The sequence below is a fragment of the Struthio camelus genome, chromosome 13 (genome assembly GCF_040807025.1).
Source record: "Struthio camelus isolate bStrCam1 chromosome 13, bStrCam1.hap1, whole genome shotgun sequence".
In the NCBI taxonomy this organism is placed as follows: domain Eukaryota; kingdom Metazoa; phylum Chordata; class Aves; order Struthioniformes; family Struthionidae; genus Struthio; species Struthio camelus.
In genome coordinates this window covers 16,220,442-16,292,530 of record NC_090954.1, presented here as the reverse complement: position 1 = coordinate 16,292,530, position 72,089 = coordinate 16,220,442, and positions in this window count along the sequence as shown.

Here is a 72,089-nt window from a genome sequence, read left to right as displayed (position 1 = left end):
GCTTTTTACTAGCAATTTCGTGGATGCATATGATGTCTATGTATTCTGCCATAAAACTAACCCATCGTAATTCTGTTACTGGACTTTCACTGATTTTTTAACAAGGCAGGCATGAAAGCTCTGTGTGTGTGTGTGTGAGAGAGAGCACATGTCCTCTGACCTAGCCATCAAGAGATGTGGACAAAAGGCAGACTATTCAGGGACAATATGCCCTTTTGTGGATAAATTTACCAAAAAAAAAGGTACTGAAAAAAAAATACTCCAGTCCAGTGTCAAAGTTATTACAGATTGAGAGATTAATGCATATCCAGAGGTCCTGCAAGGGAGAGGCAGATACTGCACTTAAAATTACCAAAACACCTCTAGTATTTAGAGCAGCATCTCACTAAACAGTGAATGCAGCAGTAAGCTCTCTTTAATTCTTGACAAAGAAAGTAAATTGTCCTATAAAATCTCTATTATGAAGCATCCAGCACATGCATTGGCACTCCAGAGAGCTACTCCATTCTAATCCATGTGCTTCCTTTTGAAAACTGTCTTTTCAAGCAGCACATGTTTTGGCCCATGGGAGTGCAGTATGCAGAGCACTGCTAGGAGACTGGTAGAGGGCCATCTGTGCTCTAGTTGAAAAGACTTTAGTTAATGTGGAAAAAAACATATAATTGCTCTCTTTGCAGCTTCTATTCTCATTTGGAGAATAATACGTGAAAATGCTGTAGAAATGAGAGCTGGCAATGGCCAAACAGGTAACTTGGTCCACCTCCTTATCAGTACAAGATGGCTCTAAGCCCCGTGCTTGGGGCAACAGTGATAGACAGGAGTTTGGGGGATTACACTCTCTTGCTCGGGATACCTTTCCCATCTATACAATATCCCTTTTTTCCTCCCTTCTTCCCTTCCTCCCTTCTTTCCTTTCAGAGTTGAGCTTATTTAAAGTATAAATTCTTCACGGTAGCAGCTATCTGTGACTGTCTATGCTTGTACTATGGCTAAAGGGCTGAATCCCCAGTGAGCTCTGCAGGTACTATAATGACAGTAACAAATAGAATGAAGATATTTACTAGGCTAGTTCAGACTAGTTGGTGTGGTCCCAAACGACATGGAATCCAATGTCTTTTTTGGCAGCTTACTTCCTACTGCAAAATAGTTCTGGTATTTTACCTAACAGTGCACATCATTGTTTTCTTATTTTCACTTCATTATCTCTAATTAGCACTCTTTTAACCATTTTCAGTAATCCTCTACCTTGTTTTGTTCTTCCATTTCTCTAAAGACAGTTAAATAGCCCATACACAATGCTGAAGTTAAACTGGCTTTAATTTTTAAACATCCATTTGTACAGCATCCCAAATGCAATCTTTAGCATACAGGAGAAAGAGCTTCACCACTCTGTGAATTGATGTCTCCATGTACCCAAACAAAGTTTACAGCCATTTTTTGGACACTTTGTTTTACGAAATCCTTGTCCACTGCCATCAGAAGCTTACCGCCTTATACTGATTTGGAGTTTTCCTGTTTTTTCTTCACTGCACTTCATGTTTTTCCTTCACTGATTATTATTAATTATTACTATTATTATTTCTATTCTGTGAATTCATAGCAAGGTCTTATTACTATTGCCTTATGATATATCCATACAAAATTCATGTCGTCTGTTTTTCTTATGAGCATCTTAAAATCTTTTAAGTTCTTTTAAGTTCTTTTGTAATAATTTCATTATTAATGAAGCCACTGTAAAGAAAAATGCTCAGCCATTCTAGAAAATTAGATTGCCTAGTGATAGTTATAACAGGGATTCAACATGCTAATTTTAAGCATCACTTCTGAAAATCTTGACTGAGATGCTTGGTTTATAAACACATGTGATTACAAGTATGGAAGAATATACATAGTAATGCTTGAAATTGGAAGCTTTTTTTTAATCTTTAAATAAATATTTCATGAAAAAATCGAGAGTGAAAGTGTACCTAATTAATAGGTCGGTTTGAAGGTTAAAACAGATAATTCAAACAGGATTGCAATGCACATTTCAGATAAAGATAGCCATTATGTAAAAGGCAATGAAATACTTAGGCTTTTCTTTTTGTTTTGGTTTTTTGCTCTCTGCATACTTTCAAAATACAAATACACTTAAATTTGAAAGATGAAAGAAGATGAAAAACTTGTATACAAAACCCTGAGATGAAGAGGTTGACTCCTCTCAGCTCTGTGACACATCTATTTTCTTCACAGACTTCAACAACTGAAAAATGTCAACCTTGCAGTTATATGTTAACTTGTGGCCTTGCAAAACACGGGGTACAATTCTGACTACCCTAGACTGGGATGTTGGAGGGATTTGTTCCCTTTTTTAATATTAATGAGTACCATTATAGTTGTGACCCAATAACTTAGCCCATGGGGACATTCCAAAGGCAGCCTGCGCCTTTGATGAAAGGCAACGTAAATTCAGAAGCACACTGTCCGCCATATGTACAATGGTCCTCTGCTTTTCATTCTCCCGTAACAATATGGCTCATGTGTATTCAGGAGACTTCAAAAGTGTAGCCAAAAAGACTGAGGCTCAGAGTGGTCCTTTTATGCCTTTGATGTACAAAGCAAATCAGCTTGAACTCATCAGAGACTACTGATGACAGGGGCTGTGCTAATCTTAGAATGATCAAAGCATTCAAAGTCAGTGACATTTGCAAGGAAATTAATGATTCCTCCATAAAGGTTTTAACCACCCTATAAACAGGATAAATGTACAAATCCTTAGATGGATGGTACCATTAAGTATAGCAAATGTTACCGAAAATAATCACAATGGTGGCTCATTTATTAAGAAATTGTTCCCTACATTCATTTACATTCCACTGAACAGATTGTACAACAGCATTTTTTTTGAGTCTGGTTAACATTTTCTGAAATAAGAAATTACACACCGAAAAGCAGTACTTTGTGTGTGTCATGTCATAAAATTACAAGGGATCATTATCCAATCTTTGAGACACAGAATTATTATAGATTTATCAATTGTTTCCACTGATGTAAAAGGTCTGATAACGGCACAATGTGCCTGACTAACAAGAACTGCTATAATGAAGTTAAATGCTTTAACTTGTTTAATGATTCCAGTGACAATTATTACTTATCTAGGACAAGAGAAGAAATTGTAAAGTATACTGTTATCCCTGATACAGTTGGAGGTTAAAGCATGAAACTGTAAATTCACGGTTGGCATTTGCTTTTTAGAAGAGTTGTTAACGTTGTTAGATATGCTGAAGTCATATTCATACTGGGAGAAGATAAAGCAACCAATCACGATATTTCTGTTAGGTATTTCTCATTGCCTTTGTATTGTGTTGCCTTATTTAATAACAGCTAAATGGCGTATGAATTATTAGGTTCACTAAGTAGTTTTATGAGTATTTTACCTTCTACTCTGTAGCCTCCAGTATTCCTCATACCAAAGAAAAACTGTAGGAGAACAATTGCTCTCACTCTAATTAAACATGGTTTTGACATATGGTCAAAGAAGGCAGAGAAAGAGCAATTGAAATACACTTTCCCCAGCTCTAGTAAGTATGGATTTTGTTCATATTAGCGGCTTGTCTTCCTTTTCAATTTGTATGCATGCAACTGTGAAAAGCAGATTAAAAACTGTTTGTTGCATTACAGGAGCATCAGGATTATAAATCACTGGGTGATTTTTCATACACAGACAAATAGGTAGGTATAGTGAGAACACCCCTATATATATGGGACTAGTCACCACAGACCACCTCCACCTAATTTTTTTGACTGGATATCATTTGGTTAAATTTTTAAAATACTTCTGTAACAGATAGATTGATTGAATATTTAGGCTCTGGCCTGTCAGGAAAACAACAGTTTTGTAGATAGTAAAAGTGGGACTTCTGGATATTTTCAACTGAGGTTTCTTTCTAATGTGCAGGTTAATATTCTAGAGAGCAGGTATGGTACACGCTGTAAGAGCGGTCTGCTTAGACAGCAAGCTGGCCTTCAGGCTGGCAAGCAAGCTTTATTTACCCTATCTTTCAGTGTCTATATACTTGACAAATCTGAATGGGATATAGAAGTATTCACATGGAACACGTGCATGTTTCAAAATCCCTATCCGTGCAGAATGCATTTTGAATGGGTGGACTTCTGTCTGTTCAATCAGCCCTTACTGATAATTCTGGAATTCAGCAATTGAATTGGTTTAAGACCATGTTAAACATAACAGAACATGATATTCTATCATCTAAAGTGTCCAAAATTTTTCAAAATTTCTGAACACTAAAGAATTCTGTAAGGAGATCTTGAAAAGTGGTTAGATTTTCAAACCATACTGCTGTTCTGTCAGTCTGTATCTCATCACTGGTATTAAGAAAAAGCCTTTAATAACTTTGTTTTTTTTTTTTTGGCCCCAGATGCTCACTTCCATCTCATACTTCGAATTTTTTTCTCACAGATCTGAAAAGTAGCTTGGTTTTGTCAAAATCATACGCTCACAGGATAACTCAGACTGAAAGTGACCTCGGGAAGTCCCTAGTCCAACCTCCCGCTCAAACTAGTTGAGGTCAGACATAGGTTGCTCAGGGTTTTATCCAGTCCAGTCTTGAAAACCTCCAAGGACACACAATCACTCTGCGAAACCTGCCTGACTGTCCACAGGGGGTCAAAGTCTTTCCTTATTTCCAGTCTGAACTTCTCATTTCAAGTTATACCCGCTGTCTCTCCTCCTCCCACTGCACACCACTGTGAAAATTACGTCTTCTTTATGACCTTCCTGTAAGTACCAGTAGGCTCCTATTTGGACCCCCAAAGCCATCTCTTTACCAGGCTGAACAAGCCCAGCTCCCTGAGCCTCTCCTCACAGGGCAAGTGCTCCAGGCTCTGACCATCTTAGCGGTCCTCTGGTGAACTTGCTCCAGTTTAGCACCTCTTTCCTGTACTAAAGGCATCCAAAAGTGGACACAGCGTATTAGTTTTGGTCTAACAAGTGCTTAGTAGAGGGCTCAACCTGCTCATACAGCCCCAGATGCTGCTGGCCTTCGTTGCTGTCAGGGCAGGCTGCTGGCTCCTTCCCCGCTCGCTGTCCACCAGGAGGCCCCAGGGCCTTTCCACAGGGCTGTCCCTAGCCAGTCAGCCCCCATCTGTATCACTGCAAGGGGTGCTTCCAGTTTCCTTCCCAGGTGCAGCACTTGAAATTTGTCCCTGTTGAATTTCATAAAGTTCCAGTTACCCATTTCTCCAGCTTGTCTAGGTCTGTTTAGGTCCATCAAAGGCAGCCCTACCCTCAAGCATATTGATTATGACTCATTTAGGGTCATCTGCAACCATAAGAGTGCACTTGCACATCTCCTCCAAGTGAAGGAAATAAAAATGATGGAAATCATTTTATAAACAATAGTCGGGGATTTTGTTAAAGCTAGGCATTTTTGTCAGACTCAGTTTAAGAAGTAATACACTAGTTATGCCAGCAGATCTGACAGAAGAGTAGCATTCCACGTGCGGCAGCAACAACAGGCACAGGGAGTAACCTTTTTGCTGTGTTCAACTACAGCCACAAATTTGTCTTTGCCAGCATCACTCTCCTGTTTCTTAGTACAAGGCAGTAGAAAGATGGTTGCAAGACATAACAACAACACAGTCATGATTCAGATAGTTTCCTCAAACCTACCCTCATAATGTATTCTTTTTACCACTTTAAATGCACGTGTGTAGTTGGTAGAACTTCTCCTTCAACGGACCTACGGCCCTTTTCTTTCACAGCTCTGTTTCTCTTCAAAGGCTGATTAAAGAAAAAAAGTAACTTGTATTTTCAAATGTTGCACAGACTCCAACAGTGCATACGCATATGCTTGTACGGTTCAGAACACTGAGAAATCTGACTGATATTTAACAGACCTCTCAAGACAGTCTCTCGGTTCAGAGTGCCGCCTTAGTGTAGTTCTGCTTCCTGAACTCAGCTGTTGCAGTTCCAGTGCTAGGCAAATACTGCTTCATTTACTTTTAAGGGTAGTGAAAAAGAGTTGCCCTGTTTTTCTTGCACTTAAAAAGAATCAGGAAAGGTTTTTTCCAGCCTTTCAGGGAAAAAAAAATTAACTTTGGAATACATTTTTGGCTCCAATGAGAAAAGCTTTGATAAGCAAACAAAAAGGAGCAACACAAGGGAAGTGCCTAGGCAATTTTACCCATGAAGAATACTGGAGCTCTAATTGTAGCAATCAGGATTAAGAAAAAAATAGAAATTACAAAATTGAGAAAACATGACTATTTTCACAGTTGGCACCAATTTAGCCAGGATGTCAGTGTCAAATCTGATCAGCTTTATATCCCGTAGTGTCATTTCATAATGTTTAACTCCTTAAGTTGAGGCATAACGTTTTGTGGCTACACATATTCCACCGGTCTTCTTTGGATGGCCAGAACAATACAAATAACTATACTGCCACTAGTGAAAAGGACAGAATCTTTCTGGTTTTCCGGTTTATTTGCCCTATCCTCAGCAGAAAGAGGAGCATGGACACCTGCTTCACTCCTAACATTCTGTCCCTGCTTCAGTTCTTCCCCGTTAGATTTATCTTTTTCAATGATATTGATTCTCTTCTGCTGAGTTTGATTTTTTAACTTTGCTTTTGTGCAACCATAAGACTACTTTCTGTTGTTTATGGAAATATGGGAAATGTGCCTATGATAACTCATTCTGTTCTTCAGCGTGACTGATCCATTTCAAGACTGTAACTTAACAAAGAAAATGTCAGTTTTTAATTTGCAATATAAATATGCTTGATGTTAGTTTTAGAGTGAGAATGATACACATGAAATTCATAGCACATGTGATTTATGTTACTGGATCTCACTCAGGTGATATTGCCAGAGAGAAAGCTTCATGAATTAGGGAGAAAACACTAATGTCTGCAGCCATGTACACAGTTTTTTTTCTTTTTTTGCTCTTTTGGTTTTGTTTTGCAACGGTAAAATAAAGAAAATGATGCTTCAGCTTAATTAGTTGCAGAAAAATAATTTATAAGTGTTTCTGTACTTGTTTCTACATTTATAACTGATACTATTTTGGTTACTTGTGTTATGTCTCTGAACCGGAAAAAAAGAGAAAGAATATGAAATGTAATTAACCAGACTGAATTACCAATTGCGATACTCTCAATAATCAACAAGCCAAGAAATTATTTGCTGAAGAGATCTATAAAAAATTTAAAGCAATTGTATTTGACAATTTTGCATCCATTCACAGTTGGAAGTGCAAACAGGAAACAAAGTGAGTGGAAATTAAATTTTTTGAGAAAATTATTCATTCAGCTGTCACCTCACTATTTTCTTCCCTTTAAATCTTAAATGCAGTTGATTTTATCCTAGAAATGGAATTAACATTATAGCCATTCAGAAAAAATTCTCTGTGACAACTGAAAGAAAAGCAATCACTTTTCTCTGGCTTCATAATAGAGTAAAGGTCTCTTTTGTTCTCATGTCAAGCTTTGCATCCAGACAGAAACTAATTCTGTGTGCAGTTTGGAAGCAATAATTCAGATTTATTTTACAGCACTTGCTCATCATATTGAAAGAGAAAAGAATTTTAAAACTGTCATTTCCCTTTTTAGGTTTTCTTAACAGCAATGTTTCTTCACGAAAAAAATTTGAGACCCATGACTTTCCAAGTCCATCTAACAGAGGCTTCATGTGTGACCACCAAATAAAAACTTTTCTAGCCCCTTAGGTATGCGGCTGGCAATAATTTGGCCACAGCAGCATTCAACTGAAAACTGCTGTTTTGTACTCCCTTGTCTATTACACAAAGATGACAAGCAAAAGATTGAGGCACCTGCTCTACTAACCTTACCAGGGCTCTGGCCTTGACCTGGGAAACATATAATGCACCTATTACAGTATATGTGGATATGTGATCTCCACTGATCAGTCCTCCTTTCAATAAGATTACAATTAAAGCTAGGGCAGTTTTTGGATTTTGAAGTGATTATGAAACATAAATTTGGTACATGGAAATGTACTTCTGGATGAACCAAGACTGCTTAAGAATTTTGATTTAATTTGTTAGGTTGTTTAAAATAAACATGTTCTGAAGCAATACTTGCATGTTAAAAAATACAGGTAGTACCAAATGACCCCTGATGAAACAAAAGATTGACTTTTTCCTTTTTTTTTTCAACCAGAAGTATGATTTACTTCAATACCTTTTCCTACGTTCTAGTTCAGCCTCAGAGCTCAGAACTCTATAACCATATTTAAGGTGCAAGATGTTGCTCTTTGCTCTGTATTAAATCTGATAAATTATTCTACGGCATCCTCCAATTTTTCTAATAATAAGCACCTGCCTAACCAGTAAAATCCAAACCTCCTTTCAGAAGTCAGGGGCCTCTAATAATTTAGCTAGATATCTTTCAGATGTCACTACTGCATGAAACATCCGTATTCACTGAAAAGTCATTGAGACTGTTTATCAGTTAAGGGAAACAGAGATTTTCAATCCGGCTGCTCCTTTCACATGGGAGAGTGTCATATGCCAGTGTTTTATTAAAACTTCTTTGATGTTTATGCTTGGAGGAAATACTTCTCTGAGGAGGACTTTGTTTGTTCTTGATGAAAAATCTATTACTGACTATTCAGTGTTTTTCATAGGTTAGACTTTGTTTAAACTCTCCAGAAACAAGTCCGAGATGTTACCTTTATTTGTCAGCACAGCAGAAAAATTTTATAACGTTAAAAAGGAATTGCGGCTTGTCCTGTTATCAAATACATGTATTTGCAGCTATACTTTATGGGCTATGACATAAGGTGTAGCATAATCTGTGACTTTCTATATTCTTTCAATACTTCACAAAGAGAGATCTCCTTTATTTTCTTGATAAATAGGCTCACACGTGTAACCTTGATAAGTGTCTTTATCTTAGGCAATGAGGAAGTCCATGTTGAAGATTTCAGCAGTGACTTAAAGTAAAAACCTCAGAGATATTTACATGCTTATATCTACATGCTTAAAGTATATGCCATATGGGCACTCAAGAGAGTATTCATAACTTGTGATGTTGAACATCCTATCGGTCGCTTCTCTTTGTTTTTAAAAAATCTGGCTTTTAATCACACTTTCAAGGGATTTTAGCTTGTAGGAGCCTAAACTACATGTTTACAATACTCAGTGAGGCTCCAATTTGAGGAGGCAAAATCTAGCAAAGATGTGAGCTGGTGTGTTCAGCAGAGTGAAGCATAACTTGTATAGGTCTGTACTGTGTTGATCCATGTCTTTAGTTCTGACACTATCCTGCAGAGACAGCTTAGCTGTCTGCACCAACTGATGATTCAGATTTCGCATGATATATATTTGAGTCTATATAACTCTTTTTGATAATGTCATTCTAGGTTTTCAAAGGAATTCAGAGATAGAATTCCCAAAGGCACTGAATGTATGACTCGGATTTGGATGCAAAGGCACACAGTTTTTATTTAAGCAATTACATGCCTGCAAAGATTTTCAAAAAAGCTGAGTTCTGGGCCATTTTGAAAATGTGGTCTCAACTGTAAGTGATAAGCTATACAAGGTATACAAACCTAAATATCTTTATCTATCTTGATTTTGTGGATATCTAGTAGAAGAGGAATATGATCCAACATATTCAAGGCTGAATCCAGAGAGGATAATGAACTAAACAATTACTCCATGAATTCTACAGGGAAATTTACATGGAAATTCACCTTCCCTTCCCTGATCTTTCATTCAGCCTTTACCAGCTCACAGAAGTAAACACGGAGGGTTTTGAGTTTTACGATCTTAATCTTTGAATGTCTCATTTCCCAGCTCTATCATTGACATCCACCAAGTGATTCAATCTGTTTATGTCTCAGATCCCGTTCTGTAGAATGAGCAAGTATTCTCCCTGCATCAGAAAAATATTGTGAAGGCAATTCAGTAACGACTGTGATGCTCCCAGTGTACAGGGAGACGGATAAGCACCTAATACATTACTACTCACTTTGTACTTCCCAATTTACTCCTTTATTTTAGTTTTCCTCTTGCAGTTTCCTCTGTCATCCACACTGTTCTTTCCCCCTTTTCACCCGCCTATACTTTGATTGCCGCCCATATTCTTTTTCCTCTCCACCCTTCACGTGCACATCAGAGTAAGGAAAAACTACAGGGACCAGCCAAATCTAGATACTGAATTTCTTGTTACTAACAATAAAGTCGCATCATTCCTTAAAAGAATACAACCCTTCCTATCTCATTCCTTCTTGCCTCTGTTGTGCACTTCACATATGTTTTAGTATTAACAATGAGATAGTAGATGCTGCATGGGGACTTTAATGCTTACTCTAAACTCAAGCCAGTGGTGACCTGGCCCATCAGAACAGCTGCTGGCCACTAATGACACTGCTATGCAATGCTGCTACCGGGATCTATGATTCAGGCAGCAGTGGAAGACATGAAAGATGAAGCATCCAAGGTTTTGGAACATCCACAGCTCTATGTTGCTGCCAGCCAACATTAGGTGGTTTCTGCTATCCCTGTAGCACACAGAGAGATCTACTCAGTGACTGATTCATCTGCAACAAGATTTGGGCAGTATGTTAACATCACGCAGCACACGCTTTCAAGCATGCCAGAGAGAAGCCACAGTTCTGTATTCATTCAAATAAAGAATCCTTTTTGCATCCTTTTGACGCTGTCATTAACCCCACTAATTAGGCTGTGACCCTGGTTATCAAGGCTGTTTGATAACGGGATGTTGGATATGGGCTCCTTTGCTGATTTTTGTCAATTAGCTGAAGGCCTCACCCATATCTCTCCCCTGGTCCAATATCAATCTTTCTTTTACATTTTCTTTTCAGTTTGCCACAGGACAAAATGATGCTCCCAACCCCACCTCCTAATGCCCTGTACAGTTAGATTTATCACAAACATGAAGGAAAACACGAGCACAAAAAGGAAAACACATCGTCTTGTCATCCCTGGATGACAAGAGACGCTAGTTTCAGCCCATCTATACACTAAACGATCACATGAAATGATGAACAGAGTAGAAGTTTATAAGCATGGACTCTAGCAGGTCACTAAAAGCTCGCTCCAAAAATTCAAGCTCCGTTAACGTTAGCTCTGCTGAATCATCCTAGGACAATTATAGAGATTACTACTCCCAGCTCTTGGTCCAACCCCACTGATGGAAGTCACCACATCTTAAGCAGATGCTTGGGCTCACGCATCAAGTACTGTAATTTGGAGTACAGACCTTAAGCTCCATTGAACTGTGAATTTCAACAACTGAAGGATAAATACGTGCCCCATTTCGCCCTCATGATATGCAGGCAGCAATTCTTGCAAAGGTCAAATGGATCCGCAGCGGGGAAAATATTACTACCACTGTCTCAAGAAAGATTTGGAAGACTCATTTGCTACAGTTCAAAGACTCTTTCAGAGAGAATGACACAGATTACCAGTGACAGGTAGAAAAATTCTGCAAAGAGAAGAAATTTATTTTGCTCAATATTTACAAAACTAAATTTTAGGAATTTCCTTACATTTAATGTAATATTCACTGCAACATATTCTGAATATTCTATTTTTGTCCTTTGATGGCTTTCTCTCATCTGAAATATTTTTGCAACTAAATCACCAGCTTCTACGGATTTATATGGTCTTTGCTATTTCAATGCAAACTGCACAGAAGATGAAAATAAAAGCCAAGTTTTGTGATTGATTGGCTCCGGCCTATTTAAATGGAAACATTGTTTTTTTTTATAATAATGATATATTAACAGCTTGATTTACTAATCGGATGCTGCACCTAAAGACAGGAAGGGGTGTGTGTGTATGTATGCACATGTATATTTGTTCCAAAATTTACATTTTATCTAAGTTAGCATTGATTAGTAACTGCATTTTCAACAGTACTTGTAGAGCATAACTTGGCAGAATCATTAAAAACAACATGATACCTTTGCAAGTAGAAATCTACAGTTCTTTCTAGTAAACAAAATAACACTGATACCATACATATACACCGAAATTCAACAGTACTTATGAGTTACTTATTCTCCTGAATAAATAAGTCCAATTAGAGAACAGAAATAATGAAGCTTTGTGACTCACCAATGATGCAATACAATATTGAATAATCAAAGTAATTTGCAAAGATGCAAACTGAAAATAATTTCTTTAAGAAGTTGTTTAACAGTTACTAATATCCAGTCCATCCAAACTCAGAGCCACTGCTGAAAGACTGGATCTGTAACAAATATAATATACAGCAAATGCTCAAACTGCTGCGCTTAGAAAAATAAGATATCAATAATTTCATTTCTATGCAGCAGTGTGTGACTTCAAACCTATCTTAGTAGTGAGTAGAAGTTGCCCTATTACCTGAAAAGTATGGACATGCTTGTTAGCAGGCAAATACATGTATCACTCTAGGTATCTGATCGTTTTACCTGAGAATCCAAAGACTGCAAAAGGACACTGTCAGAACTGCCCATTTATTCACACCTGAATTTGGACACCGCAGGGATGAAAAAGCTTAAAGGAGAAATTTTTGTTCTGTTTCAGTCATGTGTTGTACTTCATGAATGGATGGAGAATTTAAGCCTCCAGTGATAACAATACAGCTTTCTCTTCAAAGCCATCTTAGTGATTCTAGACAGAACTCATTAGTTTGATATGACCCAACCTCGAAGAAAAGTGCCTAGTTTCTTTGCTAGACCACTGACATACTGATTCCTTTTACTCTACTGACCTCTTCTGAAATGTGCCTGAATTTGTTTGCTGTGACATCTGCACAGTTTGTTGTACTAATTGAAAGACGAGATGTGACTTATTTCCCCAAAGACTTCCTGTTGTCAGCAAGCAGGCACAAACTTCAGTCATTTCTGATTGGCTACATTTCAAAATCACGTCCCAGATGTACTGGGTTTGTGTTTTCTATATGCCATTCGTTTCTTTCAAGCCGACATTTTAGTTCAGTTATCTCTGATAAGCTAAGACAGGCCAAGAGATCTCTTTAGTTTCAAATCAGCTGCACTTTTGCCTTTTGTGGCCCTTCCCTAGAAAGTGATTGCAGAGGTGAAGTTCCTGCTTACTCCCAGGTCAATCTATACAGTAACAAAATTATGGAGTTGATGTCAACTGTAACAAGAAAAAGGGGAAAAATGCTCCGATTAAGGACAAATGATCTAGCTTGAACTATATAATTTATATTTCTACAGACCTTAATAAAGGACCCAGACTGGCTCTTTACAGTACCTAATAAGTATCCTGAATTTTAGGCTTGTTGCTGACCAGCATTTGTTTATAGCTTATTGTTTGAAAATTTAAGCAACCAAAAAATTCTCGAAGGAAATATGATCATTAAGAGAAAACTGGGACAAAGAGAAAAGGATGGCCTTCTCCCTACATTTCACAATGGCTGGGCCAGGAATAGAACTATTTGGGGTTCTGAAATTTGCCTAGAACTGGAGGAGAGATACATAATTTGAAAATTGCCCCAGTGATCAAAGATGACGTTGTCATCAGTCGTACTAGCAGATGAGCTTTTCTTCTCAACACTGAAGGCTGACAAAGCTACTGGCAACCTTGGGCAAGATTTGCATGCCTCTGCAGTTATCTTCACGGAAATGCAATACAAAGGGGACACAGAATCTATTACGGTATTTTGGAATCCGTATTACATTCATTTTTCAGCTGAACAGAAAAATGGCTGTTTATGACAGATGGTAGGGGAAAATTGGCAGGAGCAATTAAGAGCTGAAGAAGGCATGGGAAATGTATTTTTTGTTAAAATGCTTCTGTGTAATTAAGCAATATGTGTCTCTTGACACCATTTCAGTGCACGGATGTGCTTTAAGGCCTGAGAAGGTAAGGCTGGCCAAGAAGTTCTTGGGTTTTAAGTCAGCTGCACTTGAAAAAGGCCCAGTAGACATTTGTCAGCAGAGCAGTATTTGCCTTGTGAATTCCAGGAAACTGAAAACATACATCAACGTTTTCAAATCAAGAATATAGACTTTAAATAATTTATTCCTTCTTGACCCAGCATTTTATTGCCCCAGTTCATCATAATTCCTGAAATGTTTGTGAAAGTTATAGAAATTTAGTACATGTTTTGTCAATTTAATACATTTTGAAAATCGTGGTTCTCTTCTGAAAGGATAATTCTGATAGCTTTTACAACCAGCAAAAGCAGGGCAGAAATATTTAGTGAGTTACCAAGAGATTTTCCTTAACGTTTTAAAATTACTAATTCTTGCAAGCACATTTGATGTGAAGAAGATTAGACTGCTCAATTCTGAGTGACACGGATTCACACTTCACCTCCTCTATGAAAATTACCCACTGCTGACAACGGGTGAAGCTAAACCGGCGTTGAATATGTTTCAGCTGGAGGTACAGCTACAGAAAAAACAGTCAGCCCCACTTCAGGAAGAGGTTTTACGGTGATCTTTTGAACATACTTTTCTTTGTCCTTGGTTATATGCTCAGTTAAATTTTACTCAGTAAAATGACCACTGCACTGTTGAGATACGTAATTCAAGCTTCAACTATGTCCTAATAAGGACAATCAGCAAGGATGCTAATTGGTGTCAGATGTGATTAGAATTTCTGTAGACTACTCTTCTCCAGGAAAAGTACCAACCTCTTTTCCTTTATTTCCTGAGAATAGAGCAAGCGGTGACGCATACACGCTCACCTGAAGTAAAGTTCAAAGTAATACATATTCCATAAGTTACCACCAACTCTTAAGCCTCACAGCCCTTCCACAAAGACTTTGTTTCTAAACTGAGAATAGCTATTATTTTTATCATTTAAAAGTAAAGAGAAAATGTGGACATCTTTTACTGTAATTTTACAGACAGTGGTAATCGAGATTAGCAGAAGTTCAACATAAACTGATATTGGATCATGACACGTTGTTGATGATAAAATAGCAGAACACAGACTCAGATACTTTGCTTTTTGTAAGGCCAGCGAAACAGAAATACTATGGTTTTGTAGTGCTGGCTTTTGGAGTGATTGCTCTCACATTGCTTTTCTTACCAAAATACGTATAAAAATAAGACATATTTATCCTTAAGCCCTGTATTTAAAAGCATATGCAAGAACTGTAGATTACAAAGCATTACAAAAACATTTCAACATTTAAGAAAGCCTTCTTCTCTCCTGCTCCCCCCACCTTTTCACAATTTTGTTGACATGTAGAAAGCACAAGTCACTTCCTGTAAAACTTATCCTACAAAATATTCAAAGAACAATGCCACGTAGCCCTGAGATTTGGAAACTATGAATTCAGCAAAGAATTGCTGGAAACTACTATTGACTTGATCTTACCGTTCTGAGCAAAAATATATCAAAAATCAAAATCAGATTTGATCCAAGGAAATCTAGAGCCAAGTTTTGTCCCAGAAGACAAACACAGAGCTTAAGTTGATCCCCAGTTCCCCCTAAAAAGCCTTCTGTTGAACGGGCACGAAGAAGAAACCAAGAAAAGAAGTCTAGACAACGAGATGAAAAGCAAGGAGACAGAGACAGCTAAAAATGCAAACCTGGGCGTAAAGGAATGAAACACAGAAAAAGGCTTGCGAGTAAAGGATGCTCATTTGATGAGTTCCCTTTACCCGTCAATCAAGGTAAAACAATTATTCGAGCTGACATGCCGACATACTCAGAGTTAGTGGGGGGAGGGATCTGCTTTTATCTCTGTCCATTACAGTTTGCATGCAGGACCTGACATTGTTTAAACAAAACTTTACAATACAATCCTGATTTGGAAAATGCAAATATCGTTACAGTGAAAACACATCCGCAGCTTAAAAAAATGGAGGAGGAGGTTAAATTCTAAGTCATAACTACTTCTGATTTTGAATGCGAAGAACGGCAGGACAAAGGTAGAGCGGAGTGGGAAAGCAACAGTCTCATAGTATCTCATGTACCACCGGTTATAAAACAATCACGGTATCTCCTTGTGTAGGAAAGGGATCAGTGCAAATGCGTTCAGGAAAATCTTACAATATTATGTATTTCAGTGACTTTGAATTCAAGGACGAAGCCTAAAGGCTACTGCCTGCGCTCAAAGTTATGCAACTAAAACGCCTACTGGCCCCTGGGACGTGCTCGGGTCATTGAGAAATAGCCGATACAGTAGAAGGAAATTGTGAGCCTAATTCCCAAATGGACCATAAGGTTGCCAAGCCCTCAGGCCTGTCTGAAACCTTAATGTCAACGAAGGCGCACTCACGGACCTCAGTAAATCCTGAATCAGGCAGATACATATGCACATACGGTAATTATTACAGTCAGAGAGCACTTTTCAACTAAAGCTCTCCTGCTCCATTCCTGCAACATATCATGCAGCGTTTTCTGGCAGTTCTAGACGACAACGCTTAAGGGGACTTGCAAGTTTGACAAAAAAGTTGGTGAAATTGATTGGTATTTAGAGTTTAGTGGTCTCCTATGAGTATTCTTGTGCTTCTCTGACTGATTTTGATGAAGTGCTTTTATTTGTCTTTCTACCGAGAGACTGCAGATGAATTTGCAATAGAGCAGCATGGCTCCTGTTTTGCTTTGTCAGGCACCACTTAGCCATGTCGTAATTTATTTTCCAGAAAAAAATATTTCTCATGAGAGCTTCAGGCTAACACAGTTATAAAGCACCTGGCTACTGTTCAGCTTCGTGTCTGAAAGCAGTTTCATTTCTATGCATAAACAGAAAAAGACAAAACTTGAGAGGAAGAAGAACTAGAAGTTCCTCCAGGTGCATATGCACCAGGTACACAGTTCTTCTCTACAGTGGTATTTAACTCTATCAAATGCTACCTTAGTACCAAAGCTAGCAGAGTCAAGGTTAAAACGGGTGTATGTAGAAACACAGATTCTGCTGTCAGCAGCGGTGATCCCCCAGCAGGCTCTGGGAAGGGTTATTCACTTAACAAAGCAGTTTGTCTCTGCTCTTTGCTAGGTTGGGCACTGAAATGTTCTAAATTTTTGAATGGATTTAGACCCGTATTTAACTTCGACATGCTCTATAATAGAACAATCTTTACCTTGCTTCAGCTTTATTTCGTGTGAGTCACTTTTACTCAAACCGCAATGATTGTGGTGTTCGCTGGTGTAGTTTTGTCCCCGTTTTCACCTGAATTATAGTGATTAGTGAGCAGTTTGAAAGCACCAAGCCCAAAGATCATTTCTGCTCTGATCACTATTGCTGCTATTCAACAGAAGGCTCACAGATGGTTACACGATGAATGTAAATATCAATTCAGTTTCACTGCACTTACACAGGGGCTGTCCTATTTTTTTCCTGCACTTTCTTCCTACTCTTTACCTCATCAGAATTCAGGGGAAGAAACGTAGTGATGTACCTATAATTAAGACAGAAAGTCTCTCCAGAACATGCCCACCAATTATAAAATGTGATTTCTAGCATGATTCGTAGTTAACAGAATAATTTTGTTTGTCTTGCTCATATCGTGCCTTTTAAGAAACAGAAATGAAAGAGCCTAGGAGCCCAAAGAGGAAAAGGTGTTTGTTCACAGGTAACTGCTTTTTCTTGCCAGTTTAATCAGCTGTGATGTTTCATTAGCAATGACTTAACCAAATCAGACAATGCTTAACAGAGCACCTACCCTATAATCATTACACATTACTACTGTTGTGTATATATTTTTTGAATTGTTCATTGAATCCACTGCAATATTTACAAGTGATCGATAACTGCAGGCTCAGAATTAGATCAATTAACTTACACCCTCCAAACTGCCAGCAGGACAGTACAGCAAGAAAAACACCCACAGTTTGCAAACCTTCAGTACTAAAAGGACAAAAACCAAATCTTAAATTCAAGCTCAGACAATTCGCAATTCAAAGAATTCGCCGAACGCTCCCATCCATCTATACGGAGTAATTACAGTCCTCCTTTCACTTACACCTCCCAGGGACTTTCAGTAGCAGTAATTCAGCTGAACTAAAATAGCCATTTGCACATTGATAGCACTATGCCGTATTATTGTGACAAAAATGTCGCCCTTTATTCAACATTAGCCCTGGAAAGTTACTAATAAATGCAAATCCGTGAGACAATAAGAATAAAAGTCTGACTTTCCCATGCTTTTCCACCAACGTGATAAATATGCCCAGATGCTCCAAAGATTTTTTTTTTACCGCTAAGAGAAGTGTGGATTAAAAAAAAAGTAATGTTGTAGAAATTATTGCCAACTACTGAGGAAGATAATGAGGGATTAATTTTGCTGAAAATTCATGAACTGGGAGAAGGGAGCTGGATGGGGCAAAAGTTATGCTTTCCCATAGCACACCTTGCTGCCTTCTTGTTTTGAGACAACAGCGAGGCATCCTGACACAGAGCACGCTAACACAGAATACAGGAGGGCCAGGTTTAAAATCCTAATTCTTAACAAACCTCTGGTGTCACCTAAGGCAAATCTCTTTGCCTCTGTATAACCGAGTTACTCATCTGTAAAATGATAGCAATTTCGCTTCTTTACCTCCACGAATAAACAGTAGAAAGACTTGAATGCAGACAGATACCATTGACGGGAGGACAGGGTAACACAGTGAAAGGGTAACACAAGGAAATCAGTAGCTTGGTTTACATTTTTTCAGGAAAATTTGAAACAAAAAGCATTCAGCGACTCTAGGATTAAACTGGAAATGGAAGAAGTATATTTGGACATATTTTCCCCTCAGAAAATAGTACTGATATCATTTTGCTCTGACTTTATAATTCCCGTAGCTTATTATAATGTAGCTGTCCTCTTTGATTTGTGTATTGGAACATACAGTGCAACTGCATATATTCGTAGAAATAGGCTTATTATCGTAACAACTCAAGGGAATCTTCTGAATTGAGGGAAAATATTTACATTGGAACAAATTACATTTTACTGAAAAACTAATTGTTACACTGAGAGCTGTATACTGCTGTAATTGCACCATCCTAATTACACACACTGCATTATTTAAAAAGAATGGCATTGTTTATTTGCAGTATCCTCTGCTTATTTACAGTTGCATATTTGAACAAGGAGCAAGGAGTTATTCCTACAATGCAGCAGAGAGATTGTTATCTGCACAAAAACACAAAATTAATTCAGTAGAGGAAATCTACTCTCAAACAGAGCAAGAGAGAAATTTCTCCTGAGGCAAGACATTCTACAATTGTTTCTAAATTTCTGTATAATTAACAAAGCACTTACCATCTGCAGTGATTGACCTGTCAGATCTGCTCCTCTGAGATAATTTCAGTGACATTTTAAAAAAAATTCTATGAATATCAAAAAGTCATATTCAACTTGTACGGAATGGTGTTATCCTGTAAATATAAATTACAAACACTCAAGATGGAATTAATCTACGAAGGCTGCTGATTAACACCAGTAGCCCTGATCAGATGAGCCCAGCTCAGGTATCAGTGCAATATCTTTTATCGGCTATCGTAATAGTGAGCCTGTTTTGTCTCATATTTTTTTCTGGTATAAATGCCTCTCTAATATAGGAAAAGGCATCTGAGAAGATTAAGTTACTTATTTAGACTAATACACTAAACAACACTTAGACTCCATGTTAAATGCAATAATCAGGAAGCTTAATTTTAAACAAAAGAGATGCTGATTCTTTGTTGCTTTGCACCTTTACTGAACATTTACTTTGACCCAGCTAATGAAGGTAACAGGTTGATCTAATGCCACCTATCAACAGTGACCCCATTTTCCCTCAACTGTGTGAACATCTAAGTACATTTCAAGGCCAGAAAATCCAGGCTGGTAGTGTTGTGTTTATTAAGAAAAAACAGTTAGTCTTTTGTTTATCATTTTTAAATTAAACCTATTAATCCCAAACTATAATTTGTGGATTAGCTTCATCTCCTGAACTACTCCTTTTTCTATTCCTGCATTACTAAATTACACACTTAGTAAGCTTTCCCATATTGCTAAATTAGGCATTTATAGATGCTGCAAAAATGCTTGTTCATTAACAGCCTATAGTATTTCTTTCTTCACTAACCTGAATTTCTGAAAAATGTTTTGTAGTGACATGTAAAATACAATTTTATCCAAATCAATATATACTTTTTCCATCAGGTCTTGTAAGTGATCTTTTTAAAAGCAGCACAAAAAAAGAGCTGGATGTTGTGTGGCATGAGAGATGAATGCATCTACAGTTCTAAGGAACAACTATTGAAGTTTCAGATTGGTAGCAATCACAGTTAAAATGATATTTTAATCTCAGTTCCCAGTTGGAAATAGACAGCTACTGCACAGTTCACTAGAATTTTACCCCCTTGACACATGAAAGAGCAAGTAGTCTGACTTTTCATCTTATTTCAGAAGAGATCCCCTTCTGGAGGTGGTCTAGTCAAGTCCAGCAAGAGCTCCTAATACAGAAACTTTCAGTTCTACAGGAAATGCGACTGATCTTTTACTTTTAAGTTCATTGCCACAAAATCAAGACAGATTTGTTAAAGTGTAAGGCTAAGAAACTGCATAAATGAACAGAACTCCTAGAGTAAATTCATAAATTTTTGATCAATGATTTTTTTTTTACAATATAAATTGTAAACGCGCTATCAAACTTTCCTAAGTATCTTTGACAGTAAATAGACAACTTACTCTTTTTTCTCTACTTCTGAGAGATTTCTTTTTCAGAAAGATTTTTTTCTTCAATTCACATTGCTAGATGCACCTTGCTATTTTCTCTCGATTCAGTGATAAGGAAGAGAGAGAGAAAAGGCCGTTTTTCTGCTTTTTCTATGATCCTAGTTCTTCGACAATGTGTGGTTTGGGTGAGTGAGCTGAATAGTGGTAGTTAAAGGGGATGTAGTGAGTCCAATTTCTTCTTGTTTGCTGGCAATGGAGAATGAAAAAGTGCTTGTTCAACAAACAAAAACCCTAGCACAGAGGCCTTCCTTGTCCAATAAAAAAAGACAAAAAAGGCATAGAATTAAATATTCTTTAGGTAGTTGTCCTGTGAGGCCTGTCAGTCACAGCAGCCCGTCAGGCAAAAGAGTGCTTTGGAAACTATTTCTGTATTTTGGAGAGATCCGCAGGAAAGCTTCCAAGCCCATCAAGGATTGCACTAAGCATGGCGATGTTTCCTGAGAAAAAGAAGCTAAATACAGGGTGGAATCAAGAATACAAGGTACCCCACACCCTCATAAAGAGAGGGAAAATCTGACTGTACCCTTCTGAAATCAGATGACTTGGAGTACACACACGAATGAGGAATCTGTTCATGACTGCACTACTCCTACCTAGAGAGGATACCCAGGTGCTGTGGGAAACAGTCTCTCTCCTCACATTTTTATTCTTTCATCCTTCTGGTGAATGATACCTTCTGGTAGCTGGGTAGAAGGAGGGGAATTCAGTCTCCAAAAAATCTGTGCCTCTGTGCAGTAGCAGATTAGCCTGGAGAACAAAGTGCTCCACAGCACAACAGCTCTGAGTCAGGGGAGTCGCAACACCCAGGCAGCCAGCACTCATCAGGGTTAATGATGATTACAGACACGGCAAGAGCTACGGGACATAAGTTATAAGGGAGATATGAAGGGAGGAATGAAGCACAAGTTTGCTCCTGAGTGCATTGTGGAGCAGCTGAATATCTGGGCTGCACGCCCACCCACTGCACTGAAGTCAGGAATTCCCTCGGTGGCCTGGGAACACCTTGGCCAGTCCTCTGCACAAAGGAAATAAGAGATTGGCTTGAGACGACGGGCTGACTTGAAACAAGGTAACTCACTGCCCTCTTAGCCACCTTCTTAACACAGTCTTTGACTAATCTGTGCAGGAGCCCTCCAGACAGAAATTTTGGGCTGTCCCAGGCAGCTCCTGCTGTGCTATGCCAATTTGTACACCTAAGTGTGTTGATTAACATCCAGGGTGGAGAATCTGCCCCTTTCTGAGAGAAATACTCACCTAGGTGGTTCCTAATCAAATTGTACATAAGAAAGACACTTGTAAACAGTCAACAGATGCAGATATGGTCATAAGGCAGTCTTTTGCTCATATCTGAGATACTTAGGAGATGTTCTGCATGGAGTTTAAAACAATACAAACGGATCATCTGTGCGGGAGTGGTCCTGTAGGACCGGTGGCTAGGGGGGTAATGAGAACTCAGCAGAGCACAGCAGGCTAGGGATTTTCACCCAGTCCAGCAGAAGACACTGTTGCCAGAACCCTTGCAAAAGAGACTTTGGCTGCTGTCTAAGTAGCAACCAACCATCCTGCTCAAGAGATCTGAGAGTCCCCAAGCGAGAGTTACCCTATCCAAGATCCCCATCATTTAGGTTTTTTTAACACTTTGTCCTTAAGTGGGCAACATAAACTCAAACATAAAGGCATCCACCAATCCCAGAATGGTTACTGATGCGAACATAGAATAGCCTGCCCTTTTTCAGAGTAATGTTCAACATCAAAAGCTTCCATTACCCCATTCAAATCATTTTAGCACTGGAAGTTATGACCTTGCATTGCAATGACCAGTTTGCAAGGTCTAACACACAAGAGCTCTGACATCAAGAAAGCCTGTAATCTGATGAACTGGACGTGGAAAAGTCTGACAACAAACCATTAACATATCCTTCCCCAGAGGTACACTAAGCAAGAGAGATTGTGCCATTCTGAAATTGCATCAATTCCAAAAAGTCAGTGGAACAAGAAATAGTACTTAAAACTCACACATTTCAGGACCTGGAAGCAAGGCAAGCTACTGCAGAGGATCTTTATATAACAAAATGGAAAGTGGAAGTACACTTATTGGAGGGCCTAGCATTAAATACATTAAAATGTGTCAATAACTACTGAGGGATATGTCAGAGGACACTTCCGACTCAAAACACAAAACTTGTAGTGAATGATGAAGAAAGAAGTTAAGGAACACTTGAGCTTTTTTCCCAATTTCTGGTCCTGTAATTAGGACCTCCCTTAGGTTTATTAGGACCTCCTTTTTCTTGAAGTCCCTAGTCTTCCTTACCCAGTCGCAAAAAGGGATTGCTATTTCACATGAGAAAAAATGTTTTTAAATTTCTTTTTTTTTTTTCCTTAACATTTTATCAGTTTTTCTTTGGCTTATTGGGTACTTTCAGAGCACTGCTACAGTCTGTCCTCAGTAAAGAACTTTTTAACTACTCAGAGTTCCTAAAGAAGGAAATAGTTCAAAATATTCCACAGTGGTGGAGACTTAAAAAGAAAGGGAAAAAGAGAGGAATCAGCCAAATGAACCTTTCTGACTCCCAACAGCCTCAACCAGTTGTGACTTCTAGTACTTCTGAACAAGGACAGTATTCATTAAAAGACTTACCTTGGCAAGCACTTTAGAGACATGCTATACACAGATAAATCTATTTTATATCATGCTATGAGTGTTAATCTCATTGCAGAACACAGTGATTACAGCTTACATTGAATTACTACATTTTATAATTCATTGTGGTGAGGTATTACTGCATGACATCTCCAAGCTAGTGAGCACTTCATTATTTTTAAAAAGGAAAATTGAAGAAAATCACTTACAGTGAACTGAATGTTCATCTGCTTCTTTCTCATTCTGTGTTGGAAAAGCAAAGCCATACAGTAAGCTAGGACTTCCTAGAATCCAGCTGGCTTCATAACTGGGTATGTATGTGCATATTAGCATTGATATTAAGTCCTTTAAACTACATATTCAGGACACCACAGTCTATACAGCACACAGAATAAACTACACTGATGTCCATACGCTATGCTACTTCCAGAAGGCACATTTCCCTTTTGAGATGTCTGCGCATACACACACACACACACACACACACACACACACACACACACACACACACACACACACACACAAACACACACACACACACACAAACACACACATATATATATATATGCGCGCACACGTGCACGCGCACACACACACGCACACACACACACACACACACATATATATGCACACCACTAATGCCTATCTGTATACATGCAGACAATCAATTAAATTAGCAATGATTTGCCTTTGTTTTTAAGATAACAATGCCAAAATTGATGTTTTTAGCATAGCAAGGCCAATGGTAAACTATTGCCTGAAACTGTGCATCTTATTTTAGGACATAGCCTCTGTAGGGAAATGAATTATTTTCCAAGGGATTGTACAAAGATTTTTCATTTGTGTTTGGAGAGAGAGACATCCAACATGATGATATAGTTTTAATTCTCTATTTAAAAAGCTTTTGGTGTCACTTTGGAGAGTCCCAGTGTGTACTTACTAAAGTGAGCTTAATAAGGAGGTGTGACAGCTGTGTTTTTTCACATGAAAATATCTCTCAGCAGAGCCACAATAACATTTAATTTATCCTATTTTGATGAGTATGTGGTGACATTTGAACAACCAGAGAGAAAGAAAAAAAAAACCCTACTGTATGAGATGAAAAGATAGCCTTTCTGGGTCTTGCTTGGGTTTTGCTTTTTCTTAAAGACTCTCATGCATCTTAACTGTTTTAAATGTTAACAAGCGCTCAGTTAAACTTGAGCACATTAAAAAAAAAATCACATATAATTCTCGGGTTAAAAATCTGTCAAATGAATATATACATATGACATTTTTAAGGGATGCAAATAAAGATATAAATAAATATTATTTCCAAAAAATAATCATGCTTATATAAAGAAGAGAAATGTAAACACTTGAATATTAGTACTTTATCTTGAGCTTTTCTTTCTAACTTTACTTGTGCTATGGCAACTTACAGAGGTTGTTTTATAACATGCAAATAACAATGTACTGACATTTACTGCTGGACAGCTGCTCAGTGACCTATCTGAAATGAGTTGTTTGTCTAGCTGCTAATGAATCAATATTTCATATCACAAAACACATGACCTCAATTGACAGCATGGATGGCAATATTAGTTAAAGAGATTAAGGCTTGCTTGATTATGGAAAAATCCTCCTAGTGGTCCCTCACATCAAAACTGAAATACTTTGGAAGGATATATGAAGTCTGTGCTACTAATATTAATATAAATACGCATTAGACACAGAACTTCACTCTTCAAGTATCCAGAGGAGTACTAATTTCTTAAAAGCTTTTATACATGTTCACTCTATAAGAACAAAATGAATGAGAGAATCTATGACCTCAGAAAATGACTATGACATTTTATTTTGCTTAGTTGCTAAAATGCCTACAAAACTTCTGATTACATTTGATACCAGTGTTATAGAAAGCAGTTTAGTGTGGTTTTAAGGAAGGAAAAGGAAAGATATATTTCCAGGTTGCATTTGTCTTTCTCAAGCTGTACACTAGATAGTACCAAAGAGATTTAATAAAGTAAGGGGAAATGCTGAAGTGAGAACATTTGAGTGGTTAGCATCACAGATTGTATTGTCTAAAGCTTTTTTAACTCCCAACAGTGATTAGAAAGAATGTGATACCTCACACAAAAACTTGGATTAAAAACTTCAGGTCTAAAAACATGCTTTAGTCAGCACATCTGGACATCACTAAATGTGCAACTATTTTAAGAGCTTAAAAAAAAAAGGAGAAGAAGAAGAAGAGACAGGGCTAGGATATCTAGAAATAAATAGTGAGAGAACTAACCTGTTCCCCTGAATTGTGCTGAAAATAAGAAATCCATATCCACCAAGGCAGGAACAGGGAGAGCTGAAGCCCTCCAAGCAACTGAGGATGAGAGCAGAGGTATGGAGAGCCCTTTGAAGTGCAGCAGGATGCTGGAATTGTCCTGGGGGTGAGTATGAGATCAAAGAACTCTTCCTTTGCTCCAGTGGATACTGATGCAAGCTGATACGACATCGCTAATTACATTTAATTGTATATGACACCTGTTGTCAAGATTTCCTTTGCAACCATGAGAGCTGGAAATGCATTCTTTTAAACTGCACATAAGATCCTGATAGAATCACATACTTCTAGAAACTGGAGTGTGATAACCTCAATATTGTATTCTGGCCTATATCTGGAGTACTTCAACACTCAGGTCTATTCTGCAAACTTTCGTTGGCTCAGACACTAAAAATTCAGATGCTGTCCCCATGCCAAATTTCCATGGTATGGAAATAGCTGTACTGCTCCTGTTGGATACATCCTCTAGAAGACCAAGTGACAACATCAGTAAAACAGTCAGAAGCAGATGAACCCCTACCGTCATAGTATGCTGCAAATACATTGGGAGGATCTGTGTAGCAAGCGGAAAGTACAACACAAGCTCAGCAACCTACACAAAGTCTCGGTCTCACAGAAGTAGTCTTTCTGCTTAAGTTAAAATCTATGGAACTGAAGAGAGACGTTTCATAAACAAGAAAGAAATGAAACAATAGGGCTTTTCTGAACTGTAGAACTGACATTTGAGTCTTGCACTTATTATCTGAATTGTTTCCACTTTTGAACGAAGAAAGGATATCCTCTCAAATCTGTCCCCCTTTTAGTTCAGAAAATGTATCTGTTTGGAAGAGAACTTCATTTATATAGTTGTATATTTACAACATCCTTTGTCTAATTAGACCATAAGTCTGTCATTTTCTCATGAACAAAACCTTAAGCAGAAGTGGAATTCATTATGAGAGCAGTATTCTAAACCGAATGCTAGAAAATACGCCTGAAGAAAATGTGACTCCTCTGTTATCTCTGCAGATTAAGAAGGCTGTGATAGCAATAGAGAAGGTGGGGAAATACCCTTCCTTCCCACTTTTTGTCTCGTATTCTTCCCTTCAATATGAATTCAGTAAGTAACTTACCGTGGCTTTCAGTTCAATCCTTTAATTCCCTGTTTCATTTGTCTTTGTAAATCTTCATATAGCAGTAGCTGAGAGAAACTCCCATTACGAATCTATATTGAAAGGGGAGCTTAGCATGTTTTAAAGGACAAACCTAAAAATGATTGTTCACCCTTCTCTCTGCAGAATGCTATGCCATATCCCTGTTCTGAATCCCAAGGAAAAAAGGTATTTAATGTTAAAATATCACTGTCCTGTCTCCAAAATTCTCCCAACTGATTATTTTTGCCATATCACTCTCTTTCATTTGATCTGCAACTGAGAACATACTTTTGTAGCAGAAGCCATTCCTTAGTCTTCTCTCACTCTTCTGCACACCGCAACCTTTTGATGACTACCAGAATTTGTCCAAAAAATCCCTCCCTCCATACTTCCCCTGCGTTCCCGATACATGAAGTAATTTGAAGATAATGCTTGTCTTTACCTTAGAAACCTCTGACCTTTAGTCTGCCCTTTCCCCCCTCCCATCTGTTACAAAAATATAGTTTCCTAGTCGGAGTGTTAAAATATCATCATCGTATATAACAGAACTCCTCTCTTTGAACTCGCAAATCTCTGCATTCGGGAAAAAGGAAATAATAGGTAAGGAAATTCCTAGAATGTTTGTTCAGTTTGTTTTTCCTTCTATGTATTCAAAGTTCATCAGCACTTACAAGTAAACAAAATGAGAATAGGAAAGAACACTGCAGACAGAAGGAACAATAATCATGGTAGCATACCAAATTTCTCATCCTGAGCAGCTGGGCATAACAGGTAGTGTTTAGCTACCGAACGTTTTTTAAAATCCTAATGAAGAAAGTGCAAACTGTAATAGACTTGGGAAGAACAGAGCGGCTACGCTTTTGAATGTTAATGGGTAAAGGTGCCCATGTTCCTATAGCATGACAGGTGTTAGAAAGGATTTTCATTCTCCCAAACTCCTCTAGTATGGAAGAATTTCAGTGAGTGTAAACACAACCCAAGAGATTAATATCATGGCAAACTACAGAAGGGCTAATTCATGTAAAAGTAGAAGATACGCGAGTGAGAGTCATCAGACCACACTGGCTCTGTGAGGTGTTACAGTCAGGTGCAAAGCAAGTGGATACGTGCTGTTGACAGTAAGTTAAGTGGAAACCCATCACTCCCTCTCCACCCGAGCTGAGCAAAGCAAAACACTTTCCTGTTTCAGACAGCTGGAGGTACGGTGGAAACAAAAGGAGAGCAAGGTACATGGCAGAAGAGCAAGGGTGGAAGCAGTCATGGATAGACAACACTTGCGAGGCTAAAGGTAGGGGTCACAAGCACCTGGGGCTGTCAGTAGCTGAAAAAGATGTGGAGCTGGATTCACGAAAAGCGTTTCCTGTTGGTTGCTTTGTCCTGTACATATTATTTGCACATTAGCCAATTTCCATTTTAAAGATTGCAAGATGCCCAATCCTACTGCCAGTTTCTCCTCCCAACTGCAATAACGCATAATGAGTTTCTGGTTATCCATTTGAGTCATGAATTTTTTTCATTTTGTAAAATCAGCACATGGCCATTAATAAATGACATAACCTGAAGCATTATTTCAGGTCATCGATATGTTTTGCTGATGGTTTGCATCATCTCATGACTTTTTATGTTCGATTTGTTCCAAACCGCATTTTTTCTGTATTTTTTTTCTCCTTTGCCTTTCTGAGAGGTCTGTAAAATAGTTGCTGACTCTACGTTGACCTCTTTTTCTCTGTCTCTTCAACATATACTTAACTCAGTGAGTAGCCTGTGAAGTTTACTGAAGTAGATACTGTCAAACCTGACAGCATGAGAAAAGCTCTGCCTCGTATAAGCAAACAATGGTGCTACTATATGGAGGGCCTAGAGGACAAAAGAATATGACTATTACAATTCTGTTATTTACAGCTTTGTATTACAGCTTTTATTTCTCTTTCCTTCTTGAGATTGAATGGAGCTAGGTTATCCCCAGGCTCCTTTAGATATTTCTTTCAGAATATCCATCAATCTTTGGTCCCTCTACAGCCTCCATTACTTTAATACCTGAGCACCTCACAATCTTTCACTATCTTTACTCTCACAACACCCCAGATGTAAGCAACTTTTGTGATCTCAATTTACTAAAAGAGAATCAAAACGCACAGAGATTTGTATGTACCTGGTGGCCAGAGTGAAACCCAAATCTCTCCCTCTGTGCTTTTTCTAGTGCCTGGGATCCTCCTTCCGCTCCTCAAAAGGGGGCTCAGAACAATCTGAATACTGAGCAAGGAGTTACCTGAAATTGGATTTTAAAAAAATTAGACTAACTTAGACTAAAATTAACTGGTCAATCTAGACTCTTGTTCTGAAGCTGTCAGTCAGTTCTGTCAGTCAGAAAGCGTTACTACAAAACCCCATCCAGAAGAGGGATGCTTCCATCTTAAAATTGAGCAGGAGTCCGTCTTTCTTTAGGACAGCTAAAGAACAGCCTAGGGGTATAGCTCATCTCATTTTTATGTAAGAAGTCACCCACCATATGGAAAACTCTGGTGCAGTTCCCTGTTCTGCCTGAAGGAATTCAAAATTCTCAATTCTCTGCCCACAGGAGAGTGCCACAAACATCAAACCACAAGACAGGCTGGGGTGGGGAGGCACGGTGTATTTTCTCAGCCTTGAAAGAGCTGTGAAGAAAAGAATTTGAGGTTCAGTGGTCTGGACAACTGAAAGAACATAACATACCTAAGAAACTGAAAAGGACATGTTGCCTTATCTTAACCTGGGCTTGATAACTACTTATCATAAGAATTTTAGTGTAAGTCCGGATTGCACCTTTTTGTTAGAAAGGCTCTCTCAAAAAATCCTGGAATGCAGAGTGCTGATTGAGGAGATCTCTGATACAAATTCAAGGTATGCCTATACAGCCTGGAATTTGTGTCTGCAGAACAAGGAAATTACAGCTAGAAATAATTCTGCTCTCTCATTCTAAGACAGAAAAGTTAATTTATTTAGAACAACATCACATAACCCTTCCATAGATCTGTGATGAAATGCCAGCATTTCTTTTACCTGTTGCTGGCAGAGAAATTGCTGTAAAACTTTTGCCTGCCTTTATCTGTTCTATTACACTCTATTCAATATTAATAAATTACTATCCGCCAATTTTTGCAGCAGTAGCTGAAACTCTGCTCGCATGAAACTTGAAAATAATTTCCTCCTTTCGCAATCTCAAAGAGAACGCTAACTTTAAAATAATGAATATTGGCTGTACTACTTCAGTGGTGTTTCCCTTTAACAAACAATATTAAGATTTATGCGATACATTCAGCTTTGGGATTGATAATTAATTGTCACTTAATTACACACTTTAATAATATTTATTCTAAAGTTATAACAACTCTGCCTTAGAAAATGACCCTGAATCACTTCAATTTATTAATTCACTTAATTAAAATACTTAATCTTGAAAAGAGCTTTCAGGCTGTTCAAATAAAGGTAAACAAATCTTCAAATTAAATCAACACTTTTTTCTTTGATATATGTAATTAATTTTCACTCGACTCAATAAATAAACTTCATGTAAGGTTGTTCATGTGACAGCAGAAAATGGTTTGCTGTCAGCTTAATCTTCTTTAACACTGTAAAGCATTTTCAGTTATGCTGACAGGCCTGCTGAAAACCTTTTGCTGGAAAGCAATAAATATTAACATTTTTCCCACTGGCACTGCAGGGAAAACATTTATTTGTAAATGATGATCATTAATCAGCATTTTTGCACAAGTTATCAGAAAACCTCCCAGGCTAAAATGAATTTGATGGAAACAAAACTTTCATTTGCAATCAGATTGAACTTAAGCTCACGTTCTCCTTAAATAACTGAAATCTTTGTTTTCTTGTGCTTGATTGAATGTTGGTAGAGGAGTTGTGTGCGCAGAGGATTGCTCCTTGTATCTCTCATTTGGTGGAACTGAGAGTTCTGTGACAAACTCTAGGCCTTAATTACGAAGATCACAGCACTGCCAAGATTTTCACATGCTAAACCTTACTACTGCAATTAGCTCCATTGAAATCAATGGCAGTAAAATTAACCACACGTGTAAGAGCATGTCAGGATCATGATGAAAACTGTCACCCATACAGGCAGGCGAGTTACTTTATAAATGCAAGCTGTACTATTGAATTGAGCAGATTTACTCATATGCATGGCATTCCTTGCAAGTAATAAGGACTGCAGAATAAGGACCCCATATTTTGAAAATCTGTTTTCTATTGAGAGCAATTTTCAATTATTCAGCAAAACGATTCTGGACGTCCCATTACAGCATCTACTTGACTAGACCTTGACTACATTTTGAACATTTTGGCCTGCGCCTTGAGAGCTCTGCTACACAAGGCTTTCCCCCCTGCCCAGCTTCCCATCTATATTTCTTAAGGACAAGGACAAAAAGGCCATGTTTTTTCTCAATTTACCATGTCCTTATTACCTACTCATAATTTAAGATGACCTGATTCCGGTTGTTTCTATTGAATAAGAAGAAGATTCCAAAATTTAGGCTGGATATTTACAGCGTGAGCCTCACCTCCTCAGTCCCAACTCAGCCCTGAAAAGCTCAAGCTAATTAATGACAGATCTAAGGAATTACTGCTGTCAAGATGATAATTAGATAGGGCTAGATATGAAAAGCAGAGGCTTGAGCTGACGAGAGAAGGAAGTAGCTTTCTGTCATTCCTCAGAGGCTGTTCATAGTACAGGTATTTGTAGCCGGCTGCCATGATTTTTAGTGAAAGTGCAATTCGTGAATGCCTGCGCTGAACTGACGCTGGCACAGAATCCCTGCACGAGCACACCCCATCCTCAGTTTTCCAGCTGTTTCTAGCGCTCAAGAGAGCAGACATAAAGTGTGGACTTTCACCGTTTTGAAGGAGAGGGCTTGCTAAGACTTTTTGCCGTTTGTAGGTGTGCTAACTGAAAGCACAGCAGTGAGACTGGTAATGAGGAAACGGACCTCCATTTTTGACGGAACATTTTCGGCTGCCAAACAGAGTTTGGTCTCACTTCTTAACAAACGCGTTGGGGAGATGTGTTCTTTAGCTACGCCATTACTCTGTTTGTTATCTTCACCCCGAGCAAACTCATGAAAATACATTTGGGCAGACTTCCTTTTCCGTATTTGTTTTTGTTTTCATTTTTAGCATACCAATACGCCTCCTGTTTCGGAAACAGCTAAATAAAACCCCAGATCGCTTTTCACACTGTAGATAAAGAGAGCCAAATATTGTATGCATTTTTAGAGACGTACAGAATGCTCCGATTATCATCACGGCTGCCCTGCAAGTGATTCAAAGCAACGCAAATCAATTCTTAGGCTTACAAAGTAAGCACCGTACCTACTGCATAAGAGGACTGGCTGGTGGGATCTCTGCTAACCAGAGTCAAGAGTTTTCACAGTCAGATGTTTAATGGACTAAATTGCAAATCGCAACTGGAAAAAAAAAGACATCTATTTAAACCACCTATTGTGGTTGGATTCAGGAAGATGGACACTATTTAATATAAAATGTTACTAAGGTCCTCTCCATCAAAATAAATTTTGAAAGGAAATATGTCTTATGGCGAAACGTATTTTTAGAGGTCTCTTGGGGTAATCGTTTAAGTGCCTTGTTTTCATTTTTACTGATATCTGCTCAAAAGACTGTCCTCATATTTTGAAAATTTGGTCGCTTCATACGGTTCCTCATTTTACACATTTCCGGCTTAAGGAGAACGTATCCAGAAGGCAAAGAGAAACACTGAAGTACCCAAAACACAGCAAAAGGAAAATTTCTCTAGCTGTCATGCTAGAGACGTGATAGTTGCATGAAGGCCAGAAGGCTGGTGAGGAGGCCTTAGGGCTGAGTAAACGGCACTTCTGCCAGTACTGCCACGGCCTTCTTGAGGCACGGCAGCGGAGGCTCAGGGAGCACTGCCTGCTCTCGGGCGCAGCGCAGCACAGGAGGCTGCCGCGCTCCCTCTGCGCCTTCCCTCGCAATAAAGGAACAGAAGAAAATGTCCGACCAGCAGAGTTCAGCCTGCAGACAGCGACTGAACGCTGTAACAGTAAGATGGTTAAGGCCTCGCAGCCCTGGCCCGGCCCCGTGGGGGCGCCCGATGCCCCCGCCGGGCCGCCCTGCTGCCCCTGGCCCTGGCAAGGCGCCCGCGCCCCGAGCGCTGCTTCCCTTGCTCAGCTCCGCTTCGAGACAGCTGCGTGCTGGCAGCTCGAATCTCGTCTTCATGACCAATCCCCTGAAGGTTATTCAGATGCCTATCACTGGTGCTAGGGGACACTTCAAAATCCCATAGGGATTTTTTAGGTTCCTAAATATTTCCTAAAATCCAGTCCTGTGAGACTCAGCTCCTCCCTGGAGTGGAATAGCTCACAACTGTTTTGCAGGCGGATTTATTCCTTTCCTGCTCTGCTTTAAAAGGGTTCGCAACCCTAATCCCAAAGGGTAGACCGGTGACCCTATCACACGGCTGCACCTCAGCCATAAACAAGTTGCTTTGCATCTTGTGCAAAGCTTACGCAGGCGACAGTGCTGCTCGCAGGCAGTCTGCAACCTTCAGCAGTAAGAGGCCAGCTGTGCATCCTAAATGAAACCATTTGCTTTACAATTCCATGTTTTCTGTTGCCTGCTACTGAAACTGGGCGAAAACAAAATGTTGTCAGGTTAGAAATTTGTGTTTAAACATTAAAAAAAAAATCCACTAAAATGAAACTGATGCTGGACTAGGGACCAACTCATAAGGCCATCATTTTATACAGACACCTATATGCACAACAGAAAAATCCATATTTTATATAACTCAAATATATTATAACTAGGTATAGGATACAGAAAACATCAAAGGTGAGATGTATTTACATTTTATTTTAAATGAATGTAAGTTGCATACATTTAATTCTTAATGGCATTTGTATTTATTGCAGTGGCTGGTTCTTGGTGACCAGCAGACGCTAACACTTTAGGAGGCAGGAAAAAAAAAAAAAAGCTGAAATATTTACCCCTGGAAACACTGAAGTCCCCTATTCATTTCACTTATTGCCCAGCGTCTCTGTCTGACTGGTTTTCTGTGGCCTCCGGTGCCACAGGGCAGCTGCAGCCTGCGCAGGAGGAGGCAGCGGGCGCCGCGGCCCCGGCAGGGCTCGGGGAAGGACCCCCCGCACCGCGGCGGCTCGGCTGCGAGGACGCAGCCGCAGGCCGGGGCCGAAAGACGCCAGGAGCTCAGGGAACGCTGCGGAAGTTGGCGAGTAGGAAGCGGCACGGGGAAGGAGGAGCAAGGCCGCAAGCCGAAAAACCGCAGCCCCAGAGCAACAGGGAAGCCGGGCGGCTGCAGCAGAGGGCAGCAGGAGGCGCCGGGGGCCCCGCGCCGGCAGGGGGCGGGGGGCGGGGGGCAGGGGGCGGGGGCGGCGCCGCAGCGCTGCAGAGGCAGGAGCGAGGGGCGCTCATCCCCTTTAACTCCTTAGCGCTTAACACTGCTGTCCGTCCGGCAAGGCGCGGGTTGGCAGCCTGCCTAACCTAAACTGCCTTACCCTGGGGGTAGGCATTTGCCTGTTCGTTCATTTAGACAATGATTAGAGCTTTGATTGTCGCATCAGTTTACTGGTTAATTAATAAAAAGTAACAATGAAAAGATTCAAGTGGCAAAGGGAGCCATCACATCACAGACAAGGGACAAACCATCCCGCAAAACAACTGGAAGGCAGAAAAAGGCACTTTGTAGCTTCTGGTTAATGCAAAACGGAACGTGCATTAGCGTGCTACAGCTTACCAGCCACGGCAGGCTGTAAAACGAGCAAGGCTGAGGAACCTACGCTGATGCAAGGCCGGCATCCAGCACCCCGAGAAACAACTCAGTTTGCTGCAAAGAAGTTCACAGGCATTCAAGTTCAAACCAAAGGGTGGGGGGGGGGAACCCCAAAACAATGGGTAGCTAGGCTCAAAAACTTCTCCACTTCAGGCTTCCCATGGCAGGTACCTGAGTTTTATGCCAGTTGCCCACAACTCCCTTCAATTTTTTTTCAATTTTTATGACATTATCCTGTCCCAGCTTAAGCTGGGATCGGCAAAGTGTTGGTTGTTAGAATGCCTATAAACACATTTCAGTGATTTAACCACTGTAAAAATTCTGCTGCAGTGATCTCACTGACGATGATTTTCCCAAAGATAAGACGCTTGTCTATTAGACAGAGAAACGGACGCCTCACATATAGCAATGTTGTATCAGAAGTGTAGAGACCTTTCGGCGCTTGGCTTACACTGCACACAGCAGCAAAGTGAGAATACTGAGACGTTATTGATTTCGGCTGTCAAGTGCTGATACTGCCATGCTAACAACCAGGGTGCTCCTCAGGACCGGAGAGAGCTTTGATTCTGAAACAAACCACAAACTACACAGACCTTCAGCAAGCTACTGAAAATCTTTCTGTCTCAGATTTCAAAACACAAAAATATTCCTGTCTAAGCACAGGGATATGGGCATATCTTTAAACTCTGTGAGGTGTTCAACCATTGCGAGACCAATTGTACTCCAAGATTCGTGAGAACTGTGCTTCCTTGTGAGAAGGACCATCTTTTTTCTGAGACAGTGAGCACACTTTGGGTATCTACAATTTAGCCATCTAAATGAAACAAGCATGATTTTACAACTGCAAAGTGCTACCTACAGCACCTTTTGACTGCAGATGAGCAGAACCAGGCTAGGAAATAAAACCAACGTGAGTACCTCCAGCAATCAGCAGAATGATGGGAATTTCCGCAGTGAAAAAAGAGAAAAATGGTAAATGATTCTGCCCCGTATGGGATGCTTCAAAGGCATGTACCCCACATTTAATCTAGTTTTGAAATTCATTACTATTTACCTAAAATGATGCTCCTGATATTTCCTAGAACAAAGGCAGTAATCCCTGTGTGGGAGAAGCCTCTCTGCATGCTAACCAGAGCTTTATGTCAAAGTTGACCTTTCATCTTCAGAGTGAACAGGTGGATTTGAGGTCTAGTCTACACACTTTACGTTATGCAAGCAAGACATACACTGTCACTATAACTTTGCACAAATTTGCTGAAAATTGGCAGACCTCAGGCTTTCCATTGCTTAAGTAAATCCACCTTTATGAGCAACACAAACTGCCTGCCTGTACGCCAGCAGCCTAGCAATGTCAGCAGCTGTAAGTGCAAAACTCTGCTAGCAAACCTTTCTAAGGTTTTCACAGAATCAAAGTAACCAGGGGAGGCATTTTTGTGAGAATTACAGAATATCTGTAGTTTATCCAAGGATGATTCTGGTAATACATTGTCCATAAAAGCACTTCAATTTGTGCAGACTGTAACACACCAATGAATCAAAAAATCAGCGAGGATGATCTGCTTAGGTCTGTAGAGGCACAGTAACAACCAGAGATTCAGATCGTGAAGCTGATTCAGACTACTCTGGCACCTGTGTAATTCAGGACTGCCTCTAACGAAGGCAGTCACAGCACAGCAGCATAAAGCCGCTATGGGATAACAGACTCGTAGCTTTGCAGATTCCTAGAAATTATCTTGTCTATATGCTATCCGGAGGAAGAACCTGAAGTTTAATGAATACCCCAGATCCAGAAACTCTTGCTTTACTTCCTTTTTTAAATCACAAGATCTACCATAAAATCACAAGATACTGAATCAGTTCCCCTCACTTACTGCATCTGAGCATGTCTGCAATCAGAGCAAGACAATTCTTGAGAGACCTACAGCTATGACCAGAGGCAAAAATTCTGGGAATCTAGTGTAAAACATTGTTCTTGCGCGATTTCAGGCTTTGAGACTTTTCTTGTCAATGTATCTGTTCTGACTTCAATGCCGTCACTCCTGATTTACCCCAGGGGCAGTAAGACAGAAATTGGACACAGTGGTACAATTTTTTTCCTTACAAGCTCCTGTGTAACTGCATTGATGTCCACTGCCCACTCTGGTTTTTGATTTTGCAGGAGATCTGCTACTGTAAAGACACCTCTCCCTCTTTTCTCAGATTCTAAATTTTATTTTCCCAAAGCAATTATGCTTGAAATTTAAAGTAATATTGTTGCTACTTGTAAGTAAGTATTAAGGTAAGTACCTTGAAAGGGAGGATGTGTTCAAAAAATACTGTCCAGTTCCATTGCTTGACTTTTTTTTTCCTGCTAGAATTTAATGAATTCTTCATTTGCTATTATAAACTAAATATTTCCTTTGAGTCCAATTAGCATAGCTGAAAGAAAAAGCAAAGCAAGGCGCTGTTCAGCATGCATCAATGTAATGGAAAATCAGTTCTTTTATTCTAGCTTTAATAACTGCAGCTTGATTAGAGAGAAAGAAAAAGCTATGAGAGAGAGAGGTGTGTGTGTGGTGGAGGGGGAATGAGAAGGCCTGCCAAATTAGTTCTATAAGAATTCTCAACCTGTCTGCTCTCTGGCTTACTATTCAAATGCTAATTGAGCCTTTTTGTAAACAGAATGGGTAATCATGAAAGACAAAAACAGACACAGAAAACAAATGAAATATCACACTTCATCCAAACCAGCACAAAATTTCACTGATGAGCTTCAGAAGTCTTAAAATTCTGTGTTCTTTGGTCTCTTTAAAGAATACAGAAAAGCACATAATTAATATAATAAAATGAAATATAACATAATAAAATAAAAAATAATAAAGAACAGTTCCTTTTGAACAATGAAACCAGTCATGTTATAATTAGATAAGAGGATTTATATTCACAGCTATAAACATGAAAGTGGACCATGAGACCGGATAAAGGCAAGGTTTTAATTCTTAAAAATTAATTACATGGCATTATTCTTATCAGTACACAGGATGCATTAATTATACAATTAATAGTAAGATGAAAGGGAATTTTTTTTTTTGCAACTTTAATTCACTTGGGGGCATTTGGTTTTATACCAGAATTGTCCTTCAGGCATTTCCATAATCTTGTTACTATGTAAAGTCAAGACCTTAAACCTGTTAGTGGAAACAGTGGATGGAATGAATCTCTGCTAATTTAGAGTTCATACTTATGTGCGTTACAGGAGATTTTAGATTTCTCCTATAACTGGGATCTAAGGTGTAACAGATTTATCACAACTTCTCCTCTTAAAATAAACTAGAGAGTGATGTTACAGGAACCACAGTATATCCAAAATACAACCAGGAAAAGGTAGCTTTTACTTTAGATGCCCTACATTATCTCCTACACAAAGCTATCACCTAACACTACTATTGCACTTGGACTTCCAAAGGAAGTTTTCCATTTCTTCATTGGAGAAGATCGGGACCTAGCTCATGCCTTCTAACTCCATAACTAGGCTAGCCCCAATTTTGCTCAAACAAGATTGCACATACTTGAAACCGTGTCACATAACAGAATACTTGCCATATTACATTTAAATTGTTCACCTGTCAGATATGATTACAAATCAGTTGTCTCTGCATATATAACTATATCTCTTTTCATCATAAAGAGATCCTCCCCCTAAGAAGGCAAGCCTTCCCTACGGAGGGCCAAGTTGACTACGCTGCTAGCAGGCCATCAGGAGAATATCAGATAGTCTGCATGCCATCAGATGTACTCAGACGGGCTATGTATGGACCGACTGTGGGCATTTCTAAGCATGGAAACACAGGTAGATTTGGGAACAACGTTAATGCTCTCAGGCTCCACAGACTATATTTTCAATGTATCTTTCTGAGGCAAAAGGACAAAAGTAACTGTGACTACAGATTTTGATGCAACACAGAGACCACAGGGAAAAATGTAATTGTTGCTATTTAAAACAAGACCATGAAAACTGGTAAACCAACAGTTGCATTTTTGCTACTACTTTGTTTGCTGTTAGACCTGAAACAGGAGTATCGTCTAACCACAACAGTTCTTCTACTAAAAAGCTGCAAGGGAACAGAATGTGAAGCTACAAGAGGAAGTAACCTCACTAGAAAGTTAGGGAATATAGTCCCTGCTATCTCTTCTGCTATTTTGGTTATTTGTTATGAAGCAAAACCCTTAACATCCATTCTAGGCGGCAATTGCATGGCAAATATCAGCGATCAGAAAAAAGAGTATTTTGCATTCGATACAGTGCTGATATAAATACTGTTCAGCAGTGTCTCACTTCATTTAATTGCCAGCGTAGGCTCGCATATGAATTCAAAAGCGTATGGAGATCGTTTGATATCATGAAAACTCTGGCAAGTACTCACCTTTCAGCTTAAGCTTTTGAAAACGATGAACCGTTAAGAAGATGGTCCTGTATTACTACCACTAAATAACTACTCCCAAGTATTATATTGCTTTTCTGTAATGTTTTTGTTCTCACTTCTCATGTACATATTGTTCCAGATTATGGCCATCTGGGAGACCTGAACTTCATTTGCCTGTCATTTTGATTTCAGGTGTCTCCATTGTGACAGCACCCTTTCCTTAGTAAAGAACTCACCTCCTTTTTCAGTTTTATCTTGCTCTTCCATATCCTGTCAAAATTAGTTTTGTAGCAAAGGTACAACAATGTGATATTGTGAGACTATTGTGAGACTGTTCATTTTTGGTTTGCTTTTTAATATAAGCTGTATTTGGATTTGTTATTATTTGTATCATCGCAGTCCCTTGAGAGCCCCAGGTAGGGACAAGTACCTCATTGTCCTTGGCGCTGTAATCTAGGAACAAAGAAACTCTATCAACCATGCAATCTCCATTGCAGAAAACAAGCTTTTGCCGTTATTTTTTGTTTCTCCCAGAGGGGTAATATTTCATTAGATTTGCTGGAATATTGGACAGTATTTCTATAAAATAGAGGCATCAATTTAATTTCATAGAAAGAAGTGAAAAATGTGTCCTTTTCTATAATCAAAAGATGTCAAACTTCATTGGGACTAGCTGTTCAAATGTCCAAGGTTCAAATAGCTGGTCAAATAACAGAACCGGTGTTTTTCATGAAAGTTTTTAAGGAAAAACATTTTCCTGTGTGTCTTGTTGACAAAAAAAAGAGAAATTTCCATTTTCGAGCTACCTCTACCAGTGTTACAATTAAGTTAAATAAGTCATAATAATACAGTAGCACCCAGTAACAACAATTAGTATCAAGACTTCATTTTTAAAGTGTTGTATAAACAATGGAAAAATCTGCTTTTGCCCTGAAGAGTTTTCATTCTATATCAGTACGAAAAATTCAGCATATAAGCATCCCTAACAAGGGACTAAACTCTATGAGGTTCTGCCACTCTGGCCACTGAGGGGCAAGGCACATGGCAACGGGTATAACTCGAGTTTCACAGCTGAAGTGACCTTGCACTTGAGCCGTGCTACTCTCTGCACCTTGCGGAACAAGCCCATATGCAAGAACGTGCGAAAGGAAACAAAGGTGGCAGAAAGAAGATAATTGTTACTTTAAAAAAACTCGGAAGTCATAATACAATCCAGAGTTATGGGGAGTTATCTAGAGTCACAGGGACAGAAAAGGATCTACTGGGCTCACCCGAAGAGAGGTTTCAACTGTCCTCTTGCACATGTCTCTAGGACCCTCACAGCCACCTACTGCATTTCCATTTTGAGTGGTTTGAGAGTATGGCACATGCTCAATAACTTCTGTTTAACGAGGTACTGCCTGAAATCTCAGAAAGGAAGGGCCCATCTTTTCCACAGACCGAATCTTCATATACAAAGAATCTGAAGTCGCTGTGGTTTATTCTGCTTTCCCCTCACCAACAATCCACTTGGCTTATAGTCAGCTGTTTGTGAACGCAGCAGGGCAGTCGTCTGAAAGCTGTATCTGTCTGTTATTTCTGGAAGTCTTTAATGCCAGAGGGAAATGTGTAAAGTCAAGTGTGATATTACTAATAGATCAGAGAATTTAGTATGGATTTTTTCTTAGACTTTTTTCTGTTTTGACTATGACAACATGGTGCAAAGGTGATAAGATCAGAGTTCAAAATCCTGGTGTGGGTGGGTGGGTGGGGGTGGGTGGGGGTGTATGTGTGTGTATTTAAATACTCAGAAATATTTACTGTGATATATTTACAGATGGAAAAAGAGCTACAAAATCTAGGAACTTTTCCACCCAGATACAGCCTATGTAATATTTACTCTATGGCTTTGAGTCATACAGCAACAGTGCAGTCTTTACAGAATACAAGCCAGCACCGTGCAGAACTGAGTCCAAAGAAACAATTTTTTTTACTATTTTGTACTCCGAAAATCTGAGAGTGCTGTCTTTGCAGTGTTTTTAAAGGCTCGCTCTCAAGTTTATTTTGTGTTAGTTTCTATTGTGTTAGTATCTATTGTCAAAAATACAAAAAAGAGCAAAATACATACTTTAATACGGCTAGTTAACCATACGAGCCGTACCTAATAGTGCTATTCAGAATTTTTACTGAATAAGGATAGGCTCACACAGGAAAGATTTAATCTGTACAGTACAGCTTTTTTGATGTAAGCCAGATAAGGTTGAAAGGATTTTCACTTTTGTTATGTATTATAAAAGAAAGTGTATTTATGGGTATAACACTTAGAAGTATTATGATTAAATGGGATCCTAAGGCTGCTTATGGACCTCATACTATTTTCTATAGGCATTACTAGCTTTGATCTTTGAAAAAAAGAAAATACATCTGTCAGCTAACAGTTAAATGATGACAGGACAAAAATAAATTTCTTGTGCTAATGTGTGAAGTATGAGATTTAGCTCCCAGGAATTTTGTATGAACAGCTTCCTTGGCTTTACTAAGTTCACAGGAATTGTGTATCCCATTCAGCAGATTTTTTTAATCGGGATGAAACAATCATCATCTCAAAATAAAGGACAACTAGAATACCAAAATCTGCAAGCCTATACCATCTCCCTGGAAGATCCTCGCTCACAAGGGATGAGGATCAGTCTTCCTTGTTCTCCTTCAGTCTTCCAATTATTTCCCACAGATGCATAATGACAACAAACTTCTCAGCCTTCTGACCTACTGGGGTTAAGAATTCTGCTCTACTTTGTACCTTAGGTGCTGAAAAATGGATAGTGATGAAAAGCACCACAGGAGCACCAAGTCAGATAAAGACCAGGATAAATCCAAGCTGAGACCAGGCTTTATCTTTACGTAGCATTTCGAGTTCTTTAGATTGAAGGTTTGAGCTCACAGGTGGTGGCACTGCAAATTTATAAAGCAACCAGATACACCTGAAATATTTCTAAACCTTACTAAATCTTAGAATTTATAAGCACTGGTCTGAGTTCTCAGTACCAAGTTTCTTTTAAAAGTACGTATTTTTCTTTTTCATTTTTTTCTGAGTTTCATTGGAAATATGTTGTATGTTATACTAATCATCCCTTTACGAGAACAAAAGACAAAACCTCTGCCAGCAAAACTCATTCTTTTGAGATCTTGATTTGTCATAGAGTGGTATTTGCAAGCGATATCACAGTTCTGTCACTGTTCAGAAACACTTAACTTGCGAAGTCCACAAAAATTCTGTATTTCAGACTAAGAACATGACACTAGTATCATTTACAGGAGAAACGTTCAACAGCTGTGCTGAAACCCATAAGGCTACGGCAAAATATGACTGATGGAAATGTGACATAAATCAAATTTTAAGCTTTTACTGTAAAGCTGAAAAAGCTTCACCTCCTGAGATAATTCATCCAAGTTCACAAAACAGTATGTTACTTCTCTCCTAACTGTCTATGAAGAGAGGTATTCAGCATAGGTCATAGCCAAGGAAGCATTAATTTCTCCTGCCATACTATTTTAAAGTTTTGCTTCAGCTATTCATCTTTCACTATTTGTTAATCTTCTGTGTGTCATGCAGTGTCCCATGCGATCAAGATGGCTAATTACACTCTCAGTGATGAGCGGCTTGGGTGAATTGTACATGACTACAGAAGTTGTCAGTGTTGAAAGTCAAGAAGGTCTGGCCGACTACGACAGAGTACAGAATTGCAAATGTTTGAAACAGGAAATGAACAAAGATGAATACCGAATACGTTAAGTAAAATGCGCTGATAAATAATCTTATGTAGACAAGAAGGTCTCTGTTTCAGTGTGACAGAACTGACAAAGGAATAGATATTTTCGTTTAAATATTCATTTAAAGAAAATACTATTCATATGTATTTTTCATTGAAAAAAAGAGAGGGGTTAGGAATATAAGCTGCAGGTGTACTAGTTAATCACAAGGTAACTGCAAACAAGATAGCTGTGGCAAGAAATTTGATTGTAAAAGGTTTTCCAGTAGAGAGAGAGCGAGGCACTCGTGTGATCTCATCTGGAATACTCTGCACCGTTCTGTTCATCCAGAACAGGATGATTTTTCCTCCAGCAGTAAAAATTCAATCTTAAATAAATCTGAACAAGGTTACTGTGACAAGGGAACAGGAACTGCATCATACAATAAGGCTGCAGAAGAAAAAGGTAAAAATGCAACAAAAAGATGATTAGAGGTAAAACAGAGAGGGCCAGTACATACATGCAATTGAAATAATACTGCAGCTTAAGAACACAAACTCAGCAAAAAAACAAAAGGCTTATTAAAGCTAATACAGCTTTGTAATTAGGAAGGGGGCTCAAATCACTGAGGAGTGAGGTTTTGAAACAACCAAAAGGTATAGTTTATACAAAAAAGATGCATAAATTTTAAGAGGGAGTTTGTTCAAGTAAAATGACACAACATTCACTTCCTAGCCTTATGTTCCTAACTAAGCTGAGTGCTCAGAACTCAGTCTAATACATGTAACTATTTCATTCTTACTTTTTATTTATTCTTCCTTAAAAATAAAGATATTTAAGGGGATGTGGCAGGGAAAGACAGAAGCCAGTTCAGAAATAGTACTCTTTTTTTCTGCCAAAAGAATTGTTTCAAATCACTGACCATGGTCCTAGTATTTGCCTGGTATGTCAGCCACTGGGGGTGAGAGGCAGGTTTATTTTCCCCCTGAATCCCCAATCTTTACCTCTTTTTCTCGTGCTCTCTGCACAGTCTAATTTTGGATTCCCATACAGTAGCAGGCAGGCTTCTCTCAAATTGTTCCATTTTTCTCAGTTACAACTAGTGAGCCAAACAAGATTCAAACTTGTCCTCAGCCCCGTTCATCCCCCTAAGAGAGATTATATTTATACCAAAATAATAGGTTTGGGTAAACACTGAAGAGCAGTCTATCTTCGTGTGCTCTTCATAAATTGAAGCCTTGTCAGCCTGCACTGAAACATTTCATTTAAACATTCTGTAGTGTCGAAAAATACCTGTGAGGGATTATATAAACACAGCAAACCCCTTCTAGGTTCTGAGTGGATAGAGAAGAGGCAGCTAATACAATGTTAATGTTTTTAATATACTTTCCCATTTAGCACACGGTAATTTCATGCTCTCGGAAGAGAACAGATTTTTCTCTTCGTGAGCAGGCAAACCTTTCACGTGCTCCACAGACAGCCGACAAGGACGACAGAGTGCTCGAGTGAGCTTGCTCTGCTTTTGTGCATACTTACGCAACGCTGCCTTTAATATGCCCAAAGTGGACTACAATGACCTAAAGGATCTTTTAACAACAGATTCTTCCAAAAGTTATACATTCATAACCACCATCAAATAATTTACATTAGCAGTAACTGCTGGCAAAAGAGCTCTGAACAATGCGTGAGCCCTCTCTAAAAGCCTGCGCTGTCATGACTGGTGCCAAGGGCTGGCCTTGTACTCACTTTTGGAATGAAAGGGTGTTTTCCAAAGACAGGACTCTCCAGCTAGTATTCATGTTGCGGGCAACAGAGCTACAGGCACAGAGAATGGCTGCTCCTGCTCGTGCGGCATGGAAGTGCATTGGAAATAGCACAGCAGTCCAAGTTACGACCACACCTATGATTTCGGGAGCACTTGAATAGACTAAAATGTTATTCAGAAAGATCATCAGAGAGGATGAAGAAATACTGAGGTCATTCAGACCTCCGGGACCCACCAGAATACAGGTGGTGCTACGTGCTAACACTGGTATCCTCTGAAGCAGGATTCCTGTGAGAGACTGAATGCACAGAGCCAGATTTGATCAAAGAAAACTATAAAGGCAGAGATGCACAAAAATGATACTATCATTACAGTAACAAAGCCACCTTATGCCCTACAAACTGATTCATGTATGTTTAGGAGTCATTGGGAAAGCAGGAAGACATAGAACCCCAAAACTTTGAACAGGAGCATACCTCTTTTTTACACAGAATACATGAAGCCAATTTTCTGGTCAAGAGCTTGTCATACAAAAAAACAGCTTCATCTTGACAAATTTTAAAGTCTGTGCTAAAGTCAAGAAGTATTTCACTTTTGGAGATGGCATAGGAAATAAAAGTGGTGCATTTCAAAATATATTTCAAAAAGAATGTTCCAAAGCTTAGTTCTGAAACTTTGTTTCACAATTAAATTTAGCTAAATTTAATTTAAAAAAAATAAAGAGAAAAAAGAAAGGGAAATTTTCTTCTAGTCAATAATATTATCTCCAGATGAGCAATGTTATGCCAATTTTTGAGTAACTTTATTTTGATGAAAAATAAAAAATTAAAAAAGGAAGAAAAAGCCAGGGACTAATATGTATTTTTAAAAGCATTTTTTAGCTCAGCCACTGATCTAAAAGTCAGTATTTCAGTCAGCTCTAGGACACAAAGAGAACTGTCTCAAGTATTAACTCAAAGGACTAAACAAAATCACTTGTTTAATTAATGTGATTTTCTAAGAAGAGCCGACTCAATACATTTGAGAATACGAACGTCTCTTAAGACAGGAGGCTTCTTCACAGGCTCATCTTAAGAAGATTTCTCTGTGCTTCTTTCCTACGCGTATGTGTTCAAGGAACATTTAATGAGCTTCACAGAGTTACTAAAGGAAAAAGTAGTCTAACTACTTACTTTCTATATCTCTATTGAATTTCTTATTAATTAACATATTAATGCTCTGTTTTCTTAAATGTAACTTTAAAGAAAGCAGAAGAACTTTTTAAATTAAGTCATGAGACAAAAATGTTAACAGCTTTTTTCACTCTACTAATTCGTATACTCATTAAAATTTCTGAGGTTTTTAAGAAGAAAGATAGCAATGACAATGTTTCTATTTTTAAAACAAAATCCACTTGACAAACTAAGCTCTTCCTTTGCTGGCTCCTTTGGATTTTTTTTTTTTATCTGACACAAATTAAGTCACACTTTTTGTTTTAAGCATACAAATGGTTTAAAGCTCACATTTAAACACGTAAATCTTCCTGGTCTTGTATCCAGCTAAGCGTCCTTTGTTGGAACAAGGGCAGTGATCCAGAAGATAGCTGCTGGGTCTCACTTGAGTCACCAGCTTCCTATGTGATCACTCTGTTTCTTCTCTCCATGCCTCACTCTCCTCTCACAACCTTTGCAAATGAATCTATCTGACAATTTAAGTGGATCTGTTAGGAATAGTCCCTTGGAGATTCCTCTTAATCTACTGTGGGAGCACCAACACAAGTACTTCAGTTTGGACGAGGAGTAGACTTTGGAAGTTAATCGTCCACTCATCCCCCACTTAGTGAGCTCTGGTTATGCCACGGAGCCATCTCAGAGCATATGAATTGCATTCCTTGTGGATCAAACTAAACTGGAAGATGCACTCCATCTGCAAATGGGCTTTCCATATATGGGAGGACAAGTCTAAAGCTAGTCCAAAAATGAAAACAAACAAGCAAGCCCAAAAATACATACAAGATGGATGTCAGGTCCTCAGCACCAACTCTCTTGCTTTTACAAATCAAACCCTACCAGCCCACAACACTTGTTAAAGTAATCAACCGCAGCTCCTCTTTTGCGGAAAGGACACAAATGAGAGCATAAGTGGGAGTGATGCATCTGAATATTTTAGCTATCTATTTTGGGATGAGATGAACTGTGTCCTTTACTACAGATTTCCCTCCCTTCTTTCCTGGATCTGGCACATGCATTTGGTACACGCACAGCAGGACTGAGTCACAACTTCTCTAGGTAACCTCTGTTCCTTGTGCTTCCTCCCAATATACATTTCCTGCATTTCCTCGTTTTTCAAGACACGAACTGGAACCTCTTCAGCACATCAAAAACATACCCTTATCCATTTATCTTTCTCCTAATAAATATCTGTTCTGCAACAGAGACAAGAGAAATACCCGTTAAAGATGGCAAATTGAAGGCTCCATAACAAAAATAATCAGTGAATTTAAAGCATTAGGAGATAAGAAAAGTGAGAGTAGTATTTTCCTCACAGATCTCTTTAAAAAATAGGTCAACCTTGTTCAGCTGTTCCTAGAAGAGGAACATTTCTAAGCTTCAGGGCTGGGGGACACAATGCTTGATTTATTGGGTGAATGTAAGACTACTGAAGTAAATGCCATAAAATTGCTTATAGACAAAGATGACTGCAGAAAGTATGCTTGTGCACTGGGATGGCAGAGACCCAGGGAAGGCTTGAAGTCACTTCAGCCTACAAGCAATCAGCAACATGGCCTTTGGAGGCCTGCAGATACCTCTTGAGCCCATATGGCAGAAGATGGCATGCCTACAGTTACCTATGTTTGAAAACCAGTATAAAACCCAAGTGCCGGCTAACGAAATATCCTCGCTGACTCCTTCTACTGACAAACCCAAATACGAATAATTACACTGGGTTTTGGAATACACCACCACATAAACAAAGCCACGTATATTCAGTAATTTCATTCCACAACATGCTCACTTCATTATTTTTTGTAAGAAAAAATCATGCAATCCATGTGAATGATTTTTTGCCAAAATTTTCTAAAATTTTCATGTACAGATACACTGTATTTCTTTTCCTGTTTACACTATCTGTCTAGCCTGAAACAAGCATGAATTTGGGAATGCTTTTCAGGTGTGCTCATTATTCCTTAATTAATGTAATTAATTCCTTAATTAATTCTTCGAACCTTTTCAGCACCATCTAGAGCTCTCTGGAGAGTTATTTGGAGCTATGCTCTAGGTTCCATGAAGAAAGTAGAAAGAAAGAAAGAAGTGTTCATTGATACACCAACCTGATACCACTCCTCTGACTCTCTCGTTGCCTGCACCAGGTTTAGCTTGTCCTCAAAAAGCCAGCGGCCCTCTGGAGCAGGCCCGGACCCTACATCCTACCTCAGGAACATAATTTTGCTTTATGTTAATATAAAACTTCTGGGGTTCCTTCCTCTAGTTTGCACTGTTTCTCGGTGCTGCCCTGAGTTCTTCTTTCAGTGCGTAGCCTCTTTCAGATGCAGATACAGAAAGCAAATCTCTTGTTCTGCTTACCAAATTGCTTTTCAGAAGAAAGCCACAACCTGACTCTTCTACCCAGCATTTCTGCTCCTGCCTGTTATCCCCTGCTTGTACATCACCTCTCCAGTGTTCGAATAAGCCTTTGCTCATCCCCCAGGAGATGTCTGTGATAGGCTTGCCCTTCTCCTTGCTTCCATGGGCCAAGGAAAGCTAAAATGTCTTTCCTGGGTAAAGAAGCAACGTGAGATTTAGTGCAAGCTTACCTTAGGTGCTATCTTTTTCTTCAAAAACAGAAAGGAGGGAGGAATTTCAGAAGGACAAAGTGAAGAAATAAAAAAATCTTCCTCTTGTGATGCAAAGGGCAGAGTACAAAATTGTAATTGGAACAGTACTTCCACCACTATCTGCCCCCATATGCAGATACAGCACCCACAGTGACATTACACCAGCAGAACAAATGCATGATTTCTACATTCACAGCGGTTTCAACTGACTGCCATAAAATCTGCATTTTACTGATCACACTCAGACCTGGTTAAGGGTAGATTTACATGAGGAGAGTTTTACTGGCAAACTGCTCAAACACAGATCCTCAGTCCCACCTAGTATACCTAAAGTCAATGAGACTGAAGTCAGGAAATGCTCTGTCAGTGATAAATGTAGACATTTCCTTGTTATGAATAGGAGGAGGTTCCTGGTCATCTTTTTCAAACTGTTACAACGACCACCTTTCTTTGCTTAAATTGAACATTCACAAAGTCACAATGATTTTCGGAATATCATTTCTATCAAGACTGTGAAGCATTTTCTAAAAATCAAGGAACAAGTGTACTCCTTAAAATATCTTATCATTACAAGTCATCAGTAATGACAGCAAATCAAATACAGAAAATCTGATGCAGTTCTAATGTCCTCTACCCTAACTCCTTCGGGTTTTGGTTCATTTTGGTTGCGCAGTCCACAAACTGAAAATGGACTCGTCTGCTGAACTGAAGAAATGTGACAAAAAAATAGATAAGGCTCTGCAACCACAGAGAAAATACAGAAGTCCACTGTACTAAAGTGCTGCCTTGCCCCAGGAGTATTTATTCTGGGCCCGATCACTACAGGCATTTTGTAGCTACCTGCAGTAACCGTCCTTCCTCATGAGTTTTTTTCCACTTGCTGTTTAGCTATGCCCTGCCCATCATTATTTTCTCTCTGTCAGCTGCCAACCACTATACCAACTTTGAAATACTGTTAAAGATCAGGTAGATTAATAAGCATCTATTACAATTGCAGAGGCTCAACTGCCCAGAAGTCCCAGCTGGCAGTTTTACTATTATTTGATCACTGTATGTACCTAAACTCTTTGAAGTTCAAAAACAAAAGGCAAAGAATGGGGTGATCAAAACACCAACAGGCACATTTTAAAATTCTGTATTTTTTTCTTGTTGCTTCTTCAATAGTTTATGCTATTTCATCTGCTTGCTTTACCTACCCATGCAGTTTTACTTGATAGTATAGTTGAGTCTGCTACTAGAATATGATTCTAACTCTTGACTTCCAGACATTTAGGCAGATAATAAAAAATGAACAGGGCAGTTCCCTCTGCCTTTGAGACAAAACTGTACCCCAACAGCCTCTTAAACTTAGGAAAAATGACCTCAAGCAATACTTTCTTTTAGTATGACAGTGCCCAAATGAAAGTTTAGGCTAGAATGGAAGACAGCAATACAGCTATATGAAAGCCATTCCAAAAATCTTTTGGGTCAGGAGGACCCGAAAGCAGGAGGACTGAATAAAGCATTCAGAATCCAGATTCATATGCATAGTACCTATACCTAAGGAGTCTGTGTTAACCACCCAGATCCTGGCAAAGGAATTCTTTCAGGTCACCATAAAAGCTGTATGACATAAAGTTAATGTCCATAAAAAATATTTTTATGTGATACTAAAACTTGTAGAGTAACTTAAATGTCTCCTAGTGCCTTAGTATAGAAAAAAACAGATGGAGCTTTCTCTAGTCAAACCTTAACTTGAAAGACACAAGCCCTGTAGAACTGAAGCTTAGTTGGTGGTATACTTCATGTCCTTCATGTAAAATACCCTGTCACTTTTAATTTTGTATCTTGTTTACTTTCTCTGTTACAAAAGAACTGGGACTTGTTTTTAGCAGCTCTGATTAAGTTTCTATTGATTTTTGAGATAGGAAATGGAACTTTCAGATTTCCCACATGAATTTAAAGCAAGTCAGATATTAACCTCGAGGTAAAACATCTGCCATGACATTCAAAGAATAGACAAGTACTATCTTACTGAAAACAACATCTGTGCTCAAAACTCAGCGCTTGGGATTTGGATTTTAAGAATAATGCCAGGAGTAAGATAGTATTTTCATATGTGTATATACACATAAATACACCCACATCCACATTTATTCAAACTTACATTCACTACTGTATGCATGCATGCACACACGCGCGCGCGCACACACACACGTACGTTAACTAGTAACGCACTGATGGCTACAATGAGTTGGTGACAGTGTAAGGGGAATTGAGAAGAACATAAGAGATGATGTAGAGTTGGAAGGAGCCTTGTTTTCTTATATTGCTTACTTTTATAGTATCTAACCATTTTAAGGGTATTTAATGGATTTAATACCAGTTTCCTCTTTCTCATCCTGTATACCAACAAGTTCTAGATATGTACATAAACTTTGTAGCTTGTAACTTTCATTATCAAATACATCACTACAGGTGGTGATAGATAAAATTTACCAGACCAACATAAATATGCATAATAAATCTGAAAGATATGCCTCATCCAACACCTGTTTATCGGAAAATCTTCAAATCCCTGGGCTGGTTTTAAGATCATGGTAGTTTTCTTTAATCTAGTCTTTTCAAAGTGTATCTGACACTGGCGAATATTCCCAGAATATTCACATTTTGGAAGATACTGAAACTAAAGAAAAAATCAGATGAAAGCAAAAAAAAAAATTAAAGAGTAAAAAATTACCTCTAGAGGTGTAGTGGAAACATTCAATTTCTTCTCATTCTTGTGAAGTATCAATGATTCTTAAATCTGGTGTTGAAAATGTACACCTATCTATGAAGCCTTCAATGCACCAACTACTTTATCCAAGAGATAGGGAAAGAGAGCATTTTCGTAGATATTTATGGACTTTTAAAAGTAAATTATGTCTATGGTCTTATCATTATAAAAGTGTTCACATTCAGCTTTGCCTCTCTCTGGACACAAATATGGAACCTGCCTATAAATGTCCTTTGCAACAGAACAAGCACTTTGCAGCCAGTTACGCTCTGGCCAATATGCTGAACCCTATTAAAAAGACAGCTGGTCAATGCATCCAAACATCCTTGTAAAACAGCTTCGAACAACAAAGTAGAACACTTCTGAAATGCATAAAGAAAAAAAAAGATGCCCCTGTAAAAGACTTAACCTTCCGGTGCTGAATGTTAATATTAAAGTTGTCACCAAAAAGATGGTAAGTTATAGGACATTTGAGGGATTCTAGAAAATGCTATAATCCAAGCAAATCAGCATCCCAAGGAATCAAAACATTAATTAGAAGTTGGAAAAGGTGAAGCTACTCAATAAAGTGTGCAAGAATCTGATTCAAAACTTAAACACAACTACTGCAGAATAGGTGCATCAAATCACAGAAGGCCTTTTAAATGGTACTTTCGGAAACATAAAGTAAAACATACCAATACGAAAAGATCAAGTAGTATTTAAGAACGGGGACTGAGCTATGAAAGACAGCAAAGGTCAAAACTGTATGAACAAGTTAAAACAAAGAAACACAGAGGAAGACTTAGCACCTATTACTATTGCCTGTGAGTTTGCGCTACAGCTATATTCTGGATATCAGTAAAAAGGGTAAAATTTTTTAAGATACTTTTACAATTCCAAGCTGTTGTCACATTTGCTGGAAAGCTGAAGGTCTGCAGTCGTTTTCTCTAGTAGTGATTCAAGATGCCTCAGTTTTACCTTGCCCAATAAAAGGCACACTATTGTGTCCTCAATTTTCAGAAAAGGATAAAACTATGCTGAAAAACAGGCCTCATCTGGACAACTCAGGCAGACGTGTCGTGCTTTTTCACAGCAGACAGCAGATGTTAATAGGAATTTTTTTTTGAAAGACTGTATGGTAAAAAGGTAATAAATACGTAACATGGAAAATGACGCCCCTAATTTCTAAATAAGATAACTAAGATCTATCATTTGTGTGGGAGCAACAACACTATTCTTAATATCATGTTTCTGGGACTGCCCTTCCCAAATGGCTCAGCCAGCTGAAATAAAGCAATTAATTTTGAAAAAATGACAAAATGACAAAAATATGCTGTATATATTATCACTACTAAATTCTTTGTGAGAAAGGAACTTACATTCAGTATCAAATTTTTCCATTTTTCATCATTAACACATTATAATTGTATTTGTTGATTGCTTCTACAAAGATTGCAAAGCAATCTTCTAGCAAGACTAGAGATCTGCTTATGTAGCAAAAATATTTTGGGAGAGACTGTTTCCACCTGAAAAACTTTGTGCTACTGATGTAGAAAACATTCCACAGGTTTCCATTTCTACACCTTCCTTTTCTATACAGAACTCAGTCTTAGAGCAATGAAACTCAGTCATTTTGAGTTTCAAAAGATTTTCAGCTCCTCTGAAGTGGCCAAAAAAGGCAAGCAGTATTTTTACCTCTACAATGAAAGATAATCCCTGGATTATATCCTATGCGCGCACAGAAGAGCACAGAACATCACCATGCCATGTTTTCACACTCTTCAAGCTTAGGAAGCCATATATTTAATAAATGGTATATTGACCCAGTCATAAATAAACCATAATCTTTTTCTGAAAATAATCAAATATGAAATCATCACCTGCTCCTTCAGCTGTATTTTGTTACTAGTATCTATATGTGTCTATAAGACTGTCCGATCACTCCAGCTGCCATGAAATACTCAAATTGCCTTTATATCTTTACTGGAAACACATAAGGCTTCAGAATGGGCAGTGAGGTCTACTGCTTATTACTTGAATCTATTGAAATGAAAAACATATGACCAAAGGAAAAAAGTGAATTTTGTTTTAAAACTTCAATTGAATTCATTTTAGCCACATTTGAATTGCACATCTGAGCAACCCATTTATAGTCACTTCTCGTGAGCGCTCAGTTTACAAGGACAGATGTTCTAGGAAAATACATTTTAATCTCAGGAAGAGATCATTTAAATTTAGTCTTCGTCTCTGAATATTCATACCAGTCAGGGAACAAGAAAAGTACCAATTACATTATATGACTAATCACTTTTAAGTTGTGTATAGATATATATTTGAATTTCAGATGTCAATCTGAAAAAAGTGCCTCGAAGTGTTAAGGAACATTCAGGAAGAGGACTACCTGTTTATGGAAAGTTTATTCATGGCAAGAGAAAAACCAATCTTCGCATGAATTGCTCATAACAAATTATTAATTCAACTTGAAAAATATATGTAGAAAATATTGTCCTTAATCTTATGAAAGCTCTGGTGATAATTCAATACTTAGGTGCTTGATGATTTTTCTACATAAAGCAGATATTCAAACATTAATAAATGAAAGTTTACAAAGAAATTATGTAATTAATTTGAATGAAAATTAAAAATTGGATCTGCTGGAAATTTATCTTTCCCAAATGTTCTTCATGCTAGAATGACTCAGATGCTTCAAATTTCTAGTCTAATCAATCTCACTGAAATCTTGTAGTTGACAACTAACTCTTTTCTACAAAGAGATGCATACAAAATTATCCTTTTCAAGGTGGTTCCCATGTTCTCTTGTTCTCAGTGGGGCTGAGGTTACGGGGGTCTGCAGTTAAAATGTGCTCCTTCCGAACTGCTACCACTTTCTATTTCTCCACCGGGAGTAAAGCCAAACTACTCTGAAACCACTGTCTCCCCCAAGTACTGCTAGACTTAAATCTGTAGGACATATCAGAGTCATTTTAGATGAATGTCAAAAAAGGGTAGAAAGCATAACGCTAGAAAGAGGACAGCAGTTTTCCTTTGCAGAAAATGACTTTCTACCATAGATGAGGAACATTTATTTTAAGTGGAAATACGTCAGAAAATATTTTTAAATGATCAGCATAAAAAGTAAAGCATCTTCTGAAGAAAGCACATTATTCTATAAACCAAGGGGGAAAAAAAAAATTCCGTCTATATGGAAGGTAATTTAGCTGCTTCCCTGAAGCCCTACTCTGAATGCAAGACCACCCTAGAGATACTCAGTTCATGCGCCTTTTGTCTCATGTCTGTAAATAGGCACGACATTAATACCTGAGGGTACTGTTGTGCCTAAGGTTTGTAAAGTGTGTTGTAAAGTGTTTTGTGATCATCGGATTGTGAGTTCCAGAAACGGTAAAAACACTATTATTGACTTGCCTTGACTTCACAAATGATTCAAGTGCACAATCATGTAACACAGATCTTTATCTTAATTAGATGGAAATTTGATTCTTATCTAAGCTAATTTTCAACAAGGCCTTTCACACACTCTTCCACCACCTTCTAACAACTTAATTTCAGTGAATATGCTAATATTCTTAATAATGTATATGTAAAATACTTATTTTGTTATTGAGCAACTATCTAGGAAAAGATTTCTTATGCGTATTCAAACACTGGGATAGATTCAGCTGGTGTAAATCAGCACAATTACTGAAACTATGCAAATTTTCCTTCCAGTTAACATCTGTGTTTAGAAAGTACTGTACCTACAAATGACTTGAGGAATGATAGGTCCATATATATCCGGGACAAAGTCTAAATCATCAGCGCTATCTAGCAGTAAGTTAATACACAGTATTTTCCAATTTCTTTTTGCTGGTTTGCAATGATCAAGGGTACTTGATTAGTTGCTCAGGTACTACATTCTTCCCCAAAGAACGAATAAGATATCTCTACTGCAAAAATCAATACAATGAAATAGAAGCACTATGAAGGGAAATCGTGAACTTTATTCTTGATTCCATAAAGAATAATTTAGGTTTATTTTTCAAAATACTCCCACATTGAATGAACAAGACCAAAATACTTGGTGAAATAAGAAATACTCTTTTCTGCCAAGTACAGCTCATTTTTGGCATTCACACCCCAGAGATGCATACAATCACTGAAACTGCAGAAATATTTGAGACACAATTTAAAGTCTTAAGCATGAATAAGAAAAAGTATGTTCGATTTTTTGCTTTAGTTCTTTCCAGAGAGCTGTTATTTAATTTCATGCAAAGGAGGCATAAAACACTGTCCTCTTAATTAGTTCTTGATACAGCTTATCTGCTTTTATGAGGGTTTGTCAGCACAGCATGAATCAGAATCATTGGAGACCACTACTTAGTGTGAGTTTATGCATGATTTGTCTTTAAAAACAGATTGGTTTGAATTGTTGGATCGCACAGTAATTGCAGACACTATTGACTTTATCTATATAGCAGGTCAAACGTGGTTGGATGCTCCCTTTTCAAGTATAGTATTTATTATTGGGATGACAAAGCTTTGCATGTATTTAGGGCTGCAAATGGCACACATTTGCAAGGATTTGTGTTAGTAATTTTGGAAGTCATTTATCATTTGAAAAACAGAAATGGCAATCAAATACAAACGAGGAAGAATTCCAAATGAGTTTCCATTGCTATATTATTTTGTGGATTACAGATATTGCTAGCAGTAAGCTCAAAGTCCCACAGTGCTTTTTAAAAGCAGTGATTAAATCTCACAACACTCTTGTGGAGAGTGTAAATATTATCAAAACATTTTACAGGTGAGGCTGCTGATATACCAGAAGGCAGGCTGGCCTGCCACGAGAAGCAAGACGTGCTGATGGTAATGCGAGAAGAGAGTGTGAGGCTCTTCAGGCAAATTTTTCATTCTAACTATTAGAAAAACAAAAACTTTACTGAAAACATTGAGATGGTGTAGCTGGAACAGCTATATGTGTTTGTACGTTCCATATCCCTGGCCATGGCAAGGGAGAGGTTAATGTACTTTTTCTCAAAGGGATGAGTTTACTTCAAAGCCAATGACCCCACAGAGCACAGGAACTGAAGATCCTGCACCTATTACTAGTTTTTGTACTGGCCAACAGGCCTTTGCGTCAGGATGCCCTGCTAAAGGCTACGCTCTGCACTCAGACAGCTGAGGATCAAGAAGGGGCTAAGGAGGTTTAGAAGGCTCTATGTGCCTACCTTACTTGGTTGCATTGTTATTCTTTGGCCGCTCTAGAGCATCTGGACCGGAAAGTTTCAGCATGCTGCAAAAATTTTGATGCTATTCTGGGAAGGGAGGAGAAGGATTAGTTGGCTCACTCATGCTGATAAACCGCAGCCAGTTTGCACCATGATGATCTACATCACCAATGCCTCTTTAGTTTAGGCATTTTGCCTGCTATTGCACACAGCTAACAGGATCTGTCCAGGATCAGACAAGATTTTGTTTATTAACTGTATACGCAATCTAAACAAAACGTATACCCAATCTAAACAAAATGAAGGGAAAATAGTCTTAGGTTTGTCTTTCTCCTGCAACTGTAGCCCTAGCTGTGCTTTGTGGAATACTGCAGTAATGTGAAAAACATCTCTTTTATGATGATTGTGGTTTCTTCCCAAAGAATCCTAAAATGTTTTGTATTCATGGGCACGATCCTGCAAGGGCCAAGCAGGAAGAATTCCCAGGGGCTCTAGGCAGCTCTGTTTGAACATTTAATATTATACCGCAACAGCACCCTGAGGAGTTTGTGAACATGCCAGCCACTATGGAGCACATAGGGAAAACTGCTGCTGTTACAAAACGTGCCATGGGATCTTCCAGCTACACAGAGCAGCCTGACGGAGACTCACTCAACCTGCCTGCTTGCGTAACTATTGCCACACTCTCAACCCAGGCAGATCAAGTAGAGCAGACCATAAGCCCTGCCACCCAAGGACAAGGGGTTATTACATTTTATCCAGACACAACAGAACAGGGACATGAAATCGGGGGGGGGGGGGGGGGGGCACTGCTAAGTGCCACTGTTTTTCAGACAAGAAGTTAAAGAGTAGTTTTACCATTTGACTAAGGTCAGAACTATCACGCCCAAAATTTGGAAGAAGCCTGAGGCACACTTGCGCAGCAAGGAGATGAATCGAACCAGTTACAAACTTCAGGGCAGGTACCCAGTGCATTTCTTAAAGTGATAGCTACGGTTTCAATGTAGATATCTAATTGTAGACACCACAGATGAAACTGCTTGAACTTAACGTTCCAAGATCTACAATGCTGCATATAATTCTTATTTTAGTTATGCCCTGGGTTCTCACGCATGGCATGAGAAAGCACTGAAAAGGCAGTGTCTTGTGGAACATAGGCTGCTGTTATGTAATTCTGATTTATTAATAATACATTATAATTTATGCAATTAAAGGTTGTATAAAATATGGAAGCACCACATAATATATTTAACTTTAATGAGCAACCTTTATTATGACATTTTCTAATTTATTCTGTGTGATTTTGTAAACCAATAATGTTCTTTACATTTTACTTATGTGCATATAAAATGTAATATAGCATAAAAGTATGGGATATGATGCAACAAGGATGAAAGGCTATTTTTTCTTCTAATTAGGTAAAAACTTTTTTTTTTAATTTGCTACTGGAATGCTATAAAGTGTTTTCCATTTTTATTACTAATGCTATTGCTGATATTATTACTTGTATTCTTTGAGGTGTTTTTTTCCTTCACCAGCAAAACACTCAGATTCATAAAACGCTGACAAGCAAGAGAAGAAACATAGACCATGCACATCTAGAAGAAACATCGCTCTCCTCTTTAGTTTAGCTTACTATAAAGGTGGACAAGAAGATGCAGAGAGTAACCTTCTGCTGAGTTTCTTAGTGTAGTTTTGCAGCAGATGCATCTGGCATGCGACACTTCAATACAGTTTTACCAATTGTCATTTCCAATTAGTGGAGCACACTGAATTTGGTACCCCTGTCACTATCGGTAAGAGCCAATCTCAACATTAAGGATCCTCACAGTGTCTCTCATCGTCAGCTACGTGCTTGCTGATGATTTCATCTTCGAACAGAGGACACTGTTAAATGACTTTTTCCCCATCAAGAGCAAGCATCTTTGTGCAAAAGCTTTTTCCTAACGAGCATTTGGCAGGAAAACCCCAAGGTCATCTGTGATAGAAAATAATGAAGTAATTTGAAAGCTGAAGCCCAAACATTTGCTTGTAAAAGGTATGGCCAGTTGTCAACTCCATATGTTTGAGATAAGGTGCCTATTTTGATAGCTTAGATCCTCCAATTTGCATATGCACCCAAAAATGGAAAAATTAGCATTTCTCTTTAGACGCTTACCCAGAGCTTGCCCTTGCCTCAGCTGAGACATTTTGAAATTTTCACCTAAAGGATATGCTTTTCTCATCAGGGAAGTAACAAATGACTGATAAATACCTTCCTATTGAAGAAATCTGCGAGAACTTACAACTTACTGTTTAATTTCTGAGACTGTCCTAATTTCAGTGCAATGACTGCCCAGCAGTTGAGTAAGAACAGATACTTTTCAACAGTAAACAAAAGTAGCCTACACTGCTGTAATGTATGTTGCTACTGTGGGATGCATAAAGGAACTGCCATTTCTCATTTCTAATCGAGCTGTTGATAGCTACGACATACATGCTTTAGATTTGCACACACCTGTACTTGCAAGGTGAGCAGTCCTGGTGCCTGCTTCCTTCCGGACGGAGGTGAAGCAGTAACAGGTGACTTCCCAGCCCGACAAGAATCCAGGCATTAAAACACCTATCTCAACTTTAGCCAGTCTCACTCTGCTCATTTAAAGAAAAACTGAACTTGAAATAGTCTTTGAAGGAGCGTTACTTCATGATCTCCCAGACTTCCTGCTCTTGGTTGAATTAGAAATAGTCAGAACTACCACTACTATGGGAAATAATTTTCATCTGCAAACAACTCAATGAAGGATAAAAGTCCTACTCCTTATTCTTTGCAAGCAGCAGGAATACTTGCACACCAAGGCAAATAAGAGCTGATCTAAAGCATACCAAAGGATACGGAGTGACAGCAGCTCTGAAAAATCAAATATAGCTCAAATTGATATGGATTTGGGGTTTTGGCTAATGGTTCAGATTAGTTGTCCATTTAACCCAACTTGTATTATACTTCTTAGTTTTTAAGCACCAGAGAGCAACTATAAAAGTCAGGGCACAATTTTGCTTTTTCTGACTACCGATTGAATGGTGTGTATTTGTACTAATCTCTTGTATGGCTTGTGACATCAGTATTTTGTCACACTCGGCTACAAATAGCTCTTTATAGGCATGGAGTTCTTGGGACTTTGCTCTAATCTGGTCCATAAAACCATGTGAAATCCCTATAAAATGCTCAACTCATGTCACGTAACCTGCACGAAATGCACTTTTCCTAGAACACATAAAATAGCCTTATATAGTTAAACAGCCTTTTAATTATATGAGCAGAGCTAAATGAGGAATCATATATCTGTTGAAAGAAAAATGTTCACAATAGTTCTTAATTTCCTGTAGAAAAAGAAAGAAAGCACTAAAATTGAAGTTACAGTTTAGAGAAGATATTTTTTTAAAAACAGAAGAGGGGGGAAAAGTTCTGGTTTAAGATGGATTTGACCACTGATGCTTGATGCAGTAACGTAGAGATTCCTTTAATCCATGGTAAAGAAGAAAGCTGTTTATGAGTATTTCCAAAATAATTGGGTATAATCCTGCATTCAGAGTAGCCAGTAAGAGTTTTTCCATTGACTTACAGAGTCAAGATTTCACCAGTCGTCTCTACAAGTAGGTACATTAGTAACTGCTGCCTACGTAATACTTTCCCTTTCTAAGCAAAAATATTTGAAGTATCTCCTTTCACGGTATGCCAGCTTGTCACACACCTGCCATAGATGTAGCAAACACATATATTATTTACATTTTTATCATTTAAATTGTGTAGAAACTGTTACTGTCAACCTTTGACTGCAGAAGGAAATGTAGGGAGACAAGTAATAATATACCTTCTATTTATCTGGAAGACAAAATGCAAAGCAAATATAAACTAAAAAATAAATTACATTATTAAAATATTTGACATACATTATTAAAATACTTGACACACCAGTCAAATAGCAAATGATGACTACTGGCCCACACTAAACTTGCATGGCTTATATCAACTAGTCTTTCTAGTGGTATCACATAAAGTTTCCTTAATATGGCAATGAAAATATAATAATTTAGTATCATGACAGCATTGTTCTCCACATATTTCTGCTATGCTCCAAAGGCAGATTTTCCTTTTGGGGTAGTCCTTCTTTAACTCAGTCAAAAGTCTCACTGTTTCAGTAATATACATATAAAATTACATATGAACACCTATGAGAAAGGAAAGAAACCACAGGCCAAATCAAGCCGTTGTAATGCAAAGCACATTCTACTTGATGACCATGTTCTACGCGACAGGATGGTCCTTATTGTTTTTTTGATGGACACCGCTACACGGTGAAGTGGTAATAACAGCATTTTCCCATTCACGTAACGATCAAGGCTCTGGTTAAATCTTGTTAAGGTCTGTGTGTTCAACATGCCTGAAGTATTCCAAGGAATATGGGAAAAGTGTGATGATGCCCTTCTTGGGGAAGAACAGACAAGACAACACAACAACTCAGGTGAGTGTATTATGCTATTTTATATACTTTTATATATAGAAATATAAAAAATATATATATGAAGTGGGTATTAATGTACTTGAGCCTGCATTGTATAAGCATTCATCCTTTGGCATTGGAAATTTCAGTCTGCCACTTCTTGCATATGGCTGTCTGCAACTGTTCTACTTTGTTTTCAAAACTTTTGCTCACAGGGCTGGTAGTTAGACCATCTGACTACAGCTTCTTCTACAACAGACTACTTTCTCTACTTCAAGCATTCTTTCCTAGGGTTCCAGGTTTCTTCTGAAAATTAGACTTCTTTTAGTCTACCTCATCTGTTTTGATTACAAGTCAGTATTTAGTACTACAGTCATGCTTCTGACTTTACCTATGGTCTGAGAACATCAAGAATTTAAGAGATGAAAAAATGCACTTTAGGTGAGGTGTTAGCACTGGTAACCTCCGGAAGAAAGCTATTTTTATTTCATGCACCGTAGAGCTTAACCCCTCTTGGCCTTCCATAGCCTGTACCAGGCATTTCTGTGCTCTGGTTCCTGGCACACAACTTAGAAATCCAATATATCTGTATTATCTTCTTTTGCAAGCTGAAGAACGTCACAAGGGAAAAGTCCTTATTTAGCTGTCATTAGATAATACATGATTATACAGGACTTGAGCTAACAGCTTTCTGAAAGACCACTCCTGATCAAAATACACATGGGGTACAAAGGTAAGAAACCTTCCCTTGTACTTGAAGAATTTAACGGACAAAACGCAGAATTTAATTTGTGTAATGTCATATGACCCAATTCTCTCATGCTACCTAAGTGAAAACTGAAAACCGGACTGAAACTCAGAAAGCAGTATATATTATCAAGTTAATTAAGAGAAAATACTACTATACTTTGAATGCTACACCTATTTTAGAGTAAGAGCCATCCCTTACTCTTCCTCGAATGTCCTTTGTTGTACATGAATAAACTCCATCTAAACATATCATTAATACTGACACAACTTAGGTCTTCTAAATTTTTCTTTCAGTGTACTGTGAGTTTCCATTTAGAACGCGGTACAAAGAAAAATGAAAGCTTTGTGCAGTATAATAAACATTTCCATAGAAGTCTATATAGTATTTCTGCTTTACATCACGTTTCATTCATCAATGTGAATTAGGCTTTTGAAAGAGAGGGAAACGCATCTTTGCAGTTCAGTACCTTTTCTAGTCTTTTCTTGCAATAACAAAATTGCTTAATGTCATTTCAAGTTCATCCTATTCCATACACACATGTACACAGAGCTATGGGTAATTCACTTACACAGTTCAACATCTCCTTTGTCACAGATGGTAAATGTGCAGATTTCTCCCTCTAGGAAAGAAACTCCTTTATAAAATAATTGTATATTCTGCTCATTTTTTTCCTTCACTGATGCTCTTGTATGGTTATTATACCCTGTCAGGCTGGTAATTAGCATTCAGGCTCCATCTGACACAAATGTAGTTCTCAAACCTCCTTAAAAATCCCTTAGGATACACATGATAAGTAAAATAACGTTAGCCATGTGTAAAGGGGGAAAATCATTTTAAAAAAATTAAAAAAGGAAAGAAAAAGAAAGAACGAATGAAAAACATGAGCGAGTGAATAACCACAGACGGCTTTTGTCATGCAGTCAATGCATGGCTCTTGTTCAGTGAACTGCATGGAGCTAATCCTGCTGCGTGGAACGAGCTTTCAGAATGCCACAGCTGTCTTCCCGCAGTTCTCCTTTGCTTTTCCTACACAAAGATCTGTATCCTCTTCCCAGTCTCACCTTTTTCCCAATCTTCTAAGGCACCTAGTATACCTGTGTTTCCCTCTTTTTATTCACAATGACTGTATCTCTTCCTTTTTCAGATTTCTCCTTTGAATAAACATTTCTTCTTTCAGGTCATTCATGATTTCCTGAACACTTCATCACATGAGATATTTAAGGTAACACTGTTCCGAATTACTCTGACAAGATTATATTGGTTTTGCTAAGATGATAAATGTTCCTTTAAAGCTAAGCGTACATAGCAGAATTCTTCCACATTTAATAATAGTGCTGTCATTAGACATGAGAAGAAGCATAATTTTTCTTGAAGTTCACACAACATCCTCTTTTTCATTAACTTCTCTTTTAAATGACCAGTATGATCACAGCTGAGGTCTAACCCTGAAATTTCATACGACTCGCACCATGAAATAGGAAATTTTTGCTGAAACAGTAATATCATACACATTTGTGCTTTCATAGAAGTCGGGCAAGAGGTGCTGAATGCATAGACCCACGTAGGACTCGCACAGTGTCATCAACCCATCTTATTAGGGATGAGGAGCCCGAGTTTTCTGCCTTCACATACACATAGCAACAGGAGAGACCACGTATTAACTTTTATTGAAACCGTTGTTTTAATATCAGCACAGCATCCTAAAGTTAATGCAGAAATGACATTAAAGAGAGGCTTGCACCTTGATTAAGGTATTAGGATGAGAGAAATTACTGTGAGAAAATTGCTAAGCCAGAGAGACCTAGGACTTGCAATGCCGTGTAACAAGGTAGAGAGCCAGTCAGTCATCTCATGAAGGTCTGGCTTCAGAGGTATGACCTAAACCCTGAAAACTAGAATTATTAATTTTGTGATGTCAAAAAGGCCTGCCCCCTAATATTGGCACAGCAAACTGAAGCCACTGAAGAGAGTCAAAAGCATCACACACACACTTCTACCTTGATATCAGGCCTCGAAAATAATGATCCGTAAGACTAACAAAGAGATGTTCAGTCAAGTACCATCAAAAAAGTTATTGCCTAGATACGAAGTCAATGACTACACAAGGTCTGGGCTGGAGAATAATCTCAGTCAGACTGGAGTGCTGTGTCAGGGAGCTCCCATGGTCACACTGCTTCAAATCCTCCTACTGTGCTAAAGCCAAGGAGCTACTGAACATACAGGAAGGTCTGTATCAAACATGGTACGAGGGTCTCAAATATGACATATTCAGGTAAGAGCTGCTGAGTTGTTAGGAGAGGTCTGTGCCTCAAAATAAGAACACCAAATTAATGCTAATATTAACTAATGCTAGAACCTGGCAGTGTACACCTTGACACCTTGTACAACCTAACATCCTAGTAAAACTCATGCAATTCACAGGAAGTGAGAGAAAAAGAGACTCACTCAGAGCAACAAGGCACAGGTGTTGAGTAAGAAGTTCACGGAGATCTGTGTTTGTATATTAGATCTCCACAGCTTAAGCAACACAGCAAGCATGAGGGTAGCATGGGTTATGCTTTATTTCACTCTACAAACATACTGTCTGAAGCCTGCAGCCAGACTTCTGTTCACGTGTGGAAGAAAATCAGTTGATATAAATCACTGCAAATCAAAAGTAATTCCCAATTGTAAAATGCAGTCTTAGAATAATTAAAGTATTTAAGAATATTTGTATAAGAAGAGATATCTCATTCAGAGCACTAGTATGAACCACTATGAAAGTGAGATAAGTACGGCAATGACTACACCAGTAATTCTGAGCGCACACAGTGTAAGCTAAATTATTTTCAGAAGCTGAACAGATTCAGAATAACCTGAGTTCTCATGTGATTAGTAAAATGCTGTATATTTTCTCTTACTTACTGACTCTGGGGTTCTGTATGAAAAATTACACCTGTAACATTCAAGTATCTAACACAACCAGCTATACAAGTTTCATACTGAGGGGAAAAAAATTAATAAAGTCAGCTAAAAAATGCTGCCTTGGTCCTGCATAAAAAAATAAGAAGAATAATCTATTCTATATTCTTCTGTAAGAATAAACTATTTCTGTATGTCACAGCCCTGAAAGCTTTTAGGATTATTTTGTTAATTCAGAATGCTTCCTTCCCTCATAGTAATAACTTCATCTTTGACTAGGCAGACTGATGGGGGGGATTAGGGCTTCTGCTAGTCTGGAATTTATGGCTATAGTGGATTAAGACACATCAAAAACATCTGCCACAGTACCCAAGAGGGAAGGATGATATACGCAATCCAAGAAAAAACACTGGTGCAACATTTTCTGCTTTTTTGCAATGGAAGCAAAGCTGTGCTCCTTCCTGATTGCCAACGTAATTCAATCTCTATGCAACATTCAGTTATTACCAAGTTAATAAGGGTAACTTCAGAATACGTTTCTGCAATATATGCTCGCATGGGTCATATTTTTCCTGTAGCAGAATTCCCTTGTCCTGGGACCTCAAAAGCCCAGAGATCCCAAAGGGAGACTGCTGGGAAAGACCCCCAGGGCAGACTGTTCAGACTCGACATTGCTAATGCAGCCTGGGAGCTATATGGCTCTCAGCTGCCTCCACGTAATTGTAGGTGACAATATATGACAATGTGAAGCAATATCACAACAATGTTTCATCTCAATGCCTCTCCTACAGTTCATACCGTAGAGAGGAACCACTCTTCACAGGTGTATACAACAGAAACGGTAAGACGTGCATCTGTTTGAGTATGGAGATGTTAAGTTGTGCTAGAGAACTGGCTTGACAGTATCACACAGATCTTCTCTGCAAAGGGCACTGGTTTTCCAGTATTCTCCGAAAGGACTCAGGGCTAATCCTAAGCATCGTCTGAAGAAGTAAGTAGCAGAAAACTGATGGACAATGCTATCTCCTCCAAAGTAAACGCACAGGAAAATTTTATAGAGAGAACTTCCTGGGATGTCCTCTCTTCTAACTCTCACGTGCATTTCCTGGAGGAGTGGATGATTAGACTTACAACGAGCAGTACTCTTAGTGTACAAAACTGTCTAGTTCTTAAATATTTTAAAACCTACTTGCTGTTTCTGAAGTTCTTTGAGAAATAATTTAAAATAAACATTTATAATCCACTCGTTTCTATCCCCAAGTTCTGCAATATGAATGGGCAGAAACATCTGACTTCTAAAAACAAGAATCCATACCACACATAAACCATATTTGATCATCCTTCTGTTGTCATGTATTTGAAATAGCAGGTCTAGATAATGTCACATTTGACTGGACAGTGCACTGACCTGTATAAAACAACCTACTAGAGAGTAATCGTCTTTCTGGAAACACCATTTTTTCCTGATGCCTTCAAGGTAAAAGACATAGGCATTCCAGTTTTCAATGCGGCAAGAGAAAATTATCTGCACAGATTTATTGGGGGAATAAATATAACTCTGCTATCTGATCGCTTCCATTCATTGTAATGGCAACATGTTGCTCTGCAGCAATTAATAAAACAAACATGCCTCACACTGAGGGAAAATGCTGACCGTACTAAAATAAGCGAGCCAATACATTGTCCAAGCATGTAAATACACTAACTGACAGCATAATTAATCCTCAGTACATAATCAATGAGGAACAGTAAGGTCTTGAGAAAAATTGAAGACACCAGAATGAGAGTGAATTTTCTCTGAGCTAAAATGTGGAGTCACTAGTCAATGAATCCTCCCTCAGGAGACTGTAACAAATACAAAGAACTAGCTCAAGGACAGCCAGAGTTGTAAATTGAGAGCTATAAAAAAATAATAATATAACGATTGTGCCAGCATGTTTATAATTTATAGGCTGGAGTCACAGGTGAGAAATAGGGGTTAGCAGTCTGTTCTAATCTGAACTAGAGTCAGTAAAGCACTGCAGAACCACTAAATCACCACTTCTCTCATTGCGTGTAGTTTAAAAACATATAATAAAACTATCAAACAAAGCCACTTTCTTTTAAGGACTGAAGCTAGAGCTGTGGATACCAGTCTGTTCAAAGTTACTACATTACTAGGGAGTCCAGCAAAGAGAAGCTCTTAATTTTGGTTTCTGTCTTTTTTTCTTTGCATTGAACACTTGGCAAAGTACAAAAGGCACAATGGGTCTTTCTGTCATAATTGAGGCAGGCCAGAAAATAAGAGTTTGATTCCATGAGAAATTTTGGAGTTCTCAAATTTAATTCCATTTTGATAATCTAATTCAAGGTACTGACGAAAGTTTGAGCATGCATTTAAATGGACTGAGACTGGAGCCTTCAATCCTATGCAGTGCTGAGCTACTCTGAGTTTTGAATTCCTTTCTCCCAGTGGGTGTTGAGGTCAGTGCTTACTGCAGAGCAAATTAAGAGTCTAGCAGGACCCTGCTCTTTGCAAATCGGGGAGGCTGCGCCTCTGTGCTCTGCTGCAACTGAGCTGCTGTTCCAAAAGGTTTGTATCAAGGTCCTGGGCTGTTTCTTGGAAGTGACTCCCCCTTAGAGAAAACTGAATTAAATGGAGCAGCTCTCCAGGCGTTTGCTAATAACTGGACAGATAGTAGTATACCATTTCTACTTTTTTTTATTTTTTGGATGTTCATCTTTCTAAATGGGGCAGTATCCCATGCTTCCCATGAACAGAACAGCTATTAGTGCCAATCAATTTTGTTACATCCTGTACTACGTATAGGAAGCTACTGGAGCACAAGAAATAAAGATGCACCTACATCCTTCCAAGCTTTCCCTTCATGAAAATGTATAGCTACAAATACTTATAAAAACTTACAAGTTACCTTTTAGATACTGCCTCTTAATCTGATACAAACATAATCTGATCTGCAGCTCATCTTCCCTTACAACCGACACACTTTTTCTTTTGTTTGCTATTTCTTTTGTTAAAATTCTAACAAGTTTTCTACACGCATTTTTTCATGGTTAAATACTCCCATGGAGGATACTTGCAGCATTAATGGTAACTAAAAATTACTACTAGAAAACAGGTCTTGAAACTAAAGTAAATCAGTAATGCTATTTCAGCAGTGAAACAGGTAGCCAGTAACAGTGCAGCCAACCTTTTACCAAGAATGAGTTGAATGGCGTGATTTTCTTTCTTCTTTTAGAGCTCTTTCTTTGAAACAAGCCTAACAAACAAGCCTAACTGACAGTAGTGTGACAGAGAGAAAACCTACCAGGCAAGCTCATAAGCTGTATCTTTGTGGGGACTTGACAGTACTTGGACTTTCTGCGGTACTAAGTAAACAAAATCAAACTAGTAGCCCTCTGTTTTCACACTATTCAGTAAAAATGTTTCTCTTAGACTCAGCTACCCACCCATCAATGAAATCTGAAGATAGTCTTAAATAGTTGTTCTGATCCATCACAGATTCTTGGATATTTGTGAGAAAAAGAAACTGGGCAGAACAAGGCAATGAGGTATCAGCTGTCAAGGCTTAACACCGGATTACCCAGCAGTCTTTAAGGAAACAGCATTATAAAAGCAAGCACATTTGTTCCTAGTACCAAAGGGCTTTTAGCATCTTTAAATACTTGATACCGGAAGGAATGCATAATTATTTGGTGAATGGCTACAGACCTTTTCAAGACAAAGGTTAAGTCTTCCTAGCTTCAGTCTAGCATATTGGGGGTTGCAACTAAAAGCTATAGAATAACAGGAAAGTTCATACCCACCGAACAGACACGATGCTTTACTTTTTCCCCAATAAATTTAAAAAAAAAAAATCAGATGTTCCATCATCAGGTCATTTTTTCACATTAGCACGTCAGCTAACAGGCGCCCAGCAGCGTAGGAGAACCCTCGCATACTGTGGGAGAGCAAATAGATTAGCTAGCTAGAAAGAAAGGCTCCCACTCCACTTAAGACTTTGGGCTCATCTTCTCATTTGCAGCACAGCCTAATCAACAGAAACTGCTGCATTTAAATCCTACTTCTATGGTTCCTTTTAGCTGTACACGCCAGGTTTAAGCTAGCTCACTGAGGACCACAGAAGCACAGAGGTCAGCACAAGCTGAAAAGGCCGCATGACGAGCACCTGCTCTTTAGACTTTCCTGCCAGCAAGACAGCGTAAAGCTCCTGCAACTGCAGCGCACAAAACCATGTAGGTACTTCTGGAAGAGAAGCAGAAGCTGAGTACAAATGTGTAAGAGAGACCCTTTTTGAGTAGCCTATCTCAAGAAAATTTAGCATTTCTGTAGACCACAGCTATTTCAGGGTCAGCTCAGGTGGAAAGGTCCAAGCCTCTTAACTCTCACCATCGGAAGTCCTGTTTCTCACTTTCTCAGGAAACTGAAACACAGTGAGCGCAGAATGCAAGGGTAAGTGTCACATGCACTCCATGAAATCGGTCAGGTAACAAATTACCTGGTATATTATTGGCATGCTTCACTATCTGAACAGATCCACTGTATACCAATTGATGCAGGCAAGTCTGGCGTTGACCCAAGCACGGAGAAAAGAAAAAGCACGTGCATAATTTTAAGTACGCTTTAAGTATGCTTTGTGCTACAACAGGGATATTATTTGGGAGAAAAATAACATGCAGCGTAAAGCCTAATTTATTTTGTTCTACTTTGTGAAAAAATGGATGTGGAGTTAGGTACTTTTTTCACTTGACGCATTATCAAGCATATAAAAATGCTTTATTTCCAAACTGGCACAAAATGATACTTTAGTTATTCCAAACTGTTTTTGTTAAAGTATCACTACTTTACATGTGCTCTGCTTGGGCAATTGCAACTTTTGAACATTGTTAAGACGCAACTGATGATTGAAAATGCTGCCTAGAGTGGAACTAGACTAAAGCAAAACTGATGCCTCTCAGAAGCGGGAAGGAGGTGATGTTATACAGAGTTGCTCCATCCCAGTCTCCATTACATAATCCAAGTCTGAAATATTTCAGAATTTAAATTGAACCTTCACAGGTGCTCCCTTTATGGGGAGCTCAGCTTCTCAGGAGGCTGCAGGCTTCTGATAGCATTGCAAAGCCCGTATACCAGAGCCAAAGCCATAGCTGAGGTTTAGTAGAGTGAGTCCACAGACTGGGTCAAATTCAGGATAATTTACAACACCTAAAGGATCAAGCCAAAGGAGTTTAGTATATGTTTTCCTCTTCTCCAGAAGGAAAGTAAACATTTGACCTGTATGTATATTTGTATATGACTTTCTATGCGCCAATATTTTTGTCTAAAGAAAGAAAGTGCCACTATCTGTCCTGCAGAAAACCTCCCAGCAGGTCAGCTCTGGCAAACTAATCATGCAATGTTATACTCTGGGACAAACAGGAAATACATTTTCAAGGCCATTTGACTTCACTTCAGTAATCTCCTCAGTGAATTTACTAGATTTGTTTATACATACATTTTTTTCTAATCTCATTACAGGTTCTTGAACACAGGAAATTGCCTCCATTCTAAGAGATCGATTTGTCTAGCATGATGCTTCACTGTGGCTGCAGCTGCAGGCATAAACATGTGATGACATAGATCTTCTTTGGCCAATGGATTTGCACAGAGCGCAAGACCTTCAAACAACAGAGCCACACACCTTACGCACTTGGTGCGCGTTAGCTAGGATGAAAACGTAACCGCTATTTCAGGGAGTGGACCATACTGAAATACAGCAAGTTCTGGCTAGAGGAGCACATGACAGACTACCTCTAAAGAATGGCAGAGGTTTCAGGCTTTTAATGGGACGGTTCCACAGAGCATCACATTATGTGTGTACTTGTCAATAGCTCTCTTATGATAAATTAGTGTTGACACTGTCAAGACTAATTCACCCTATTGCCTCTCTGCTACTTGAGATTCCCTCTCTGAGAAATCCCTGCCGGGAAACTCCAGCAGAAGGACTCGCAGTGCTGCTCGTATTGAAACCACTCGGGCACAGTAGCTTGAAGCCAGAGAAGATACTTGAGCAAGTATGGAGGTATATAAATAACAGACGTGGACATATCATGAAAAAAAAGGTTTGGACTGTAGTAACCAAATCAGCTGCACAGCTACGCCAGGTTTCTTTTAGAGGGGTGGAAGGAAGAAAGGCCTTCTACTTACGGTTTCTTGTATGTGAATTTATTTCTTGTTTAATGAACTAACTACAAAGATTTGTTCTTAGTCAATCTAAACCTGCTTATGGGGTAAATTTTCAACAAACGGAAAGAATTTTCATGTATTTTATTTAAAAAGAGAGATCTCTAAAGGGACTTACTTGGCATCCATAATATTTTCTCCACTTGTATTTAAATCTTCATCTTCAATTAATCTGAAACGGCTCAACAAATTCAACTTGAATTTACTAACAATTTCACCCTCAATGCATTTTTTAAGCAAATAACTTATTTACCAAGACAAGTTTGCGCAGCCCAATTTTTATCTAGAGTTGAGAAGAAATCTCTCTCATCTCCTTCCTTCAAAGAAATCACTGGAATGAATGATATCCCTTTCCATGAACAATTTTTACGCAACTAAAATCATTCCACTTTTGCTGTCCTCCCCAGCCAAATGGGCTTGGGTCAAAAATAGCCTTTTTTTCTTTTCTTTTTTCCTAACAAATTTCCTGTTAAAATATATTCCCATAAATTACTTCATAATCAATATTAATTTAGTCCAAAATTGCCATTTTGGTTCCAAAAGAGTCTGGAAGGTACTATTAGTAGGCAATACTACTTCAGAATTTTTTGATCACTGCCTATATATCTATATCCACTGCCTATGCTCTTTTATCTAGCACACGCTCTTCTCATCTGAGAATATATAGTACTGCTTTTCTCACTGAGTCTTATCTAAAAAACCTAAACACTGAGGAATGAAATTCAAAATCACACCAAAATAAGAGATCTGCAAAAACCATCAGCTGCCTTTTTTTCTCTGGTGCAAACAAATCATGGCTTACTCTTGAGACAGTAGGAGGAAAGGAAGAGAAGAGAAGACTGAGGGGCTATCTGATCAACGTGTACAAGTATCTGAAGGGGGGGTGTCGAGAGGATGGGGCCAGGCTCTTCTCCGGGGTGCCCAGTGAGAGGACAAGAGGCAACGGGCACAAACTGCAACACAGGAAGGTCCACCTAACCCTGAGGAAAAATTTCTTCACTGTGAGGGTGACAGAGCACTGGAACAGGTTGCCCAGGGAGGTTGTGGAGTCTCCTTCCCTGGAGATATTCAGAACCCGCCTGGACGCGATCCTGGGCAGTGTGCTCTAGAGGACCCTGCTTGAGCAGGGGGGTTGGACGAGATGATCCCCAGAGGTCCCTTCCAACCTCAAGCATTCTGTGATTCTGGGAAAAGGGGTTCCTTGCCCCATCTGTCCTTCCTGCAACTACCCATAATCTGGCTCAGAGTTTAGGAGGATAACGATAATGAAGAATCCCTCAAAATGCAGAGCTTGAGCCTTTCAAAGCTGCCTACAGGACGTGGCCACTGACCTTCTCCAGACTGGTTTGAAGTTTCACTCTTACCTCTTGCTGCAATACTTTGCTTCGTGAATCCCCAAAGCCTGACTGCTCTGAAAATGCATGCTATCTTCATTCCAAGCCACCTGTGAACACTGCAGTCCTTGCAAGCCATATTTCAT